The sequence below is a fragment of the Dermacentor andersoni genome, chromosome 11 (assembly GCF_023375885.2).
Source record: "Dermacentor andersoni chromosome 11, qqDerAnde1_hic_scaffold, whole genome shotgun sequence".
NCBI lineage: Eukaryota > Metazoa > Arthropoda > Arachnida > Ixodida > Ixodidae > Dermacentor > Dermacentor andersoni.
The window spans coordinates 47362564-47434652 of NC_092824.1; the positions used below are offsets into that span (position 1 = coordinate 47362564).

Below are 72089 nucleotides of genomic sequence, written 5' to 3' on the forward strand. Positions count from 1 at the left end.
GTAAGCCTCCAGGTTTCTGCCCCGTACGCGAGTACTGGTAAGACACAGCTGTTATAAACTTTTCTCTTGAGGGATAATGGCAACCTGCTGTTCAGGATCTGAGAATGCCTGCCAAACGCACCCCAGCCCATTCTTATTCTTCTGATTATTTCAATCTCATGGTCCGGATCTGCAGTCACTACCTGTCCTAAGTAGATGTATTCCCTTACAACTTACAGAGCCTCACTACCTATTGTAAACTGCTCTTCCCTTCCGAGACTGTAAAACATTACTTTAGTTTTCTGCAGATTAATTTTTAGACCCAGGCCTTTGCCTCTCCAGGTCAGTGAGCATGCATTGTAGTTGGTCCCCTGAGTTACTAAGCAAGGCAATATCACCAGCGAATCGCAAGTTACTAAGGTATTCTCCATTAACTCTTATCCCCAATTCTTCCCAATCCAGGTCTCTGAATACCTCCTTTAAACATGCATTGAATAGCATCGGAGAGATCGTATCTCCCTGCCTGACGCCTTTCTTTATTGGGATTTTGTTGCTTTCTTTATGGAGGACTACGGTGGCTGTGGAGCTGCTATATATATCTTTCAGTATTTTTACATACGGCTCGTCTACACCCTGATTACGCAACGCCTCCATGACTGCTGAGGTTTCGACTGAATCAAACGCTTTCTCGTAATCAATGAAAGCTATATATTAGGGTTGGTTATATTCCCCACATTTCTCTATCCCCTGATTGATAGTATGAATATGGTCTATTGTTGAGTAGCCTTTACGGAATCCTGCCTGGTCATTTGGTTGACGGAAGTCTAAGGTGTTCCTGATTCTATTTGCAATTACCTTAGTAAATACTTTGTAGGCAACGGACACTAAACTGATCAGTCTATAATTTTTCAAGTCTTTGGCGTCCCCTTTCTTATGGATTATGATTATGTTAGCGTTTTTCCAAGACTCCGGTACGCTCGAAGTCATGAGGCGTTGCGTATACAGGGTGGCCAGTTTCTCTAGAACAATCTGTCCACCATCCTTCAACAAATCTGCTGTTACGTGATCCTCCACAGCTGCCTTCCCCCTTTGCATAGCTCCCAATGCTTTGTTTACTTCTTCTGGTGTTACCTGTGGGATTTCGAATTCCTCTAGACTATTCTCTCTTCCATTATCGTCGTGGGTGCCACTGGTACTGTATAAATCTCTATAGAACTCCTCAGCCACTTGAACTATCTCATCCATATTAGTAATGATATTGCGGGTTTGTCTCTTAACGCATACATCTGATTCTTGCCAATTCCTAGTTTCTTCTTCACTGCTTTTAGGCTTCCTCCGTTCCTGAGAGCATGTTCGATTCTATCCATATTATACTTCCTTATGTCAGCTGTCTTACGCTTGTTCATTAACTTCGAAAGTTCTGCCAGTTCTATTCTAGCTGTAGGGATAGAGGCTTTCATACGTTGGCGTTTCTTGATCAGATCTTTCGTCTCCTGCGATAGCTTACTGGTATGCTGTCTAGCGGATTTACCACCGACTTCTATTGCACACTCCTTAATGATGCCCACAAGATTGCCGTTCATTGCTTCAACACTAAGGTCCTCTTCCTGAGTTAAAGCCGAATACCTGTTCTGTAGCTTCATCTGGAATTCCTCTATTTTCCTTCTTACCGCTAACTTATTGATCGACTTCTTATGTACCAGTTTCTTCCGTTCCCTCCTCAGGTCCAGGCTAATTCGAGTTCTTACCATCCTATGGTCACTGCAGCGCACCTTGCTGAGCACGTCCACATCTTGTATGATGCCAGGGTTCGCGCAGAGTATGAAGTCTATTTCATTTCTAGTCTCGCCGTTCGGGCTCCTCCACGTCCACTTTCTACTATCTCGCTTGTGGAAGAAGGTATTCATTATCCGCATATTATTCTGTTCCGCAAACTTTACTAATAGCTCTCCCCTGCTATTCCTAGTGCCTATGCCATATCCCCCACTGCCTTGTCTCCAGCCTGCTTCTTGCCTACCTTGGCGTTGAAGTTGCCCATCAGTATACTGTATTTTGTTTTGACTTTACCCAACGCCCATTCCACGTCTTCATAGAAGCTTTCGACTTCCTGGTCATCATGACTGGATGTAGTGGCGTAGAATTGGGGCGTAGGGTTGTTTACAAGGGTTCTTCAAAAGCTGTATTTCCGTATTTCTAATTTCTTTAGATTCATGCGTAACCTATCAATTTTGTCCGCTTTAGATATACGCATTTCACATAATTGTGATATTACAGAGTTGTGAACCCAGTAGTTTCATTTTCTTAAATTTTTGATTTTTCGACACTTTTTAAATAAAGAATGGACGCCCTCTGGACGCCGTAACAAGCCGCGGCCCACTCACAAATGCTGTGCAGGAGCTGGCGCGCTTGTCTCCGGGCTAACCGCCACAGCAACGACAGTAGAGGAAGGAGATGGGGAGAATATTGCCCCGAGGGAATATATATATATATATATATATATATATATATATATATATATATATATATATATATATATATATATATAAGTGTGTGTGTGTGTTGCGTGTGTATGTAGAGAGAGAACGAGAGAGAGAGTAGACAGATTTGTGAGCTGGAATGCTTCAACGGAAAATGGCGCCGAAGCGTGCATTTAGTGCCGAGGAGACGAAGGCTCGCATAAGCGTCGAATGGAGCAGGCAAAGAAACATTTCACATCCCCTCATGACTCGTATACCGTCATGACTCGTATACCGCCAAATTACATCAATGAACGCAAACAGCTGACAAAGCTTCGCCTACATCGATTCCCACAGTGCGTAGGATCTGCATATTTTTTTCTTCCTTGTGGTCACCCGTGAACTGCTGTGGATGGACGTTTTCTTATTTATTTTTTTATTGCGACGCTCAACGCGCTCGTGCCTTAACCACGCAGCACGTCGTCGTCTTCATCTTGATTGTCCGCAAAGCTAGCGCGGCGCCATGAACTCGCAAGTGTCCTTGATGACCGGTACAAGCATATTTTGCACGCATCTTGACAATACCTGAGCAGCTCGATTAGGTCCTGAAATGGGTTTTGGTTTAAAGACACAGGCTAATGAAGTTTCCGTTTCACATATTTGATCACCGATCACGACAGCACTGAAAGAGTGTGAAAAATTGTAGAAAAGTAGCAGAGGACACCAGAATTTCTGCGTTGGCCTTGTAGCATACCTGTCGCGGACCTTTGAGCACCAGTAACCTACGCAGCATAGAACAAAACGTGGAATCCATTGGTCCTTTCCGAATAATGATTTCTTCTTCGTAATAACCAAGAGTGTGCTGGGCTTTTAAAAACGGAAAAAGAAAGATTGTTTTTCATTAGAGTACTTACTACGCTCATTCGCAGGGGAAAGTTTGTTAGCACTTGCCATGGAAAAGTTACCACAGTGCACTAGCTGCGTTCGCACACATAATTCAATGCCACACGGCGAACGGTAAAATAGCGGGAGCCCTCACGTGAAAAGCTCCACTAATAAAACAAAAACGCAACCACGCTAGCTCGGCCCATGTATCTTTCTTTGGATGTGCTGCCGCTTCAAACTTGTTACCTCGTATACCTTCTGTCGAGACCTTACGTGGTCCAAATGTAAAAGGTGAATAATGTATTGGTAACACAAGTGTTCTTTTTTTCTGTATGTGGCGAAACGACAGAGTCCAAGTTCTTGTAGTCTTTTCTACTCACGCTTTCTGATGTGGAAATATATTTCTCTTCGCAAGTGGTATATTTTCATTCCCAGACTAAACAATACACTTCTCTATTGCACCGAACAATGTTCATAGCTATCATGAAGTGAAGTACTTATATAGAGACTCATGCAAACAAAAACTGCGAACAACCTTGCGTTCTTGCAAAGAGGTATTTGGAGGAGAGATACTGTACCGCGAATGAGGTGGACAGCTGTCTTTTAACGGATTTTTTTAGCGGAAATGAAAATTGTGGCCATTCCGACCATTTATTCAGAAGTAGGAGCGTTAAAATGAAGCATTTCTTAGAAACAAATTGCTTATTTACTAAATATAATTGTGAATACATTTCATGCAACCAATCGTTTACTCTCTGATCCCCTATACCCCTTATTTCATTTACTCGTTTTCGGATACAGGGAACCGGGTTAAAAGAGAATGCTATATATAAGCAAGACTTTCAAGAAACTCGTTGAATAACGCGTCCTAGGTGACATTATCGTTTCTCTTGGAAACTCGGTATTTCCTTTCAAGAGAGAATCTGGCCATGCTGCGACCAGCGTTACATCGGGTGTACTTCCTCGAGCTCTCATTGAAAAGCGCGCGTTCTGAGCGAATAGTTCCAACTGGCTAAGGAAACATGAAGCAAGTGAAAAGCCATAAGCGCCTATCTCACGGTGATTTACGCCAGGTCAGTAATGCAGCATGCCACATCGTCATAGTAGGCTATTGGATGTCCATTTGCTGCTTCATGTACCTGGCGGTCCTGGTGGTGAAGTTGAAATAAATAGCCTTTCTGTTTTCAATGTCCTACAGAGCATTTCGATTTTTACCACAGGGGTTTTGTGGGTTGGTTCAGCTCAGTGCGGTTTTATTGATCAGCGTCCAATCGCAGGCGAATCTCACTGTAGTAGCGAATCATAACTCTTACGGCAGATGTCCTATCGTGTGTAGGATCGCGGTCGGCGCATTGCGCGCAGTAGTTCTTGCTCTGTTTCTTGCTCTACCAGTTCGAGTAAAAATTTTCGCAAGTGCGTTCAGTGCCACACAGCACTCATTGTGGATGTGGCCCTCCTCGTCCTTAAAGCGGAAACACTACTTTTTCTTCGTTTATCCCAACTGCCTGCCACATGTCGCTGCCAGCTAGGGTTTATTTATTTATTTATTTATTGTACCCTCAAGGCATACAAGAATTATAGAGGGGAGGGGTCAATAATTCAACATAAATACAGTTATTTGCACATACACAATTAAAAAATTCTCAAGAATGCGAACGAATGTAATTTCTAATAACAACGAAAATTCACACTCTCATGCAAGGCTCGTACAATGATTACGGCAAGAAAATACCATTGCAACCGATTGAGACACTAAAGGATGAAGTTTCCAACCAACATAGAGAAGAGAAAAAAAAATGTTGGAATGCGTTAAATTCCGCTGGAAAGAGCTTCACGAAAATGGTCACAGTTGGTAATGTTAACTAATGAGGCGGGAAGATTGTTCCAGTCGAGGCTGGTTTTGGGCAGGAAAGAGTGCGGGTATGTTGCAGTGTTTTGGTGAGGGACATGGACTTTATGGTGGTGATCTAGTCGAGATGAAACATAATTAGGCGGCTTAATCAGACGGGTTCTAAGAACATGATTATGATGATAGATCTTATGAAACAATGCAAGTCGAGATAGTTTCCGTCTATTTGCAAGCGGGGGCAGATTAAGTATCGATTTCATGTTAGTAACGCTGGAAGTTCGATGATAGTTATTTAGGATGAAACGTGCTGAGCGATTCTGCATTGCCTCTAAGTTATTGGTAAGAGTCGCAAGGCCAGGGTCCCAGATTGACGATGCATATTCGAGATTAGATCGGACATAAGTGATATATAACTGTCGCTTGAGTGATGAAGGTGCGAGAGAGAAGTTTCTTTTCAGGTAACCAAGCATGCGATTGGCCTTTGATGTTACGTGCTTAATGTGGTACTTCCATGAAAGGTCATTATTAATATGAACACCGAGGTATTTATAGGTAGTTACGGATTCTAGCGCCGTGCTGTGAAGAAGGTAGTTTGGGCAAGGCATGTTATTACGCGATACTCTCATTGATTTCATTTAAGAATGTTAAGCTTCATTTTCCACATTTCACACCAAGCAGAAATATTATTTAGGTCACTTTGAAGGATTATTGTGTCAGTGTAATTAGAACGTTGCGGTAGATAACACAATCAGCAAAAAGACAGACAGAATAAGTGATGCTAGTAGGTAAATCATTAATATAAATAAAAAACAGTAATGGGCCTAAAGCTGAACCCTGTGGCACTCCGGAGGAAACAGGTGCCTCCAGGGAATCGGTTCCATTCACCGTGACGAATTGAGTGCGGTTAGAAAGAAAGTCGCGTATCCAGTGCAGTACTAAAGGGTCAATGTTTAGGCTGGTTAGTTTTAGTAAAAGGAGCTCATGGTTTACACTATCAAAGGCTTTTGCAAAATCCAAGTATATGCAATCAGTGATGAGGCCGGCGTCAAGGAACGCGTGAAGGTCATTAGTAAATGTTAGCAGCTGTGTTTCACAAGAAAAATGTTTACGAAAACCATGCTGGGATGGATGAAAAAAGTTATTTGACTCCAAGAAGTTAACTAAGTGAGTAAATATGACATGTTCTAATATTTTGCAGGGAACAGATGTTAGTGATATCGCACGATAATTGCTTGGGTTGTGTGCGTCACCAGACTTGTAGAAAGGCACGACCTTGGCTACTTTACAATCCTTGGGCAAGCATCCAATTTTGAGCGATTTGGTGAAAATGTAATTCAGAATGATAGAGCTGTACTCATTAGTGTTTTGCAAGAATTTAGCGTTGATGCCATCTCGACCACATGAAGATGATCGTTTTAGTCTGTTAATAATAGCACGAATGCCGGCTGGGTGAAGCATGATGGGGTCCATTGCTGTACGATGTGCTCTCGGATACGAAGGAAGAGTGAATATTGGGTCCCAGAACAAGTTTGTAAAGGTGTCATTAAACAGCGAGGCGCAAAGATGCTTCGGAACTGGTTCACCATTGTTATTGAGAGATACGTCATTGTTATTGCTGCTTTTCGTTGTATTCCAAAAGCGTTTCGGGTTAGTTTTGAGTAAGGATGGAAGTGTTGAATGGAAAAAGGTAAATTTCGCCGTTTTCAGTGCCTCTGAATATGCCGTAGAAGCGGCTTTGTATACAGCCCATCTCTCTGGGTTAGGCGATTTTGTCGCACTACGAAACAGCCTGCTTTTTTGTTCGATAACCGCTTAAGATATCTGTTATACCAGGGAGCGTTAGTGTTGTCGTAAACAGCTCGTAAAGGAATAAATTTGTTAGTTAGATCAACTACTTTTGTTCTAAAAGAATTCCAAAGTTCTTCGACGGACTGCTCATTGTAGGTTGAAATAAAGTTGTCAAGGAAGGAGGAAAGTTCAATGTTAATAGCATCGTAATTGCCACAATTGTAGTCCCGTATTTGTTTGAGCCGTTTTTGTGCACGTGTAGATGGGATAGACAATGTAAAATGAAGAACATCATGGTCACTTAATCCAGGCACATGAGTAACGAGTGACGTCATATCAGGAGCGGATGTAAGGACGAGATCGAGTAAGGACGAAGTAGTGGGTGTTACACGCGTCGGTAGGTGAACAATCTGTGATAGGTGAAAATCAGTACATGTGTTAAGAAATGTGACCGCGTCCACGCATGTTGGTTCTGAAAAGGGACACAACTGGGACCATCTGATCGTGGGAAAGTTAAAGTCACCAAGAATAAAAAGTGCCACACCGGGGAAGCGCACAACAATCTGGTTTAAACAATCATGAAAATCTGCACAAAAAGTGTGACCCGAGGTAGGGGGACGGTAGCAAGCACCGAAGATCAGTTTTTTTAAATTAAGAGTAATGCAACACCACGCTATTTCTAGATTACTACTAATATGGATAGGATAAGATTCAACAATTTCATTAATGGCGATGAGAACGCCTCCACCCATTCTATCACTGCGGTCACGACGATAAACATCAAATTTTTTGTTACACTGAAATAACTCCGAATCAGATATACGGCTAGAAAGCCAGGTTTCTGTTAGTACGACAAGATCAGCATTACAGTCAATAATTAACGCATTTAAGTTATCTTTTTTTGGGTAGAAACTACGTATATTAGTAAATAGTACAGACGCGCCAACTGTCGAGTCACCTCCCCTCATCCTGTCCTAGCCATTGCCAGAGTACACCTTACCCGACAGAGTTGATTTTAAGGACGGCTTTTCAGCCCTGGGTGCATTAGGACTAGAAATCTGTTCATGCACCTTGTCTTCGACAGAGTTATAGATGTAACATTTATTATCAATGAGAAGTTTATTGTGGCGTAGTTTGAACTTCGTGTTAAGTGCCTTGCCGAATTCCAGTAGTTTTTTACGAGCCAATCGCGTCGCAGGTGAAAGGTCTTCGCTTATGCTAACCTCGTCATCTTTGAGCAAGGTTCGTTTAGAAAGAACAACCTCCTTGGTTTTGGACGCACAGAACTTGACTATTATTGGTCTATTTTTTTCCCGTGTAAAACGACCGATTCGGTGGACACGCGCCATTTGGTCTGCTGATAAGCACATCTCTAGTTTGTCAGAAGCAAACGCAACAATTTTTTCTTCGGACTGACTCCATGTCTCTTATGCGTCATCGGCTATTCCAAAGAATAATAAATTATCACGTCGCGACCGATCTTCTGCGTCATCTAATCGCGAATGGGCCGCGAAGGAGTCATCTTGCACACGCCGAAGTTCACGGCGCGTGGCTGTCATTTCTTGCTCCCAGTTTTCAAACACAGCAGTTTGCTCTTCGACTGCATCTAGGCGCTCTTTTATTTCCACAATTGCGCCAGAAAACTACTCCTGCGCTGTCTTAAGCTCGGCGATTGCCTGCGCCATGCTAGTTTGATTCGCTTCTATGCGTATACATCGTTCATTAGTTTCTTTCACCATACGAAGTATCTCATCCATAGGCGGCCCTGGATTTTGTTCAACGTCACCACACATAGCTAAGAATAATGCACAAAAAGGTTGAAGCAAGGCTTCTGGGCATGGAAGCACAATTACAAAAGGGTCATCTGATTTGTAGCATTTTCTGGGCAGTAGGGAAATGTGACCAACCTGCACAAGGAACAAGAAGAAGCGTGAGTCCCACATCTTCATTGTGCTTCCATGCCCACTGAAGGGGAAGGCCACTGAGCTGCCTTTTAAGTGCTCCGCTGACGATGTCACTGCAGCTGCCCTGTCAAGCCCAAGGAAGCAGTACGGAGCGCCACTGCCGGCAATAGTGGATCCGTTGATAGCCGTAGCTGTCAGCTGCGCTCCACCGCTGCAATCTTGTGCCGCATGCGCAGATGTGATGCTGGCGCTGAAGAAGGGCGTAGTGTCCATCCCACCGCAGTCCAAGAACACGCCGATGTACTGCACAAGGAACAAGAAGAAGCGTGAGTCCCACATCTTCATTGTGCTTCCATGCTAGTATCGTCTTAAGGCGGAAATGTATAAATTGAAGCACTGAATGCCGAGCGTAGGCTTATCAAAGCAGGTAGATGCGCTAAAGAACTTTTAAGGTACTGTTTTATTCCCTGATACTTGGTCAGCAGAGTGGTGGAGGGGGCATGCCTCCTGTCTTATCTGTCGGCAAAAAGTGAGTTCCGTAAGCAGTGACCGGCAATTCTTTCTTTAACGTTCACATGGCATTATTCATGTGCATGCACAGACTGTGGAAAGCAAGAATGGATGTTCTAAACGCACGTACTGGTGCCCGACCTGCCTTAGAGTATTTCATAGAAAATAGCACGAGTGTATGTGAAAATCTCCAGGAACCAAAAAGACCCTCCAGTATTGATTATTATGCTGGATAACCTGGTGCCATTGAAGTGCTTTTCACTTGGACAGGACAGCTAAGAATATTTGGCGTGCCTTTTTACCAAAAGCAATGTTGCGATTTCTTAGTATGTCCATGCATGGTGTGTTTACTGTCAACGAAAAACCGGCCATATACAAGGAAAAAGAACAGAGTGGTATGGAGACAGCACTTCCTCCTGGACGTCTGGGGGCCCGCAGTTCGAATCCAGTCTGAGCTAACTTTTTTCTTCGTTTGAGTTTTCTGTAAATGTATAGCAAAATTTTCTCATCCTGCGTTAGCGCAACTGAGTTTGAGTATGAAGGAAAAACAGCGGACAGGTGACAGGATGAGCCCTAACTTCTGGCTGATATTATTCCACGATCGTATTGGGTATTGAATAGCCCGCTCAGACCACACGTGACAGAAAAATCTAACAATATTACAAGCAGCACACGACTACATTTTACTGAACACGTGCCGGCCATCTTAGAAAGTCAAGTCACTTGCCTGATAAAGAGATTGACCACGCGCACCTGAGCGCATTTTGAAATGGCATCAACTACAAAGATCTCGCGTGTCAGTGGATCGTAACGCGTCCTATGATGACGCAACTATCTAACAGTAGTTAGCATCCACAAGTCTTGCAAGGAGCACCAAGGAAAACGCTGGATAAAATTTAGTTCTTAACATCGTAACCTATGCTCCCGCAAGCGCTCATTGACCTACCTTCCGGTCTGTCCAATGTCAACACCTTTGCACGACAACGCTAACTTGTATACCACTGCTCGAGCCCAGTCAAGATGCCTGCTCACATGTCTGTAATTACGAAATTTATTTGTTTTAGTTCTTTAGGAAACGCGTATTGTAAACAAGACTTCAGAGCAGTTTCGTTGCTTTGGAAGGAATCGTTGCTCTGGAAGGAGTCGAAGGAATCGAAAGAAGCAATATTGTTTCATGTTTTTTATAAATGACATAATACTCAACCTTTCAGAGGAATATTCATTTGGTGGAGGCGGAAACATTTGTATAACTGAGTGAATTTTCAATTGTTTGTTGTCGGATGCAGATTAAGATATTCTCCAAAAGCGTTAAGGTCGTCCGTCCGGGTGCCACTGCCCCGTAAGGAAACATTTCGGGTCCCCAATGAGCACTCCTCATTTGCTCGTCGATTCGCTTTTCCAGAAGTGCGGCTGCACATCAAATGCAGCAAATGCTGTGTTCTGCAAGAAAGCAAACACCACAGAACGCGTCAACTAGCGGACGCGTTTTTTCATTAGGAAAACACAAATACGCATGCGTCAGCCAGGAATTACTAAACTTACACGGCACGGTGTATTACTAGATGGATAAGTCGTTGGAGATTGCTCAGGCCGACCGTGAGTGCGTGACGCCTGCCGTTTTCGTATCTTCATAGCATGGTGCATGGTGGTTAGTTCTGCTTTGTTTTTTGTTTTTTCAGCGGCCATAGCTCGTTTTTTTTTACATCCGTTTGTAGGCGTATATGGCAAGGGTAGATTCGAAAGAAAATTCAACTGTCGTGCATTTCCTTCGTTGTCCCTTGCATTTGCTCTGAATTTTGGTAACCATTGATAATTCAAATGTTTGTTTGGCTGTAGCTCGAAGGGTTCGCAACAATAATTTGGCCCACACTGCAGCAGGCAAGCTACACGATTTTAATCATTAAAGCGCTATAACATAAGGTTTATCAGCAGATTCTGGTAACCAAGCAGCTGCAAAGATTATCGTAGAGTAAATCGAAAATGAGAAACGACGAGAGCCGTACCACGACAACGGTAGATTCTACCACTTCTGCTACTGGACAAAGGTCACGGAAAGCGCCAGTAATAAAATTTGTAAACACTCAGTGACGAAAATACTTAACAAATCCACGAAAAATCCGACCGTAGAAGGTACACATAAAGGCAAATGAGGAAATTACAATCTACAGCTGCTTCACCTGAGTGGCAGAAAAGAAACGTTATTCTAAGCAAATTCAAACCAATGTTTAAGTATATTAAAAATAGGAATACAAAATAAAACTATAGTAAAATATTACCGCTCTTCCTTAGCAAACGCGAATATCCTCAGTTGTACCCCCGTGAAGTTTCCGCCCTAGCTTGACGTGATGTCGTTGATTTTATCAATGCCAGCCCTTGTCTAGTTGATTGTTTGACAATACAAGCTGTTCGACCGTTTTTTTTTACAGAGAACCACTGTCTTAGTCATGCAAGTTCTCTCTCTCTCTCTATATATATATATATATATATATATATATATATATATATAGATATATTATATATAAATGCGTGCATGTGTGTGGGAGTGTGTGTGTGTGTGTGTGTGTGTGGCCCTGAGGCATTTCCACAAAAATCCCTTTTTGTGTTCCCAATAGAGGAGTTGTAAAAACAGCCAAAAAACAATCGCATACGAGACGATGTCTTCCACGTGTGTTCCCACGGCGATAGCTTGGCATTCGTAGCGTACACTAACCTACCGGTATTTAGGTGGGCGAGTGGAATTCAAGAAAGCTTGGTGTGTCCTTTCATCGTTAAGGAAATCGAAATGTTTCATCCATAAGAGCGAACCTAAATGGTCGGCAAGAACACTTTACCGGCTTCCTTTAATGTGCACTTAACGTACCAAACTCCATCTTCACCGAAGCCATATATACGGATAATGTAGGGGCTCCAATACACGTCACTTAATAAGCGATTCATTTCAACACACGCATACGTCGCGCAAGAAACGTACGATGTAGGTCGAGAAATTTCGTTAGTAAGCTCCAAATGTCCTTACGGGCGAAGTAATGCAACACGGAATGGCAGAGACAAAAACACGCAGTTGACGCAGTGGCGCCATATATCCTCTAAAAGTCCACATCTGGAAGTCGAGAGTGTTACTGGCCGCTTTGCGTCTGTGCTCTGTGAGGCGTACGATTCACTGTTGCACGCGTGCAGAGTGCCTATACTCCGTTTCAGAAATCATACGCAACGCAGAGCGAACTGCGCAGCAATTTGGGCCACGACAACTCATCACTTCGTGTGTTCCGTCGGTGCTTTATCTGCGCATTACGACAACGCTTCCGCGAGAGATAGTCGCGCTTGGTCCAAGGGAGCATGCACGCAAGGCTGCTGCGATGGACTACATGTAAACTATTCGAAAAGAAAGAAACTACGAAAGCGAAATGATGTAAAACCGGCACATTGGCAGCCGTATGTAAGAGTTCGTCTCTTTCAAAGGTTTAAAGCCTTTCGTATTCCATACTAAGCCTATATAGGGAACACCTGCGCACAATTTAATTCAAAAGGCCTCGAACTATTTCCAAGAGGTGAAGCAACAATATCAGCATCCACAGTTTCTCACCCGGTGTCCTAAATTAAGTACAGCAAGCCCGCATAGCAATGGACGCACGATGCGACGTCACTTGTCCTACAAATCAAAATTAAAAGGAGAAAATGAATCATACCTTGCACCATTTCCCAGAAAGCACGGACTCCTAAACGGCCTTATGCTGACTCCTGTCAAAAGGTGGCTAGCAGTGCGGCAACGGAACCTGCGCCCAATTCGCACCTTTCCTTGTAATCCTGCCCCAAGGCCTATTAAGGGACGTTGCTACTATGATTGGAAATACCAATCGCGTCTCTGCTAAAACGAGCACTGGTAGCGATAACTGTCGCTGTGAACACACAGAATAATGTTTTGTATTTGTTCGTCATTGTGTCAGCCAACGCCATTGCTCCGGCAGATGACGAGATTTTTATCCTTTTGCGTGCACTCTACGATGTTAATGTATGAAGAGAGGCGCCAGCAGTGCTGTTTCAAACGCAAACGTTTCGAGTGCACCGGCACTAGAAGCCTCTATTATGTTTTCCGAGAGGCAACACACTCTGATGTAATACTCCTAAGGTGCAATTAGTAACTCAAGGCTAGCCCAAAACAGTGAAGCAGCGTGGGCTTTTCGATAACAGGACATTCGGTTTTATGCGAACCTTACGCGATGCAACTTTTCCGACGGTGGTTTGTGCAAAACGTTGCACTATGTCAGTAGGGCTGTCTAACATGGGTTTGCTTTAAACGCTTTCATTTTATCTTACACGCAGGTCAAACATCTATGTAACTCTAAAACGTGCCATAAGCGTTCTTGTTTTAAAGTTACTTGGAAACACGCGTAAAGCAAAATTAACAGGTACAGCAATGTCACAGGTATAAATGTCACGGGTATAAACTACTTACACGATGTATTTACACAATGCGTATATATACAGCAGCACAGAACCCCCGAGATGCTGTTGCCACTTTGTCGTCATCACCGTGGACGACTTTGTCCTCTTTTCCACCGTAACACGACCCCCGGCAGAAAAAGCGCCGTCCCGGTGCTTCAGATGGGGCCATCGGTAAGGGCATACTACAGCTTAAGCCGAGAGACGTGTACGACGTCAGGTGATGTGGAACCGGGTGGCATGACGGAGGTCTCGCGGATGATCTCGGAAGTGACATTGGTCACTTGAACACGGTAAGGGCTTTTGCAGCACGGGAGGAGTTTCTCAGAGAGCCGCACTCGGCGGCAAGGGGACCAAAGTAGCGCGAGAGAGCCTGGTGAAAAATATGTGTCACGATGGCGGCGATTGTAAGCGTGTCGTTGAGATTCCTGCGATGCCAACAGAAGAGTACGGGCAAGCTGGCGCGCATGGTAGGCGTGGGCGATGGCGTCGCGGGCATTCTCGGTCCTCGGATCCTGTATCAAGGAGAGGAAAGCGTCCAATGGTAATACTGGGTCACGACCGAAGAGTAAGTAAAAGGGGGAATACCCAGCAGTGTTGTCGCGTGATGACAGGGCGTGAAATAGGCGAACGTGACGTAGAGCAGCGCCACATCCCAGTCCTTGTGGTTGAGTGAAACGTATTTCGATAGCACGTCAGTAATATTGCGATTATTGTCGCTCAGTAAGGCCGTTGGTCTGGGGATGATAGGAGGTGGTCAGTCTGTGCTTGGTAGAATATGATCGTAGGATATCGGCGATGACTTGGGAGAGGAAAGTGCCGCCGCGGTCAGTAAGGAGCTGTCGCGGGACGCCATGTACTAAAATGATATCCCGGAGCAGGAAATCTGCGACGTTGGTTGCGCAGTTCGTGGGAAGTATATCGCAATAAAAAGTTACACTTGATCACAGAGAAACCCGTTCTCGTCAGGCAAGATTCAAAGTTTACTTTCCCGCAGTATGAGCGTGTGGGTAGAGAATACTGTTGCAGGACTGCTGAGTATAAATATAACAATAGGTTATTGGTTCATGTGATAATGGATTCTTAATAATAGTAAACGATTGGTGCTGCTAATGAAAGTGGCACGTCACCGCCGCCCCGTTAAGGTTGTAACAAAAAAAGGAACAGAAAAAAAACATATGTGGATCCCACGCACTGTGGAAATCGTTAAAGTGAAGCTTTTTGTGTTGTTTGCTTTGATTGGCAATAATTAGTGACGATGTTGACGGTGCATGTTCAATTTATTTAACGCTTGGTTCAACACGACAGGGGTGACTTGATGTCAGCCTTGCGTGGACCACTGCTGTTTGTCTGCGTAGTACACCGAACACACAGGAAGAGGTGTTTGCTTGAGGCGTTGTTGCGCGCCATTCCTAATAACCTGTGGGAGCGTTGAGCGTTGTCATTTCCTGACATGGCACATCGGATCAGAGGAGAAATATAAAACTCTATTGTAATATGGGACAGCAAGTTCCAAAACCACAATCGGGTTATTAGGCCCGCTGTACTCATGGACTCCAGATTAATTAGGACACTGTGCTGTTATTCAACCTGTTCCTAAATCTAAATGCACGAGCGTTTTTTGTTTCACCCCCCTTGATATCCGGCTGCCGCGGCGAAATCAAATGAGTGACGTCGAGCATTGGCATAGCCGCACAGCTACCGCAGTGGGCACAGAAGTGCTGGTTTGACGATCGAGTGCTTCCGTGGTGTCGCCTAGACCCTACGGTGCGCTTCAATACGGCTATGCTTTTGCACGGCCTACGTGAGTTGCCCGCCTGAGAAATCTGCAAGCTGTTAATTTTACAGAAACAGTAAAAACGCACTGTACCATCCCTTGAGCTTGAAATTATAACGCTTTACGGCACCCACAGTCGTGTCTGTAGTATTAGCGTTTCTGTGCTCTTTCGCGCGACTTGTCCCTGTCTCTCCCACCCCGCTCGAGTTTTGGAACAGCGACGGATGAGATGCAAGGCTGTTCTTCCCTTGTTTTGCAACTGCGTTGGTTCTATCATCTACCCCCTCTCCCCTTCTTGTCTCCTATTCAATCTTGATTCTCTCTGGTATTGCACGTTACCCAAAAGGTAAGCTCTGCAGTTTCCGCAATGCTTTTGCGAGTGTTCGCGGATAATTACAGCTGTCAAGAGGATAATGTAGCGATGACGAGGGAGTTCCAGAGGGTATTGTGCACATGCGACCGGAGGGAAAGATCCAAGCAAGTCTCTCTCGCGTCGCCTTTCCTCTCTGTCGTGCTTCGGTGATGCCTACACATGCTCTGAACCACCCCCTGAACCATGTGCCAGCCTTCATCATCATCATAATCATCAGCAGCAGCAGAAGCAGCAGCAGCAGCAGCAGCAGCAGTGGAAAAGACGAAGGAAACGGCAAACAAAGCTTCGCTGCAAAGGAAGCTTTAGCTCGGGTGCTCCTATCTAAATACACGTAAAAGGAGAATTCCTTTTTCTTGGCAACCGCGAAACCGAATTTGACGAGGTTAATTGCTTCTAAAAGAAAAACTTAAAAACCAGTGGCCGTTTGTTTGGAATTTTCTATTCAAGTCGTCAATTTGTCATTAAAATTTTGAAAAAGTAGCACATTTTTGAAAAACGATACCATCAAGTTTACAACTCCGTAACTCAGCAGTTAAAAATGATATCACAATTATGGTAATTGCATCTCATAGTACATCTACAGGCTGTTTCACATGGCGCAATTTTCAGTCAGTGACACAGCTAATTCCGTCGTTCAGCGACCGCCGCGACGTCCTGGCCTCTCCGCGACTGGATTCCGACAAGTTTGTCGCGCCGTGGCTGAGTCGCAGTGATCGACACGATGTGGGAGTGGCAATGTGTGACGAAACAAAGCGCCGTCAAATTAGGCGCTTTCCTGTTTTACTGCGCATTGGTAGCTCTGTGGAGTAATGTCGCGCCCCAGTTTAGTTATGTTTGAATAGGGCGTACCCACCAGCGCCTGCGGCGTAGGAGCTTCGCAAGCACTTTTTTTTTCTTCCGCTTACACAATTCTTCTAAAAGGAGAAGCTGCACGCTATGCATGTCGGGAGAAGGACGCCGCTTCAACATAAGGCAAGCACCCACTTGATCGCCACCGTAGCCAACCTCGTCATCGCTACAAATTGTGCCTGCTGCTTATACGTGCACACTCAAAGTAGCTTGTTGTTCTGCGAAAGCAAATACTCACGCAGGAAAAACGTTATGGCTTCCACAGTAACAACGAAACTAGAGTGTATTAACGGAACCACCCCACCGACGCCGCACAAGCCGCACGCTCATGCTTGCGGTGTTGTGCAGCGTCTCACTCACCGCATCTGCAATCAACTTCTTTACTCGTTAAAAAATGGCGAACTTATTCTGTGGTCGGATATTAACAGAAAAATTCAAATATTTCACCAGTGCGCATGTTGTTTTTATTTGACGATGCAGGCATGGACAGAGGGCAACCTTGCGAATCGCTGCGACAGAAATCGCGCTGCCGCAGACGCATGTGAAAGCTGTCGCCGAAAATCGCTCTGCGACGTGCGCGGCAGAACGATTGTTTCGCTCCAAACGTGCATGTGAAACAGTCTTTATTCGGACAAAATCGATGTGTTAAACACGAATCTGAAAACTAATTGAGTAATATGGAAATACAGATTTTACAGCACCCCTATTCAAACCGTAACAAATAATGAAAGATATAAATTGACATTCAGAATTCGTCCGATTTCAATGATCCGGTGCATGCCGTTTAAACAACCGCGATACCTGTTTTCGATGTAGACTTATTAATTTATGAACTTCTTTCTTCGATTTTTTTACAAACATTCGAATTTTTGACAATGATTTTTAACAACACCCAAGCCCTAAATCGAAATTCTGCTTCCGACAGTCAACAGAATTTAACTTTCTCTCCTAAGTGCAACAAAACAAAATGATTCGAGGGGTTATCTGAGAAAAGCGTTCTTGCGTTTTATATGTAATAAAATGAGCTGTGTCAGAGTTGGTCGCGAACTAAAGCTTCCTCTTATATATATATAAAACATAAATCAAATAAAAAAGAGGGGAGGGGGACCTGTTCTTAGGGCATTTGATGCAATCGCGTTGAAGGCGCCATTCAATTGCCTGGCAACTCATATCCACACCGTTCAGTTCACGGATTTCATCTTTTTGGGCACCGGCAAAGCGATGGGTAGACACACTTAATCTAGGAAACGTAAGGAAGCAAAAGCGAAGTAACAGCCGAGCCATAAGCCGCGTTTACATGAATGGGACAGAATGCGCCAGTAGCGCATCACTTTTCCTAGCGCATCACGAGCAATGCGATGCGCCAGCGTTCACATATAGCGCATTACCCTTGGTACGACAGTGGCGCGCGCGGTGTCGCACATTGCGGCGCCGCGCCGCAGCTCGGCGAGCGCAGCAGATCAGCAACACATTAAATTTGCCTGAATTCCTAATGCGATGCGATCGCGTTTACATGCATTGCGAAAGGCGACTTACTCGTCCCAATCCACCTCGCTCTGGCGCACTAATGTGACTCGATTTCCTAGCGCATTAGGCCCGTTTACATAGATGCGAAACGCCAGTTCTCGCATTCATATAAACGCGGCTATAGAATCTTTGCGCGTAAGTACCGATTGCCGTCACGAGGACTGTTGTTGGAGCCGACAACTAAGCATTAAATTAAATTAAACATAACATTAAATTTCCCTTAATTCCTAATGCGATGCGATCGCGTTTACATGCATTGCGAAAGTCGACTTACTCGTCTCAATCCACCTCGCTCTGGCGCACTAACGTGACGCGATTTCCTAGCTCATTAGGCCCGTTTTACATTCATATAAACGCGGCTATAGAATGTTTGCGCTTAAGTACCCATTGCCGTGACAAGAAGTGTTGCTGGAGTCGACGGCTAAGCCCTTCAACGTAGACCTCTTTCGTTCCAGGCGAACTAGTTAGACAAAGTTCTTTTTCAATTTTTCTGAAGCACTCTTCTAAACTACGCAGGTTGCTCTTTTGGTAAGAGCACAATGAAGCATTTTTTCAAAGCCAGCCAAAAACTTTATTTCAAACTCTTGCATGCTGGACAAAAAGGAAGTAGATACAAATATGGCTATCACCAAAGTCTATTCAGTTCGTTCTCATTGTGTTCATATTATTCTCTCGTTTCGAGCGCACTTTTCAAACCTTCTGGGCCATTCCATGTCATGTGACCCACCTGGGGGCTTTGTCGTATGGGATTTCCTTTATTGCCACGGTAATAAAGGCGCACCTAACTCACTTTTCAGGTAGCCCAGAAGTAAAATATGGGCCGATCCTGAAGGGACGGCAGTCACAACCAAATTAATTAAGCGCTAGCTGTCACGAAGGCAGCGTTCGGGAAATTGGCAGGCTGCGCCCATGTCAGGCGTTATAGAGAGCGATTTTCGCATCAATGGAAGATGTGTGCGACGGTGGACTAATGGTTAGAGTAATAGGCTACTGCGCGGTAAGAGAGTGGTTCGATCTCACAGGGGATCACGCAATATTTCATTTCATTATAAGCGGAATTCACCCGCTTTGGAGCTATCTCCCAGAAAACTCCAAGGCCGCGGGAAGGCAGGTACTGGCACTGTCACCCATATGAAATTATTTTACCGCATTGACATTCTGCCAAACAGTTCTTGAGGTTATGGAAATTGGCGCGGAAGGCCAACTCCGTGTCGTCCAGTGCTAAGGCGTTGCTGATGCATTTGGCTGTGGAGTGCTAGCGCATCTTCATGCAATGGCGAACTTTTATGAGGGTGAAACGCGTTTTATGCCAGGTTCTTGGTCACTGTCGTTCAGTAGAGCGTGCCGTTTCTCTCCGGCAAGCAGATCAATCTCCCGAGTGCATTTGGTGGGATGTAAATGTAATGTAGTCTGTTTTTGTGGAGTCAGGAACGAACAAGTGCGACTTCAAGAAGGTAATGCTTGTTTTTTTTGGTACTACACTGCCAGAGCGGTATGGTGTTTCCCTGCATACTGTCCCGTTTTGGGGATGAGGAGGCAGAAGACTGGGGAACAATGGTAAGCCATGAAATTACCTTTCTTTGGGCGAACGTGTGCCAAGCTGTGTCCACATCGCCTCTAAGCTTTGAACGAAATGCTCTCCAGAAGCCATTGTGAACGACATCAGCAAGGGCAAAACCACACAAAGCGAACAGACAATTACAACTAGGAAAGTGTAGAGGAAATTAGGTGTTTATTTATTTGTAATGCAGAAATTATATTATATACGAAAACAAAGTGGACAAAGAATTAATTTGGCACTGGTGGCATAAGAATACACATATTTGCACCAAGCATGCGTTGCCCACCCCAATTGAGCTAACACGGTGCCTGTTTCCCATAGGCTTTCTGTTGCACTTATGTATGCGTGTTAGAATTAACCTTGGGGGTATCAGCCAGAACTACCACTCACGGCCTTGACGCCGGATCGAGAACATCATTCGTGCCGCAACGTGTCACGCGGAACGTGAACTATAGAGAGGGCAACTGGGTCATAAAACCACGTATGCAACTTAAATGCATCGAATCTCCTTGAGACAAGATGTTAGCTGCGTAATCAAAAAGAAGAAGGGGGAATTCAGAGGCTCGGTTCTTATAGGTCAGAACAACGGCTACCCCATATTTTTCTTGTCTAGGTGTTTTCGTACATTTTTTAACATTATGTCTCACGTGCAATGATATTCCGTGCTGGGTATCTTGAATGTGTGAGCACAAGATCGCACGACGCCGATGAAAGAAGCACTTTTCCCTCCTTTTTCCAACTCCATTTATAAGGTACGTCCGTGCTTCATAGCCACATCGTCATTTGCTCACTTCTTATATGAAAATGCGCTTTGCATTCAGGTTGTTCAATGCTCTAATGGGGAATTTCGGTGAGAAACGGCTGTGGATGTTGGGTTCTTTCGGCCTATATTCTCCAGACGCTCTGATTCGGCGGGTAATGGTTCGGGGGCGCTGTTTTGGCGGGAAAGTGGTAATCTATTGCGGCCGCAAGTGTTTTAAGGACCGACATCCGTCTTTGGGCCACATCACAGGAAGCAGATGGGGGGGGGGGGGGGGTTCAATCCCCCGCCTGACCCCCCGCCGTACCTGTATCCGCCACTGGTATTCGGGGATTGTAGCACCGGCTGTCGTTCATTGGCTCGTTTTTGATACTCAGGCGGGCGAGCTGTCATGCTCATACTGCGCGCTGAAGATAGGCAGCACCGTCGAAATTCTCGTCATCGCTTTCATTCCTGAGCATGTCGTCAAACGTCGCTGTCGTACTCCTTCCATAAACAATCTTCAATTGCGTCATCTACCTTGTTTCCTGTACTGCCTACTTCTGGGCAAAGGTTGTGTGTAGAAGGGTGACATCCCTTGCTCTGTGCGCAACCTCCATACTCATGGAAACCCTGTCGGCCAGACCCTTCTTTGGGAGCTCCATCTCCAACTCGTCAGCAACCTATTACTCTGGAGGAAGCTAGAAGAAACATTCACTACATAACCGCTACGTGTCCACGCGCGAAGACCGCTTTCTAAAGCGATCCTCGTGTTAGTGCACGTTTCATCTCGTGTTAGTAGGTTTTCAAAAATAGAGTTCTGGTGTTTTGCGTGCCAAAACCACGATCTCATTATGTGGCACGCCATAGTGGGGTAATCCGGAATAGTTTCGACCACCTGGGGTTTTTTAGCGTGCACCTAATGCACGGTACACAGGCGTCTTTTTTTTTCTTTTCCAAGCAACCAAAATGCAGTCAGCGCGACCGGTATTATATCCTGCGAACTCGTGCTTAGCAGCGTAGCACCAAAGCTACTAAACAACCACCGTGGTTTTGTTAGTTGAAACATAAGTTAAAGAAATGGCATAGCCCTGATCGTCCCATTAACGTGTGGCAGCCACTCGATAAACGAAGCGTCCAGAAGGCTTATTAGCGGAGAACCGTCACTTATTATTATTACGCACCCAGAATCCCGAAAATTGGAGCGACTATAAACGTTTTCGAGCCGTCCTTACACGTACAGTTTCAAAACCCAAATACGAGTACGACTGCAAGCATTTTGACTTCCTATCTAACGATAATAATTAACGTGCCTTGCTCTTTTTTTTTTTCCGCAGTAGGAAAGTTCTTCCGCGTCCAATTAACATTCGCTGTATAGTCTGAAGTAGTACTGAAATGGACCATTCACTAGAAGAAATTACGAAGAGATTAGGAATTAAATTTTCTGCAGTTTTGCCAAATTGTTCTAGCTGACGAAGGGTAGAAGTTACAAATTACCATGTTAGAATTGGCTTAGCACGTGGAGCGACTGCCATATGTAGCTCCCAGCGCAGTTGGGGTAACCTCTGCCATAATAACAACTTTATTTAACGAAGCTCCTGAGGACCTTTTAGCTATTAAAAATCACTGAATTAGATTTTGATGGAGTCCGTCTGCATGGAAATCTGATAAACTAATTCCACTTCTGGAAGATCATGGGAAAAGGTGTAAACTAGATAACGTTAAACCAATCGCGCTACCTTAAATTTAGTGAAATTATTTGAAAGAATCTTATATACTCGTATACTTTAATTGGCAGGGAACAAGTATTTCCTTAATCCCTGTCAAATTGGATTCCGACCGTCATGTTTAATCTTACCTGCTCACTTCGACTTAGAAAGCAGAATAAAATTAGCACGGCGCCAAAGGCAGATAGGTGCCACTGTGAGAGTATATATCTCCAAAGCCTACTTTAGTGTAGAATACACAATTTTATTGAATATATTGCGAAAGTTACAGATGCCAAATCATCTTGTAAACTTGATATGTGAATTTTTACATGGTAGGCAATTCAACAGCTCTGTAAGAGGCACTTCCTTGTGCATACATAATCAATCACGGGATGTTCCTTAAAGAGCTGTCACTTCTCCATTATTACTTAACGTTCTCAGGAGTTCCGTTCTTTGGAATCCAGATGTAGAACCACATGTATACGTAGACTATATTACTTTATTTTGCACCACACAATGTATTCACTCGCTATATTATCGACAAAAGAACTGTCTCTACGCCATAGGAAATTGATTAAACAAAGATCACCTATCACTTAACGTGAAAAAGCGCTCGATAATGGTTTTCCCCATTAATAATCCCGTTAGCATATCGCTATGCTACCGACTGGAGACTATACCTCCAGTGGAGTCGGTTAAGTACTTCCGTGTAGTCTATGACGGTTCTCTCAGTTGGCTTGGTCATATTGACCATATAGTTAAAAATTAGTGATAGCAGTGGGCAGCCTACGTAAGCTATGTAACAGTCGGTCGGAGATGCGGAAAGACCCACCACTATTGATATACCAACTGAATGTGCGGCCCACTATAGAATTTGGATGTCTGCTAGTTTCTTGTGCAACAGCTTATAAATTGCGCCGCCTTGTTATGATTGAGTGGGAAGCCCTGCGATTGTGCTGGGGATTACCGAAATTTATAGCTAACAATGTATTACGTCCAAAACTAAGGTTGCCCTCAGTATTGTCCATATTTCGTTTGCTGATGGTGCAAACATTCCATAATATGTACGAATGCCCTATTAGACGACTCGAAAACATATTCATTTTCCAGCCTGCATTATTCTTTGCAGTATATTGGCCCTAGTTTATATGATTAACCCCTTAAATGCACGTATTTGGTAAGAGCCACCTGTTTATGATGTGTGAGAGAGTCTACAAATCACCTATGATGACATCTGCCCAAACAATGTAAAACTTATCTCATAATATGTTAAATGGACTGTTACAAGACGACTGATTGAGTCTACATATAGCTACCATCGCAGTGTAGAGAAAAATCTGGAATTGCCATTTTCGCTCTTGCTCTAGACTGGACATTCTCAATCAGGATTCCGAATTGCTTATCCGTATTTCTGGTTGAATTGTTAGGTGTTGTGTTAGCGTTGGGTAAACTAAATTCATGAATATCAACGGTAGTCATAATAACGGATCATTTATCTTTATGTACATCGCTCACAAAAAATAGTGGTGCTAAGCTTTTACGCGGATTTCATTTTCTAGTACCTGCCCAGAAAATGTTAATAATTTACTTTGGCTACCAGGTCACACGGGATTATAAATTAATTAACTCACTGACAGTCTCGCGAGAGCGAACCTAAAAGGCCATATACTATCATTAGAACCCTCATCAGCTTACCTAACTATTACTAGATTCAGAAGATATACAAAAGCTCAAGTCATTTTGAATCCAGTGACACCAAGCTTTTAAGAATATCGAGACCCTCTATTGCTTGGCACTAAAATAAGGCCAATGGCCGTATAACGTAAAACTATTCCAAACTGTTTTTCTTCCAATCTCCTCATGTCAAATTTGCGTAACCGCCAACGCAAGCATCGGGCGCTCACCCGCAGGGTTGTCTGAACAAACCAATCAAACGCTCTCCTCGCTCATAGGAGGTCACTTTTATTTGGTTCAAAAACGAATAACATTGCCTGCGTTGAGCGGCTTGTCGCATCTAATTGGGTGACAAGAGGCGAGGAGCACGCTCAAATGGAGAGGGATTTGTTAGGGCTGAGCCACTGCACTGAAAATCGATAACCGGATGAAGAGGGTGGTGCCGTCGTCTGCGATTGGTCCGCTTTCCCTTATTTAACTCGCGCTGGCTGGTCGAAAATTGCGGTGGCATGCAACGGAAGCTTAAGAATGACGCTAAAATAGATCCTCAGCAAAGAATAGTAGGCAGAATGAGGTCTTAAACGTGCCGAAGGTGCTCGAAAACGTTGCGTGGCCACGCAAAAAATGTTATCATACACTAATAAATTCATACTTTCCAGTAGGTGCGAGTAGCCAGTGCCTGAGAGATTGGCGGCAGCCATCTTTTATTCCATTCCGAACGGGGCAGCCTACGGCTATTTAGAAGAAAACTCACATTTGTGCGGCATATTATTTCATCTTTAATGCGTACACGTCACTTTGACGCAGTGAGTTTTTATGGTTTTGTGACGTCGCGTGACAGGCAGGTGAAGTGGGTGCAGCCCGAAAGCCTTTGACCAATAGCCGATGGCTAAGGGCGAAAAAGCGTCGAATCAGAAATAACTATGTTGCTCTTGTTCCGTCAAATCATGCGTAATCAATGTGCAGACGCCATATCAGATGGGGAGTTATCGCGGTTTTCGTGACGTCCCGTGACGGCCAGGCGAATTGGGGGTGGTCCAAAGAGTTTTTAACCAATCACGTAGGGCTGATTGCAGAATTGGAATAGAAATGTTTGGAATAGTTTTACGTTATAGCACCCCAAAATTTTAAAAGTGCGACAAAATAGCGCGTGTCATAGTTGACTATGACGAAATTTTGTGGCCGCGATTGGGAACTACCTGCATTATCGGCCCAGGAAAAGGTTGTGAAACATATCCTGTACGAAAAACTGAAGGAAATGTCTGTACACTCTAAGAACAGTTTACACCCTTTGGCGTGCCCCTTCTGCCACACAGCAATAATCGTCATCTGCCTTGATGCGTTTCCTTTCTTTAACGCTGCGAGCCCGGAACTTTCCAGTAACGAACGACACGCGCGTTATCTGCATAGAACAGTTTACACCCTTTGGAGTGCCCCTGCTGATAACGCGCTTGCCGTTCGTTACTTGAAAGTTCCGGGATCGCAGCGTTAAACAAAGGAAACACATCAAGGCAGATGATTATCGTTGTGTGGCAGAAGGGGCACGCCAAAGGGTGTAAACTGTTCTTAGAGTGTAGGGTATACGTTTACGTTATTTAATGAACAAAAATGCAATTATTTAGTGGTAGGACTCAAACAGAGGACTCCTAGTGCAACAGCTCGTTTTTACTTTTGCCACGTTCTATACATAGCAGTCAACGGGGCTGCGTGAATTTACATCATGCAAATTTCATGAAGAACTAGCTAAAACATCTCCAAATCATTTCGCAGCACCCTGCCTTCTCGCACAAGCCAGAGACGACGAAAGGCCCGCGCGTGCCCTTTCCTCCTCACCCGATTTCGCGGAGTAGTTCGCTCTAGACGAAAGAGATGGAGCTTTCGGCGGCGCGCAGCACGTTGTCTCAGTCGAAAGCGCACGAGTTCGAAATCAATACAGTCTCTGCCTTAAAACTTTGCCGTCGTGTGTCGTAAATGTGACAGGGTGCTCGCTAATGCTACGTTCATTCTGCAAGACGCGTTATGGTAGAGCGAAGACGTGTGTAGTAGTTTGCTGCAAGAATAGTGTCTGGCATATCAGGGAATGGAATATTTCAGTGTGGCCGTGTTCACGGACCGCTGATGCACTATTGGACTGCTTGCGTTTCCGTCCCTTCGTGATGTACGGCTTTCGTCGAGGATAAAAGAATTCGCGCATGCGCAAGCGTTGTATCGCTAACCTACAAAGAAAGGACTTCAACCCCGGAACGTTGGCAAGGGTGAGTACTGCACGTTAAACATGTAGTGGCCGAGGGAGTAACGCCGCTTCCTGGCATAGCAAGTTACTCGCATGTTACCTACACACACCTACCGCAACTTGCACTGAAATAACTTACGCCCACTTTATCGCCCAGGTATCTATAATAAGTCAATGGGCGTACTCTTGAATCAATGCACCGAGGTTTGGCCAACTTACTACGCCGACAGCACACGAATGTTCGAAGCTGAGTGTTTCGTGATGTTCCACGGGGAGCAAGCCAGTTACTATAGCTATGATGCGTCTTTGCTACGCGCAAGATATGACAAAGCACAAACACTTATGTTCCAAGCATTACATGTACACGACAAACAATGGGCGCGTTAAGTTAGCGCGCTCCGAACTCCAAAGGAGCACGCTCGTGTGCGCTCGAGTGCGACGCCTTCGGAGCTTAACTTAACGGCCATTCTCGCCGACTGTTTTCGGGTGCACCGTCATGCGCCGTCTGGCGAATGTTATGTTGCTTCCGCATCCACTATCGCATTTCGCGCTATTTTAGAAAATGGCACGCCGACCTCACTCCTGTAGTTCTTTTTAGACAATGAAGAGGTAGAAGAACTCGGCGCGCGGCGACGGCGGCAGCAGCAGCGACTCACGTATTGGATGCAAGCTCAACGTTCGCGCCGAGCTCAAAGCGCGCCAACATGTTCCCGATCTCGCCTGAGCGCAGCTTCAGGCGCCCGGCTGCGCGGCGGCGGGAGGAACGAGTGGGCAAGGAGAACGGACTTGCATCAGTCGAAAGAGTGGGAAACACGTCATCTTTCCGGAAGCCGTAGCAGGCGCGCGCGCTCTCGCGCACCGTTTCTAGGACTGGGTGCGTAGAGCGCCCTCCGCAATCACGCACCGGAAGTCACTTTTTAGCCGTTAAGATCAAAAGAGCACACTCTGCTGGCTAGAGCGCGCTCGAGCGCCTTAACCACGGAGAAAGGAAACTGAGAGGCCCTGACGTCACTCTTTGTGAAGCTAAAGTGAAGCCGGAAGTTGGCGTTGCTCATGGCGTTGCTCCGCCTATCGGGCCAGCTCTCCGCTCTCGTTTACATTCCTCGCGAAACCACGCCGCGCTGCGCGCAACAGTGCTGCTCGGACCAGCGCGCTCCGCAGCAATACTAGACAAACGTTAGCACGTTAGCATGATTCTTCCAAAGAGGGCGAAATTTCCCGCGGATATTTCTTCGTCCGTAGCAATTGCCGTGGCGCGGTACATTGCGTACAGCGTTGCATGCGCGTTGATTTCACAAACTTTAGTTCCTCCTGTCCCACCTGGGCAGAGCAACATCCCGTAGAGCACGGTCCAGATAACGCAGCGGTACAAAACACGGAGACCAACGCAAACCTGCCCGCACGGCGCTTTTGCCACGGTACGAAACCTACAGAGCAACACGTGTGAGCGCACATAACAATAACAAAACCGCCATTGTGGCCCGAAAGGCGGCGCCACTACAGCAAAGAAATAAAAAAAGCAAAACAAAGAACCTACAACATCATTTCCCCCACACTTTTCTCCTAGCGTGCGGAGGGGGTAGGGCCTCTCCTCAGTTTCCTTCCTCCATGGCCTTAACTTAAGGCGCCCAATTATTCTACCGCAGCTGAGCCCACCTGCCAGCGATTGGACAGAAAGCGAACAATCAGATAGTGACCGTACCGAGGAACGTCATTGAGTCAGAGGCGCGACAAGCTATTCCAAGTGATTAGCAAATAATGAAGAACAAGATGCTGTGATCCTGATTAAATAGAGAAGTGGGAAGTATGACCAAAAAGAATTCTGTTGTTTTATGTGCCCAAACCACGATGTGATTATTATCCACGCCATCGTGGGGGGCTCTGCTTCTGATTTCGGCCACCTGGTGTTTCTACGTGCATCCAATGCACGGTACACGGCTGCACGGGCGTTTTTGCATTTGTTCCCCATGGAAATGCGGGCAGGGAGTTGATTCCGTTCGCGCTGGCTTCTCGGCACAACGCCACCACGGCGGGTAAAGCTTGGACCGTGCGGAGTACATTTCTAACCCCGCTTCCATAGAACGAGCACCGTATACGTTGCTCGCACCGTTTGCACAAGGCGTAACGAGCTCCGAAGGCGCTTACATGTACTCCGAAGCAGCGGCCAAAGCTTCGTGTTGTAAGCCCAGTAAACGCGCCGGCGATAACCACAGAAGCAAACCGTTTACTGAGCCGCACCGGCGTCATGCACATTCATTGGTAACACGCAGGCACCCGAGGTAAGCGATGGACGCGTGACCACGCGACCAAAGCTGACGGCACCGCAGGCGATTGCCGTGAAAGAGGTCCAGTATATTTTGATGCAGGGGGCGGCAGAAAGTTAGGTGGGCGGATGAGATTAAGAAGTTTGCAGGGACGGCATGGCCACAATTAGTACATGACCGGGGTTGTTGGAGAAATATGGGAGAGGCCTTTGATCTGCAGTGGGCGTAACCAGGCTGATGATGATGATGATGATGATGATGATGATGATGTTTTGATGCGAGAGCATGAAATGTCGCACCGAGCGACGTACGTATTTTAAATGCCAGGGTAAATGCCTCGGCGCACACAGGGGTATGGGATGGGGATGAATTGGGATGATTAAACGAACAAAAAATTATTTGCGGATCTAATGAAGTCCAACAGGGGTCGGTGATGTGGTCCCTGCGTCCACACAGGGCAATCGCTTGGATTATGCGGCGAAAGTGCCGCTGCTGCGTGGTGCCGGAGCCTCGTCGGTTTCAATGTAGGGCAAACCCACAGCAGGTGGTCACTGTCGGCTTCAGCATTTCGCGGCTTGCAGACTGGACACCCAGGGCGAGGATTCAACTGGCGAAAGTGCGGCAAAATCCGAGTCACGGCAGGAGTGAGGGCAACGCTGACCCGGATCCTCCGAAGCTCAACCACCTCTGAACGGCTAAGACGGCGGGGGAACATAGAGAAAGGGATTGAACAAGAGCGGACACTCGTCGAAAATTGGAAACAGGAAACACGTCACGCTATAGTATTAACATCGACGAATTGGGGCCGCGAGCATCGAAAAAGAGAACGTGAAGTGAGATTAACAGAAATTGTTTTATATATTTTATTCTTTCCCAGAAAAATTAAAAATATCTGCGTATAAGTTAAATTAAACTTTGAGGCTTACTTCCGTCGCCTAGCGACAGGCGAACCGGCGAATGAGGAGCCAGATGTTTGCGTCATTTAGCCTGGTTTGGTGGCCTCCCGGCGAATTATTGCGTTCTTTCGGAACTTCGACATGGCAGCACTGCACTATTGGACTACGGCAAGGTGAGAAACTGTTCGACAGTCTGCGACGCACATCAAGCAATTAGGCTTACTGCCTGGCACCTAGGCTAGACTTGTGACGCAGTAAACGAAAAACAGCGTGGCCATCGTGGAGCAGTTAATTTGAATTAAAGAATCGTACTGGGAGATGTTTGCGACGCTTCCTGTAAGCCCCAATATTATTTTAACTAATTTCGGTAGTTTTTGGGCACGCTGGTCACACAGGGTGCTGTGACGCAGTTTCGCGTGTACTGAATTTTACTGCGACAAGTTTTGGCGCTTTCTCTGACTGCCAACATTATTGAAACTAATTTCATTACTTTTTGGGCTACCTTTCGAGCGCAGTGGGCGCGCCTGGCGCTGTGACTCGGTTAGCGAAAATCAGCTCGGCTGTGGTGCGCGGTTTCGCGCTTTAATGCACGGACAAGTTCATGGCGCTTTTCTTTCTCTGACGCCCAACATTGTTGAAAATTATTTTCGATACTTTTATGTTGAGGCCCGCTCGCCGCGCCTGTTGTGACGCAGCGAAAAGCAGCTCGGCCGTGGTGACAGTTAGTTTGGAGCGCACTGAATCTTACTGCGACAAGTTTGTGGCAATTTTTATCTCCCCGCAATAATTTAAGCCTTCTTTCGGTACCCACGCTTGTCGAAAACGCGACGAGCAATCGTCAAGAGTGATAACACGGGAGTGCGTTGCTTGCCCCTGCAGAATGCACAAGAGATAAGCCAAGGAGCCCAAACGCCAGGAACTAGTAACTCGAAAATTCTGTCTTCTGAACGGCACCCGCGCATTTTGTCTTGAGTGCGAGTAGAAGGAATTCTGCGAGCATCCAGCATGCTCTGGTTGAAAGCCTGTGTTGTGGCCACCTCTCTATATTCGTAGCCTACTATGGCGTCGGTTGTAGCCAAGTTCGCGAAACGCGCCGTTGCGCGCGCATTCGTGCTATTAAAGTGCGGGAAATAAGTATTGGGAAGAGGGGAATGCTTGGAATTAGAATGTGTTTGTGGTATGTACGGTATTGCTTGGGATGAGTCGGGTATTTTCTACGCCGCGTGTGTAAATACAAACTGCTTTTGTTTGTAATGCCGCCCACTCACCACTTTCGCACGCTTCGCCTCTACAGGCATTATTCTTACATGTTAATACCAAAATAACGCTTGTCAGCTCACGTCGTCTGGTGGAGCTTCCTGCGGAAACTACTGCTGCTTACCTGGTGCCACAACGCTGGATGAATGCACAAAAAGCCCGCGACGAGCATTTACAAAGAACAAAATAAACGTTAATTTTTCCTCATTTCACAAGGTGGCTTGCGTCTTTATGAAATTGCACGTGGCACATATTCAATGGAGGCTTGTGAAGATCGTTCGGAATAAATTTTACTTAACACAATGATTTGCAAATAAATATGTAATAAATAAAAAATAAATATATAAATATTCGCCGCAAAAGCAAAAAAATGGCTGTGGCTTAGGTTAAGCTAAGGTTAAGCCCAGGATGCGAAGCATACTAGCCTTTATTTTAGTTGTTGAACCACTGTTTAGCCTGGTGAACTGCTGTTGCTTGGCTATATTTGGTGCGGCTAGTAGAAGAAACAACTCAAGCGTTACTCTGCTTCGCCTTCAAGAGTGAAACGCGACAGCGTTCCCGTCGACCCGCCAAGGGGTGTAAGACAATGGGCTACGGCGCAGCGACTACGCGCCCCGCATTGGACGCGGTGAGCGTCGAGCAACGCAGCGTTCGGCGCGGCAACGAAATGTGCGCCTGAGCAAGCGTTTCTGAGCCTTAGAAACAGCTCGTTTCTAAGGCAACACCGCATTCACGAGAGGCGCTTTTGTGCCGCTTTGAAGCATCGTACTCGTGGGTCAGTGGTAGCGTCTCCGTCTCACACTCCGGAGACCCTGGTTCGATTCCCACCCAGCCCATCTTGCAAGAGTTGAGCCAAAGCCACCTAGAAACAAGCGCAGCTGCTTATATACCGCCGCGACGCCGCGAGTTGGAGCCCCGTTTCTCCTCTGTCGTGACGTCGCGGTGTCACGTGGTCAGCCTTGAAGGCGACGCCGCGAGTTGGAGCCCCGTTTCTCCTCTGTCGTGACGTCACGGTGTCACGTGGTATGGCATGGGGTCACTAAAGGTCATTGAAGGCGACACCGCCGCGCCTGAGGAGCTGGGTTGAGCTCTATCAATATGCTTCGCATAAAAGAAAAGCAAGGACCAGACAACGCGTCAACTAACCAGCAGACGTGTTTTTCATTAATAAACACGCATGCATCAGCCAGGAATAACTAACCTTACATGACACGGAATAGTACTACACTCAGAAGTTGTTACAGAATGCTCGTGCCGATGTTGAGTGCGTGCCACCTTCTGTTTTACCTATCTTCCCAGGATGCTGCGCAGTGATTTGCCGTGATTTTTTTTCTGCGACCTGTGTTCTGTTTTCTTTACTTCCTTGTGCACGTGCGTTAATATTCGGGGTTTGTATTTGCATTTAGCCCTCATGGAAGCGTGACCGCTGCCTTTGGGATCAAACCCACGGGCTCAACGAGAGCCATAAGCCCTAACTCGTGCGGTGGGAGGAGAAGTGTTGATTTCCTGTGCGGCTGCTTGTTAAAGGGCCCCTGATACGGTTCGGACAAATTTGGTAGACGCGTAGGGTACAGCTTAAGTAGGACATTCGCACCAGAATTTAAGTGAAGCGTTACGTATTACTGGAGCTACAAGCGATTAGAAGTTACCCTCCTCCCTAGCCATGCTTTTCCTCCTCAACTCGTTCGCCGAGCGAGCGGGACTAAGCTCCGCCTTCACTGGTTCGGCGTCACGATGCGACGTCACATCGTCCACTTCCGGTTGTTTTGGAGCCCGCCCCCGCCCGCGCGAAACCTCTCCGCTTGCCGCTTGGCCGTCGACCCCAAGCGGAGCTATCGAAGCAGCGTGCGTTGCGAGCAATCTGTCGTAGCGCCGAACGTGTCCGGTATTCCGGTAACCACAGGCAAGCTGATCATTTCGGCAAATGACTGGAGGCATAAACTCAAGCTGATGAAGGAACTTTTGCGTAGACGTACGTGAGCGGCCTGATCGGTCTGCACGTTCCAGACACTTGTTGGCGCAGCGCTTAAACAGCCAAACAAAGCGCTAATATTGCTCTAACCAAGTGTAAAACATTTTAAATATTTCTAAAAACAACGTGTTGATGATTACACTCCTGCGAAAAATACACACCAGCAGCAAAGAAGAATACACTTCGTTGCTGCTATTGTGTATGGTTGAGCTCTATGCCACCAGGTGGCTGCACCGTGCAGACCATTCACATTTGCCCTTCTGCTCATCTCATGGCTCATCCCGTTACGGCACAGTCAAGCGGTCAGACCCTGTCCCCTTGCGCTTGCGTTTGCCCTAATACCGGACTCGCGAAACGCTATTGCGTTAGTAATCTTCCGGTGTAAAGTGACGGCCACAAACGCGCAAATCCTGGCGCCGATCGGATAGCAGCAGTCCGATGCGCAGCAGCCAGTTCGCTTGTACGCTGCCTTGCAGATGGACGTGATGTCACAGCTTGACATATTGCCAGTCGCTACTTTTGCAGTCCACAAGGCAACAAAGTCGAATCATAGTGCTCGCGAAAAGACTGAGACCGACTCTGACCGCGGAGCTCTCTTCAAAACGGGGTACGTTGTATACAAGCAGACGACCATTGCTGTTTGCCGGAAGTGCTTGGGTGTACTGAAAAAGTGTCCTTGTGCATTCTCTTTATGTTACTTTCCTTTTATAAAAACAAATTAACTGACATTCCAACTATTACGAAGATCATTTGTTTACCATAAAGTTGGAAAAATTATCGATCACGCGGCCTGATCAGCCAATCGGAAAGCTCGCCCCACTGACGTCATATGGGTGATTTCGGTCATATGGGTAGGGACGGCTTAAAATTCCGCCGAGCAGTGCGCTGCGATCGGCAGCGATGTGCATTTTTGAAACCTTATAATAAATTACACGCTTTACGCGGAGCACTTAGATGTGTCAATTAATGATCAGAAGGACCTACTCTAACGACTCAGTACGTTTGTAGGAAATCGTCAAAAGCGTTTCAGGGTCCCTTTAAGCGTACGCTTAGACCGCAATTATTCAACCGACGGTCTGCATTGACGGACATGTCCATCCTTCATGATAGTAACGAAAGCCAACGTGGTTTGCACGCAATGTTGAAATTATTCGAAACGGTTAAAGCACACTGCTGAAGCATTATAACACGAATCTAAAGCAAACGGAACCACCACTTGGGGATCAATGAGCCAAACACTGCTGGACAATGACTTGGTAGTTCTGCAGTTCCAAAATGCCCCCCAAACTAATTTCGTTTAACCTACATCACGTGCCAAGCACGATTGAAAAAGAACTGCCTAATAACGCCTAAACGCAAATAAAATTGACACACTTTATTTTCTTTTCTCATTAGAGGCACACACGTGAGACCTACGAAGGGTGTCCTCGTACACAGACTCGTGGTAATCGTAAAAGAGATGATTCGTTCGTCGAGTACGAGTCAAGTGAACTGTCACAATACGCATGTTTTGTCCTATTGATTGCTCGAGGTTATGAGTAATACAGGACTACGCATAGAACACTACACGGGCCGTTTTTTTTTTCAGGCCATGGCCCGGCGCGGACGAGAAAATGTCATGCGTTGGCCCGCCCGCTGATTTAAAAGTTTGCCTTTACCCGCCCCTGCCTCGAAAGATTCAGGCCCGGCCAAAACTGGTTTAGTTTGGCGCATTAACCCTTAAGTGTGCACAAACTAGCTCTACTTCTTGGTGACTTTGGTTATTGTGAAGATACTGCCATGTGATCGACGGGTGCCGGGAGGTCAAGCTGCGCGAAGCAGCTTTTTTTCGTCCCTCCCCTCTAGCTAGTTAGCCTCTAACATCGAAGGAAATAATCATTTTATGACTAAGCTAACCCGCGCAAATTGTTCTTCGATATGCACACGCACGTACACTACAGACAGGGAAGAAATAGGGAGTGGTGAGACTGGCAACTGCTACCGAGATCGGCACGACGCCTGCTTACTCTTTGGGAACGGCGATATATTAAAACAAGTTGAAGAATATTTGCAAGAGGCAGATTTCAGTGCACCAAGTTTTCCGCTAAAGTTGCTGCTAAATAAAGAAAATGAAAAGTGACTGCTTTGATCATCACGTCCGTGCTTCGAACTGTGATATGAACGACCGCACAAGATGTTTCAACTAGCTGTGCGGCAATAGTGTCGACAAGCGCAGCCAGAAGACAGCGGTGCTCGCTGATATCGCACGGACTGTCGTCAAAATTTCATGCCAGTTAACGCGCTGTAAATACCTGGAAGTATATTTAAACTTCTCTTCTACGCGTAACAATACAAACCAAAAGCACGGGTAACCATGCAATAGTAAAATGGAATGGCCAGCAGCGGGTACCACTGCTAGCCATTCCATGCTACCAGTGAATGTCCTAAAATCAAAGCGATGTAGAGCGATGGAACTAAACCCAATAATCTTTGCTGAAATGTAAATATCAATACACCGGTATGTTGGCTTCCAGAAAAACCACAATGCACGGTTATTAGAAGCTTTTTTATTGCGAAAGCACTACTGCTCGCACTTTCGGCCCATCGGTGGTCGTGGCGCCTCCTTACACAGCTGCGCGTCACGTGACCGTGTGACGTCACGCCAGACCGAGAGATGGGGCCCCAGATCGCGGCATCTATGGTGGAAGGGAAGCCTTGCGCGCCGCTGCTGCGGCGCTACCGAGTGAGGGCGCTCGCTGTTGTGACGTCACGCCAGACCGAGAGACGGGGCCCCAGCTCGCGGCATCGATGGTGGACGCCAAGCCTTGCGCGCCGCTGCTGCTGCGCTACCGAGAGAGGGCGCTCGCTGGTATGACGTCACGCTAGGAGAATAAATGGAGCTACAGCTCGGCTCCTCGTAGTGGTCGGCGCGCTGCCTTGCTCTATGTCGGATGATGTATAGCCATAAGTTTAACAAAGGGCAACCATGTCCACACTATCAGCCGAACCAAGGCGCAGCCAAGAATATTGCTTTCGCAATCTTCCAGGCTTAACCAAGCTAAGCCTTCAGGCAATTTTTTCATTATGAAGAAATTGCTGGCCTGCAAGGCTAACGCTCATGTGCAATCATGCAGTCAAATGGAACATGTCATTTTATTGCTTTATTCGGCTACATTAAAATGGCGGAAATTTGGGCATTCTTCCCCGCTATAGAAACTAAATTGTTCTCTATCTGTTGTATCTGATTTGTCGTCTGTCTGGTGAACTAATTGTTGCCTTATTATGTGCGGTTTTACTCATAGCGCATGTACAGCACAGACAAACTAACTTTTTTTCTCACGTCAAATTGCGTTAGGCTGTGATTGCTTTTCATGTAAATACACAGGAAATCCATATAGTGCCAGAAAATAACATATACAAGGCGGTAAATATGAGGCTTCAGCGACCTAATGTGCGAAAATAACAATTAAAAATGCACCGTGAAAGTAAAATTTTTTGCGTTCTCGTTTCTTTTTGACATCGCTCTCACCACTCTTCCAAAATTCTGCAGCAACCACATAGGTGCAGAGTATTTTTTTAAGAACAATGAACAGTTCAAAATTGTGTTCGAAACAACAATTAGTTGCTGTTGAATACTGCAGAACTCATTAGATACCGCTCTCTTTAAGTAGTCCAAGAAGATGTTGAAAATTTATTTCATTTATATTTTCCTATTATTATGATCACGCATAAGGCCGTGCCAAGCGGCATAATATTGACTACGGCCGAAAATCCACATGGTTCTGAGCAGAAACATATTATTGTAAACAACTACCCCTTTAGGCTGGTTATCTCCTCTGGAATAACGCAATAAAGTGGTACTGGGATTACCTTATCGTTGCTAACATAGTCGACGATTTTTTTTCTTTGCAGCGAGTCTCCCATCATATAAATCGTTTCCAATCTTTTCAACGCAATCGCAAGTGTTTTCCGATACAAGCATTGTTGAGTGGTGGACTTGGCATATCATTTTCTTGTCTTGCTTTAGCGCAACTCAGTTTGAGTATGAATAAAAAAGGACAGACAGGTGACAGAGTGAGCCTTGACCTCCAACTGGTTTTATTCCATGATCCTATTGGGCATTATACAGCCCGCTCATAGCACACGTGAATAAGTAATCTAAACAAAAATATTACAAGAAGCACGACTAAATTTCTCTAAACACGTAGACAGCGCCTTAAAAAGCCATGTTCCTTGCCTGGCAATGACATGGATCACGCACGCCTTGTCGCATTTTTATATGGCATCACCCGCAACGATCTCGCTTGTCGGTACATTGTAACTCCATCCTGTGATGTTGCAGATATCAAAGACTGGTTTACATCCGCAAGTCTTGCAGTATATGGCGGGGGACCCGCTTGATGAAACTTGGTTCCTAATGACGTAACCGTGCTGGCGCATGAGCTCATTGATGCACTATTTTATGACAAGGGAAACTTATATACTGCTGCAGGAGTGCTGTCATGTGACCTACCCTCTTAGGCAAAGTTACACCCTTTGGCGTGCCCCTTCTGCCACACAACAATAATCGTTATCTGCCTTGGTGCGTTTCCTTTCTTTAACGCTGCGAGCCCGGCTCTTTCCAGTAACGAACGGCGCGCGCGTTATCAGAAGGGGCACTCCAAAGGGTGTAAACTGTTCTATGCTGATAACGCGCGTGCCGTTCGTTACTGGAAAGTACCGGGATTGCAGCGTTAAAGAAAGGAAACGCATCAAGGCAGATAACGATTATTGTTGTGTGGCAGAAGGGGCAAGCCAAAGGGTGTAACCATAGAGAAAGGGATTGAACAAGAGCGCACACTCGGCGAAAATCGGAAACAGGAAACACATCACGCTATAGTATTAACATCGTCGAATTGGGGCCGCGAGCATCGAAAAAAAGGAAGAATGTGAAATGAGATTAACAGAAATTGTTTTATTTTTTTTTATTCTTTCCCGGAAAAATTAAAAATATCTGCGTATAAATTAAATTAAACTTTGCGGCTTACTTCCGTTGCCTAGCGACAGGCGAACCGGCGAATTACGAGCCAGATGTCTGCGTCATTCGTCAGACACACCGCCGAAGCGAGAGAGACCGGCCGCGCATCTGAGCGTTGGACTGTTCGGGCACCCGTCTACCTGTTTTTATATTTTGGGATTTAGCCTGGTTTGGTGGCCTCCCGGCGAATTATTGCGTTCTTTGGGAACTTCGACATGGCAGCACTGCACTACTGCGCTATTGGACTACGGCAAGGTGAGAAACTTTGTTCGACAGTCTGCGACGCACTTCAAGCAATTAGGCTTACTGCCCGGCACCTAGGCTAGACTTGTGACGCAGCTAACGAAAAACAGCGTGGCCGTCGTGGAGCAGTTAATTTGAATTAAAGAATCGTACTGGGAGATGTTTGCGACGCTTCCTATAAGCCCCAATATTATTTTAACTAATTTCGGTAGTTTTTGGGCACGCTAGTGGCACAGGGTGCTGTGACGCAGTTTCGCGTGTACTGAATTTTACTGCGACAAGTTTTGGCGCTTTCTCTGACTGCCAACATTATTGAAACTAATTTCATTACTTTTTGGGCTACCTTTCGAGCGCAGTGGGCGCGGCTGGCGCTGTGACTCGGTTAGCGAAAATAAGCTCGGCCGTGGTGCGCGGTTTCGCGCTTTAATGCACTGACAACTTCATGGCGCTTTTCTTTCTCTGACGCCCAACATTGTTTAAAATTATTTTCGGTACTCTTCACTGTAAAACAATTTTTGTGAGAAAAACAGAAAATGCATGGCAAATTTAGTGACATAACAGTTCTGTTCTTGTATGTTTTCTGTTTTCCATTTCCCAGGAATTTCGCATCTATTGTCTGTTATTGCTTTTCTGTACTTCTACAGAGATATTTTGTTTCTGATATCTTCTTAAAGTAAGAGGCTTTCTGTTCTTGCACACAATTTTTCTGTTAATGCTTTTTCTGTTATCCTACAGAAATTTTCTCGCCTTAGAACGGTTTCAAATAACAGGCTATTTTGTAATCGCACACAATTTTTCTGTTAATGCTTTTCTATCATTCTACACAAATTTTCTCTGCCTTGCATTTACAGTGTTAAACGTTATTTTGCAATGACAATTTTTCTGTTCATATACTGCTTGTCATTTTGCGGAAACATGGTTTAACCCTGTATAATGAAACTGTATTACCATATTTAAGAAAAATGGGCTCTGTTCTCTCCTAAACTCAGTAGATATTTTTACACTTAGATACTTGCTGTTTATGTGCCATCATCTGCATAGAAGCCGCGGGCAGCACTAACTTCGCATGCATGGTGCTAGCAGCATAACAAGAGTGATTTATATTCACAGGCGAAGTTAAAGGCAACAGCTTGACATTCCAAATTTTACTCTTTATTTAGAACTCAAACTCAAGCTTAGAACTTGCATTGATCCAGGGCATTCGCCAAGGCAGCCACTTTTGGCGACAAACAATACTGCTTCTTCGACGTTCGTCGTGCCTTTGTGCTTCTTTCTGGGTTGATTCCTGCGATTGCCCTTAAAGAAACAAAAAAAAGAAAAAGGTGGGATTAATGTACCAAGAATACCACCGGGCAAATAACGGGTACTACCACAGCTTAGATGCTATTCGAAGTACTGACTGGACAAATCAAGAAAATTTGTCAAACTGACTGGCTACAATGTTAACAAAAATAAAATCCCCCAAGAAATCCTCACTAGTGGAAAGCGAGGTGCAACAACTGGCTTGCTTTTTTCACGAGTGCACAAAGTTGGAAATAATCGACTTGTTTCAGAACATGTATGAAAGAAGCCACAAGTCACTGGACAGCATAACAAATTTTCCCTCCCCCTGTGACCTCGTTTGTAAGTTAAAATCAGTGCTGGATTCTTCTATCTGCTTTCAGAATAAAAGCGGGCATTTCAACGAAATAAGCGGGGGACACTTAAGTCCGCATTTAAGGGTATGATGCGACAGGTCAATGGCCCCAGTTTGCCGCATCCTCTTGTAGAACGTCATTTGCGTACATGTACTTTGCGACTCACTTATTCATTAATTTTTAATTTGTGCCTCTATTACCTCAGATACTCATTAGCATACAGTCGTAGGCTACCTCAATATGCAAAAGGTCACCCAACACAGAAAAGTATGGGGTACACTTAAGCTCCGCGTTAAAGGGTATGACGTGACAGCGTTAAAGGTTCCCGTCTGCCGGCTGCCCTGGTGGATCCTCAATAATGGATCCCCTCCTGATCCTCCCTTTGCACCTCTTATCTCGCACATACCCACTACCATGAAGTCGCAAGCTACCAGATTATGCAAGACTGCCTGATGTGGACATAAAAGTCCCACCTTAACCAAACCATGCAATCGTGAATGTGTTGCCTAAGGATAACCTGTCCAACTCGGGATGCAAAGGCCCTGGAGGGCTCGATCCTCTTTATCTTCCCACCTCAAATTGGAAGCCCGAATTAGCAGCTCCTACCAATATGAACAGATCATTTGGTCTCGTGATGTCGCACAACCCTACAGCCAATCAGGGCCCGGCCATGTCGGCTGCCGGCTTCCACCAGTCAGTTACACCAACTGTTATTTTTTGCTGCCCAGCAAGCTCGCACTCCTCCACCATCGTCTACAGAACACCCACTCTATGAGCCACAAAAAAATTTACAAACAAAAACTACAAGCTGTGCTAGGAACGGTAGAAAATCTAGGCGCATACTTTTTCTTGCAGTAAATGCAAAGCAAATGTGTGTTTCAACATTTTCATGAATGTTCCCTTAAGTGGAACGAGCACTGGGCACAGAACCTAGTGGCGAATAAAGGTGCGAGAAAGCACTAAAGTTGTGGAAAGCCTGCCAACTGCTTCTGTCTCAAAATTATTCAAGAGAAAATATACCACATCTTGTATATTCGTTTTTACTTTCATATTCAAGCACTTCCAACTTTGGTTTTTGGGAAATTTTAGTTTCAAGACTTTTATTCGATGTATGAAATTCGAGTTTTCATCTATGAAATTGTACTTATATAGCTCTTTTCTGATATATGTTATAGCAAGGTACTGCAGTAACAGTAATAAAGATATTTCCAGCACCTCTCTGAACTGTCTGCTTTACAATTGCTAGCAATCACAACTTTTTCTAAAAAGTTCTTCCCCACCTTCTGTAATGGCATAAAAGCAGTAATTTTAAAACAGCCCACCAGCAATGTTTCCAGAAAATATGTGGGAAAGTAAGAAATGCAAGAGGTGAATACCAACACATATCAGGAAAGATAAAGAAAACAAGACCTCACCTCTGCACAAACTCCAATGTTAAAGCTACTTCAGGTGGACACTCGATGTTAAGAACAAAGTATAAGAGAAACATGGCTTTGAAAGCTGCAGCCCGCTGAGTAGTCAAGATAGCGACACCATCCACACAGACAGTGAACATTTCTGCCTCAAAGAGACCTGGTCCTAGAAAAAATAGAACAAAGGAATATTAGTACATCGTGAGATGGTCAATGATCCCAAAATCTAACCTTTCATACATATTATGGGCGTCAATGGCATGTCTCCCAAGTCATCGTCATGGGCGGTCTCCTGCAAAAGCAAGATAGAGGGAAGGCATTCAAAAACTGATATATTGCTGCATGAAATAGAGATGAAATTGTGTCAACGCCTGCGGAATGTACACGATCATACTCTGTGCAAAGCAATTGCCTTTTCACACTCATTTCAAAATTTTGTTCAACCATGGACAAGAAAAGCAGATATTTGGACGTAGCAGCTGATCCCTCGGCTGCACCTGACAAGTACCCAAAGAACAAAGCTACAGGTCATGAGAGAGACTGATGTTTAGGCAAATCCATCAAGGTTCTGGGTTCAAATATGCGACCGGGAAGAATTTTTATTCAAATGCAAAGTTTGTGTGAAAGCTGCACAGCTTTCCTGCGTAGCTGGGTTGTCGTTCTTGCGTGCATGCTAAAGAGAAATTACTCCTTTATTGCAGGCCATCCGTCATATTACAAAAATGACAGGATAAACCACATCCAAAAGCCAAAACAGTTCTAAAGACAGATTGTGTTATTAGCTGCACAATTACATTGACACGAAATCAGCTGGACGTCTTTAAACCATACAGAAACGTTTACTGGTTGCAGCCACAAACATATTTGTTACTAAGGCAGACTAAAGAGATATTTTTCATATAACCTTCATCGCCACTAAAATTTGGGGCACACCTAGGCTATGCCCTAAAGGATATAACGAGACTGTGTTAACGGCTCCCGTCTGCGGACCCTTTTCGCATAGGTGACATGCACTTTTCTACTCACTATATAATCTAATTTGTGCCGCTATATATCCCACATACTCATTAGCATACAGTCATAAGCTACCACATTTTGTGAGACTAACAAAGCTATGAAGCTCCACTTTAACCAAGCCGTACGGATGTGCCTTAGGAGTAGTGTGTCTCAACAGGGAACCGAAGGTACCATAGAGTACCATTTCCATTTCGACCTCCCATCTCAATGAAGTTAGATGAGCTGACTGCTCCTGCCAACTGCCATTTCACACCGTCTCACAACACAATCCACCAACCAATCATTAGTGCCCTGCCACAGGCATGCTCGTGATTTTTGCTTACAATGCCCAAGGCTAATATTCTGTAGGACGAGGCGTTGAACGATACTGCGTGAATAGTTCTTAACACTATTTATACATTAGTGCCATTCCGCTGTATTTTTCCTGATACCTCCTCCCAGAGTATCTTTCAGAGCACTCTAGCATGAATAAACAAAATCTGCAAAGCTCAAGACTGAAAAAAATTATGACAGCAGATTTTAAATACCATGTTGTAATCTCAGCGCTGACGCCCGTTGTTGCAAATGGGTCGCAAGCCCCAAGGGTGGCGTTGGCCTGGCGGCGTGGGGCACAACTAGAAGCATCCGAAGGTCCCGGCAAAGCATGAGTCGACTGGTAACAGAACAACTTGTTTATTCTAACATCGCAAAAGAGCGGGCGGTCAGGTCGACCGAAGTGGAGAGACGGGAGAGCACATAACTCAACGGAAGAAATCGGAGCCTCTCTCTTGGCGTCCGGGGGGCAGCTGCTCTTATACTCTCGGAGTTGAGGGCAGGAGGAAGGCCTCGTGACGAGACCACGTGACGGCGGGCACGGACAGGCTCAGAGACACGTTGAGACGAGTGTAGTGACGCATCCGCCAAGCCGGCGCCGGTCAGACCTCCTCGCTTCACACTTGGGGAGCTCCTCTCCCCGGCTGCCGCGCTTTGACAAGCGTAGGCACACACACACACACGCACACACGAAGACACGTGGCACTGAAACACGCCTGGACACGCTTGGCGGGGAGGCTTTACGGCAGCTCCGAACGGGCCAAAATGTCCGCCGCTTTGAACGAAGCCCGGGCGTCCGTTGTATCCGCGCCGGCTATACCGCGCGTCGTAGGCGAAACGTAACAGACCGCCCCGCCGGGGGAAGGAGATCCCGATGGTCAGGGCACTGCATCCGCTGTCCGGAGGGATGTAGCTTGATGATGCTCATAACCGAAGTCGGTCGTCCTTCGGCGTTTCTTGAGCGCAGTGCACAGAGAAGGCCTCGTTCTCTCGTTCAGGTTCACACAGGACACTGCTAAGTGACTTCGGGAGAGCTGACATTTTTGTTCTCGTTCCCGGCAAGCGTTAGAACTACGCCGAAACTCAACCACTCAGTCAGCAAGCACGGCACAACCCTCACTAAGCCCTGCCAGGCTCTTTCCCCTTTTATACTACTGCCTAGTTCCTTACAGTAGTTTAGCAGCACTCAGAACGCGTCCACAAATCGGAAAATTGCACTAGAAAGCACATCATCACTTTGAAACACTACACAAAAGCAATATGTTAAAAATCCTGCCTCAGGAAGAAAAACATCAGTAACAAACAATTTTGAGGCTGATTCCCACGTTAGGGGCTTCGACTTAAGCCATCGGCGTTACCGTTGAGACTCCCCTTTTTGTGACGCACCTCAAAGGAATATTGTTGCAAAGCGAGGCTCCAGCGCAGGAGGCGGCCATTTTTGGAAGAGATGGTCAGCAGCCATTGGAGAGGGCAGTGATCCGTCTCAATGATAAACCTCGAGCCGGCTAGGTAGCATGACAATTTCTGAACGGCCCACACGAGACACGCACACTCTTTCTCGGTGGCGCTGTACGCCTCCTCACGACTGGTCAGCTTACGACTAGCATACAGGACGGGGTGTTCTACTTCTCCATTTTCCCGTTGGCACAGTACAACGCCCATGCCTCGCTCACTAGCATCGCACTGAACAAAGAACCCTTTTGTGTAGTCGTGCGATCGTAGCACAGGCTGGCTTGTTAGGGCGCTAAAAGCTCTTTCCTTTGTCTCGTCCCAGACGACTGTTTGCGGCTCTGTCTTTCTTAGAGCATCCGTCAGGGGATGCCGCGATATCAGAGTACCTGGGGATGTACCTCTGATAGTAGCCGGCGACACCTAAGAACGACCGAATATCGGTCTTCGTGCGCGGTTGCGGGAAGTCTCGCACAGCGGCCACCTTTATTTCAGAGGGGCGGCGACGACCCCGACCAATCACGTGACCGAGGTAGACAACCTCGGCCTGTGCTAACTGGCACTTGGGAGCCTTGACTGTCAAGCCCGCTTCGCGCAGGCGGGTTAGCACTGCCCGCAAGTGTGCCATATGCTCAGACCAGGATGCGGAGAATATCGCTACGTCGTCTAAATACGGTAAAGCGAATTCTTGCTGTCCCCGCAACACTTTATCCATGAGGCTTGAAAAGCAGTATGGCGCGTTCTTCAAACCAAAACTCAAAACTTTAGGACGGAATGTCCACATGGGTGAAATGAACGCCGCATACCTACTAGCCTCTTCTGTAAGTGGAACCTGCCAATAACGCCTGACAAGATCTAGGGTGGAAATAAACTGAGCGCTACTAACTTTCTCAAGGCGCTCCTCGATGTTAGGGATCGGATAAATTTGATCCTTAGTGATGGAATTAAGCCTGCGGTAGTCGACGCAAGGACGAGGTTCCTTGCCCGGTACCTCAACTGAAATCAAAGGGGAGGTATAATCACTCTCACCCGCCTCAATAACACCGAGCTGTAGCATTTTCTTTACCTCAGCCGCCATAATATCGCTCTGGCGGGCTGACACCCGGTACGCCTTGGATCGTACTGGCTCTGGGGAGGTAAGTTCTATGTCAAGAGTAAGGACAGAAGTCCTACCAGGCCTCTCAGAGAACAGACCTTGAAACTCTTGTAAGAGCTGGTGTAGTTCGGTTTTCTGCTCAGGCGACAGCGATGCTTTACTGATTAAGTCACTAATGACTTGATCGGTGTCTTTCCTGTTCGTCACTGAGCCTAGTCCCGGAAGCTCGACCGGAAGCTCTTCGGGAACGTTTACCATCATGCACACCACTGCTTCCCGTTGTTTATAGGGTTTGAGCAGATTACAATGGTAAACTTGCTGTGCTTTCCGCTTTCCTGGCAGACTCACCACGCAGTTAATGTCCGACAGTTTTTGAACAATCCGTGCTGGGCCCTCCCACTGCACGTCGAGTTTGTTCTTTAGCGACGTGCGCAATATCATGACCTCATCGCCCACCTCAAAACGACGGGCCCTGGCTGTCCGATCATAATAAACCTTGGCCCTCTGCTGGGCCTTTGCCATTGCTTCACCTGACAACTCCTGTGCCCTTCTTAAGCGTTCGAGGAGCCTAAGCACGTACTCCACCACGACTGGGTCGTCGCCCCTGCCTTCCCACGATTCTCGAAGCATGCGAAGCGGAGATCGCAGCGAGCGACCGTACACCAGCTCAGCTGGCGAAAACCCCGTAGCCGCATGCGGCGCGGTCCGTAATGCAAACATTACCCCAGGCAGACACAGCTCCCAGTCAGTTTGATGTTCAAAACACAATGCTCTCAACACGCGCTTCATGACGGAGTGGAGCTTCTCAACGGAATTCGACTGGGGGTGGTGCACTGAGCTGTGTAACAGCTTTACCCCGCACCTTTCGAGAAAGGCTGTCGTCAAAGCGCTAGTAAACACTGTGCCCTGATCTGATTGGATTTCCGCAGGAAAACCAACTCGCGCAAATATGGACAATAGTGCATTGACTATCTCAACTGAGCTGAGTTCTTTAAGCGGCACTGCTTCAGGGAACTTTGTCGCTGGGCAGATCACAGTCAAAATGTGTCTGTACCCCGTGGCTGTTACCGGCAGAGGTCCCACTGTATCAATAACGAGCCGTCTAAAAGGCTCCGTAATGATAGGTACCAACTTCAACGGCACCCTCGATTTGTCCCCTGGTTTGCCCACCCGCTGACAGGTGTCACATGTCTTCACAAAGTGGTCTGCGTCCCGAAAACACCCTGGCCAATAGTACTCTTGCAAGAGACGGTCCTTAGTTTTCTTAACTCCTAGGTGTCCGGACCACGAACCCCCATGCGACAAGCGCAACAGATCCTGACGATAGCATTGAGGCACGATCAGCTGATCGAACTCCACTCCCCTGCGGTCAATATACTTCCGGTACAGGATCCCACCTCTTTCCACAAAGCGAGCATTTTTCTTGGCGATACCTTCCTTGACAATGCAGCGTATGTTTTCTAGGCTGCCATCCTTTTGCTCGGCTATCAAAGCCGACCGGCTGACTTTTAGCAACCTATTAAGTCCGTCTGACGTAGGCGCGATGAGCAAATCTGCAGATAGCTCTTCTAACTTTCCCGCATCGGGAATTTCCTCTCCAGTATCTGGTGCCTTTAACGCTACAGGCTCAATTTTATTCAGTTCGGGCGTGCTCTGAATATCAGCTTGCTGCGCCTCTGACCCTTTCTCATCGTTCGACAACGTCGGCCCCGCAACTACCACCTTTGCAGCGAGCTCCCGAACCTTTGATATGGGTAAGGCCTGAACGCTAGCCTCACCAAACAAAAGCCCCTTCTCGCGCAGGAGGTGATCGGACCTGTGCGAAAATAGGTACGGGTACTGGGGGGGCAGCATAGATGACACTGCGGCCTCCGTCTCAAGCGCTCCGAAAGGTCCTTCAATAAGCACTTTTACTACGGGCAGACACACGCTATGAGCTTCCACGGCTTGCTTGATCCATGCGCACTCGCCCGTGAACATATCGGGTTCTACGTAAGAGGGGTGAACTACATCCATCGTAGCTGCGGAATCGCGAAGCACTCGGCACTCTTTCCCGTTCACGAGGAGGTCTCGCATGTAAGGCTCGAGAAGCTTCATGTTCTCGTCAGTGCTGCATAATGACAAAAACACGACTTTTGTTTTTGTTTCTGGACACTGCGCCGAAAAGTGACCCGGCTTCTGGCACGTATAACAAACGCGCGCTTGCCTCGTCTCGAACCGCTTTCTGCGTTCGGCTTCGGCTGCCGCCGTCTCCTTACGTTCGGTCGGACTGCTTTCACTCGCATCCGCGCTACGTGTGTCCCCCTTTGCTCTCATGGGCGTGAACTTCGGCCTCTCAAACTTGGAGCCAAATTCACCCTTTTGACCGTCCTTAGCTCCGCGAGCCCGACGCGTCACAAACTCCTCGGCTAGCTCAGCGGCTCTAGCCACCGTACTAACGTCTGGCCTATCCAAGACCCAGTACCGCACGTTCTCAGGTAACCGACTATAAAACTGTTCCAGCCCGAAACACTGCAGAACTTTCTCGTGGTCACCAAACGCTTTCTCTTCTTTGAGCCACTCTTGCACGTTTGACATAAGCCTGTACGCAAACTCTGTATATGACTCACTTCTGCCTTTCTCGTTTTCCCGAAACTTCCGTTGGAAAGCCTCCGCTGACAGCCTGTACTTTTTTAGCAGACTCGATTTCACTTTGTCGAAATCCTCTGCCTCCTCTCTCTTCAAGCGAGCGACTACGTCGGCCGCCTCGCCAGGTAACAAAGTGAGCAAGCGCTGTGGCCACGTTTCCCGAGAGAACCCCTGCTTCTCGCACGTTCGCTCAAAGTTAACCAGGAACAAACCAATGTCCTCTCCAAGCTTAAACGGCCGCATCAGGTCAGTCATTTTGAACAATACTCGTTCTCCTGCACCGTGTGCCTGACTTCCATTGCGAGCGCGTTCCATCTCTACCTCGAGACGCTTCATTTCCAAAGCGTGTTCGCGCTCTTCTTTTTCTTTCTGCTCTTTTCGTTCGCGCTCCTGTTTCTCTTTTTGCTCTCTAAGTTCGCGCTCCTGTCTCTCTTTTTGCTCTTTAAGTTCGAGCTCATGTCTTTCTTTTTGCTCTTTAAGTTCGCGCTCCTGTCTTTTCGCCCGCTCCTCAATGGTCTCAAGGCATTCCGACAGCTCGTCATCCTCAGCCTCTAACTCAAGAATAGCCCTTAGCAGTTCTGGTTTTCTGAGTTTGTCTGAGACATCCAGACCCAACTCTCTTGCAAGCTCCAGCAATATCGGTTTGCGCAACGACTTCAAATCCATGGCTGCTCTGAATGCTGCTTTCTCTACTGCCTTCTATTGTCTTGCCGCAAACTAACCCGGCAGCAACGACAACCACAATTACCAGCTCTGTTTCTGACACTAACAAAAGCCTGGCAAAACTCAGTAGAAGAAAGTCCCGCACTCACGAAACCTCGCAGCCAAGAATTCAGCGCAGTCGTTCCGCTGCAGGCAACCAGTCATCACACAGGGCTCGTTGCACTGCTCCCGGATGGTCGTTGTGCTGCTCAGCATACAGTCAACCGCATATCTTCGCTGCTGGCCTCCGTTGTCGCGATCCCACCGCTGCCACCAGTTGTAATCTCAGCGCTGACGCCCGTTGTTGCAAATGGGTCGCAAGCCCCAAGGTTAGCGTTGGCCTGGCGGCCTGGGGCACAACTGGAAGCATCCGAAGGTCCCGGCAAAGCATGAGTCGACTGGTAACAGAACAACTTGTTTATTCTAACATCGCAAAAGAGCGGGCGGTCAGGTCGACCGAAGTGGAGAGACGGGAGAGCACGTAACTCAACGGAAGAAATCGGAGCCTCTCTCTTGGCGTCCGGGGGGCAGCTGCTCTTATACTCTCGGAGTTGAGGGCAAGAGGAAGGCCTCGTGACGAGACCACGTGACAGCGGGCACGGACAGGCTGAGAGACACGTTGAGACGAGTGTAGTGACGCATCCGCCAAGCCGGCGCCGGTCAGACCTCCTCGCTTCACACTTGGGGAGCTCCTCTCCCCGGCTGCCGCGCTTTGACAAGCGTGGGCACACACACACACACACGCACACACGAAGACACGCGGCACTGAAACACGCCTGGACGGGCTTGGCGGGGAGGCTTTGCGGCAGCTCCGAACGGGCCAAAATGTCCGCCGCTTTGAACGAAGCCCCGGCGTCCGTTGTATCCGCGCCGGCTATACCGCGCGTCGTAGGCGAAACGTAACAACCACCACCCTAACTACATGTAACATTTTGCTAGTAAAAGAATGCAGATATGGAGTGGAACTTTTTATACACATACAATGCACATCTGAATTCTGCATGCACAAGCACTTTTCTGCCAGATGGCAGCAGAAAAGAAAATTTTGAGCTTGCCTCAACGGTCTTGTAGATGAGCTCTTCATCCTCGTCAAAGAGGGCAAAGAGGAGAACAAGTGCACCTGCATGTTCTGGTGTCACTCTTGAGACGGCTCTTTGCTTGTTCAATTTCTTCGAGACATTTCTTCACCTTCGGCCGCTTCATCTGACTATAAGCATAACGATATACACGCAGCCCAACGCTTTCCATGTTAGCACCAATTCTTTGGTAAACCTCACTACCAAGTAGCTCCTTGGAATGCTCAAGAAGGCAGTCCTCAGTAAGCAAAAATGGCCAGTTCTTTTTTACTTCTGTCACACTCCCCGAGTGGTTAATGGTCAGCCTTTGTGATGCATACGTCTCAATCATTAAAGGAGTGACAGGCTGCTTGTTGGGATGCATTTTAGCATAATCAGAAAGAAGCTGTTGCTGCTTTTCTCGTTGTGTCAACAAACTTTCTCCACTTGGTAACTCTGGCTGCCATGCTACGCAACCATAGGAGTCACGGGTAGATCGTGGACGTGGCTGGAAGGAGTCTAGGTCATGAACAATTTCTGCAGGCAGCGCATGTGCAATTGGTCTCTTGTTATTGACGCAGTTCTCGAGCTTCCACATCAATGTCTCAACTCCTGTGCCAACAACTGTACCCTGTAGAAAATCCTGAAATGATGACGGGTACATTGACACAACTTTTGTTGCAATTATTCTCAGGTTACGTCTGCCAGGCGCTGAATGCTTATGCAGGATTAGAGAACTCAGCATTCTCACCATCTGGTTCAGATCGGTTTTTGTAGGCCTTTCTTGTGCTTTGCATGCTTGAAGTAAACTTGGCGGGAACATTTCCCAAGGGATGCAAAATTTCTCAGCCCATTCATCTAGCTGCGAGTTGGCATCTGAAGTCACCTTAGCACAACTGCCACCCTGCCTTGATGGGACAGGAGCAGCACTGATGGTTTGAAACTTCTCAAGCAGGATGCGTCTTTGCACAGGGGCTAAGAAGTCTGTCTGATTATTGTAGATATCTGAAGTGTTCTGCACATTTTACTCCCAACTCCTGAAGTTTCCGACTGATGGTGATGAAGTCCTCCTCGCTGAGTGCTGGAAGCCACCCCTGAACAAGTGACATGAAGTCCTCTGGGCTGAAAAAAAATTGACAATAATCTAAAACTGCATGCTTAAGTGCAATGACTGTGACTTTTGGATGGCCGACATCATATGACTCAAGTGGATAGTAATCTAGAAGGTCGTGAATGGAAATGCACTTCAGTGTCCCAAATTCTGGGCCCGGCAAGAAATACACCATCATCATAGGTTCCAAAACAGAACAAGTGACACGAACAAGAAAAAAGACTTTGTTCTCTAGCAATAAAATGAAAATGATCCGACCAAACACCAGCCTACTTTCTTCACGACTCAAGATCACGACCATGTCTTTGCTGTACTTGATGCCCCTGTATTCAATTTGGTATGTGCAATACAATTCTTTTCCTAGTACTCCATAAGTTTTGATGGCTTCCTGAACTTCCATATTGAACAAACTAGGGCAAAATATAAATGTGGAGTCAATCACCAAGTCTTTCAAAACGGCAGCTACTCCCCCTGAATGCCTGAAGAAGCTGGTGTTTTTCAGCAAGTGTCAGCGTGATGTTCTTAAAGTTCTGGGCACTTCTTATGCACTTGCGAAAATAGCCATGCTTGCTTTCACAACGCATAGTCCATAACCGAATAAGTGGTCCAAACTGAGTAATGAGATGGGGGTAGTGAACCATGTAATGGTGCTTCGGTTTCAGAGGAGTACCAGGAAAGAGCTCAGTTCTTTGGTCAATGTGATCTTATATCAAATCTTTCAGTCTCATTATCATGGGCATATTTATTGCTTGAGCGCATGCCAATTGAACAAGTTCAGTGAGCATCAACACTAACTCCCATACAGGGTCATTTCTGCACACCTTGTCATACAGAAAGCAGGGCAAAAACCGAAGCATATTCCAGTTCTGGATTGCATGTCCACTCAGCTTTTTAAATGTCTTGAAAACCTCAGCTGGCTGGTCGTTCACGTCCACACTATTGAACTTGAATGAAACAATCCTTTTATTCAGTTCTTCAACAGACAACCATCGCTGCTTCGTTATGAAGTATTGTAGCATCAATGGAAGATCGTATGATACCACACCTTCAAACAGGTCATGTGCTAAACATGGAGGGAGCCCAGGAGCACAAACGTGAAAGTATTTTAGGCCATTAAACAAAGCATCAAATTTAATGCCTTTGCACGAAACAAGGGTAGAGTCATTCTGGAGTTTTTTCACTGCCTCTTTGTAGTTCCCTTCATTTCTTAGTTCACTGTTGTCAAAACTGGTTTTCGCAAACATGTTTTCACGCTTTACTAAACAAAATCTGCAGATGTATTCGGCAGTGCTGAAATTTTCCATGAATCCACCAATACTATGGCTGCCTAGATTGTCGCCCAGAATTGCCACCACAGTGCCGTATGTGGGAATGCTGTCCACCAACATGCAGCCAGCTTCTAGCTTTTTGATGTCATTAATCAACGAAGCAAACACCTTGTCCTGTCCGAAGAACAAAACGTCACTTTCTTTACAACGCAACACTAATTGAACTGCACAGGTACGACTTCTGTTCCAAGAACGTAGGTTTCCAAGCAGCAGATACACAGCTAGAATTTTGTGCTTCTTCGCTGAACCTAAAGGATTTACCACTTCGAAAGCATCTTGAAAAAGAATCAAACGCAAAGCAGTGGAGTGATCCTGAAACAGTGGTATCGACTGAAGGACATTCCCATCAGCGAAATCCTTAGACACCTGCTTCGTGAACTTCCAGATTCATACACTGATCTTGAACAGAGTTATCTCTTAGCAACGATCTTATCGTTTCAATTATTGGGACATAATGAAAATGAGCATCTTGATTCTTTTTGTTCTTTCCAAGACGCACAGCTACTGGCTGCACATAATTGAATTTGCCCTGAAAATACTCCCTACGAGAATAAGTACTCCGAAATGCTGCACTGTTGCTGTGCAAGCCAACAATAACATCACTCTCAAGCATAGTTTTGACAGCCAGCTCAATGACATCTTCATTCAAGCCCGCATCTCTCATCTTTCTCCTTAATGCATCAGCCATGTGGTCAAGATTGTTGCTATGGAGGTCACAAATTGCCTCAGAAATGACTTGAACTGTTCTTGAGGGCACGATACTCTCGGAAAGGAGACGCAGGTAGAAACGTCCAAAAGCCTCTGTAATATCAGTACATACAGAATCTTGGTGCATGACACCTTCAGCCACCTCTTGTTTGCTCCTATCAACGTCTGAGTGGCACTCCTCACTCCATTGTTCCTCAGTTGCACATGTCTCCAAGCCAGCACTATGACTCTCCATTTCAAGATTAGCTTGTGCTTCGGTGCACCTTACTGCAGAGGTGCCCTCTAAATGAGACTCGCATACACCTGATTGAAAAGCATGCCTGTGACATCGTGAAATATGGGAGGAAAATGTCGACTTGTTTGTAAACATTCGTAAACAACCAACAAACGGGCATGACACATTCTTCCCTTCAGTGACGTGCCTTTTCAGGTGACTCAATAAGGACTTGACATCTCGGCATGTCTGTATACACGTATCAATGGTGCAGGTCAGTGATGCGCTCTTGCAAGTTACTACAGCCGCCGGAATACCATCACGCTTGTGAGATCTAAATATATGGCTCTTCAAGGAACTCACTTTACGAAACGCTCTGCAGCAGTCAGAGAAACGACAGCGAATGTGAAGGCTGCTTTCATTTTTGTGCAGTGATGCATGCTTCAAGAACTGAGGCAAAGCTTTGGCAACTGCTTGGCATATGCTGCACTTGTATGCCATTCTGCACGTTACTGGGCACTTGAGTGGACTCGACCTCTGTAACAGCAACGAATTTAAAATTCCACAGAAATTAGCATCACATTGTGCGTCATGGGAAATGTTCCAAAGCACAGCTCATGCAGAGCGCTGCACTGTACGTTTTATTACACATCTTTAGCTGCTGCTGACATATGGTCAGCTTGATCAGAAAAATCTACATACACAACTCTTGCTTTTCTACAGCAGAATAGGCTTACTGCAATGTTGTTACACCTTGTATAATCTACAACTCATATGTACACAAGTGCAGGAAGTGAACCACTGAAGGTAAAACTGTCACATTTACTATCTGCAGTAGTCGCAACAGGAATTACACACTTGCACTGTGTGCTACTAAAAGTCATTGGGAAAAAATATTTCAGAGCTAGCACTTCAGCTTCATTAACTTCATAGTCAAAGGTGGCCATTGAGAGCAAAATAGATTCGAACCCTGACTCCTTATATGTATTATCTGAAGATGCAAACAAGCTTAGCAGGCATCTAAGAAACGCCAGGGATAAAATGTTTAAAACAGCTCACCTAGTTTGTGAAGTCATCGCAATGAGCTTCTGTTAGCCTGGAGCACCACACGGTGATGTTCGACTGGTTCCGAACCAAAAAGAACGAGTCTTTGTTGAGGCCACTAAGTGAGCATGTGTAGTAGCCCTGGATAAAGCTCCCACTGCAGGAAAAAAGCGAGGATCAATATAGAACCGACACATCTAAAAATTACAATTAAGTTTGCCAAGTTTTATTCCATGTGATGGTAGCAACACACAGTCCTTATAAGGCCAAGGGCCTACTGGAGAGAGTAAACTTTACTATTGTAGAATAAATTTAAAAGCTATTCGTATGCTCAGTGGCCCTGTATTAACCGCTTCTCGAACTCAATGCTCTCGATTACTTGATTGGGATGTGATGCGCGCACCTAAATGGTCAGATGATCCACAATTACTGTGATGCACAACAGTAAAAGCGAACCCACCACACAACGTCTTTTGAGGACCGAACGCTGAGGAGATGCCCACTGATAGCCAACTTAAAATAGTGTTCCACGCGCGAAATAAACGGCATGATCTGGCAATGCAAATGAGCATACACCACTAGCCAAGCACTTAGGAATTGTCTGCGTATAGGCTAGGGTGCAATCACACTAACACTGCGGATGGAGCTGCCCGTTTGTACAGCCATGCAGTTGCACTTCAGCTGCCCTTGCAGCTGGATATCGTACTTCTTGCTGAGGCTGCATTGTGGAGTTCCGCCAGTGGTACATAAAATACCAGCGATATCTACGTGCAGAAAGCCGCGTGATGATCGGTCCACATTACTGCAATGAATGCGTCATTCGCTCACTCACGCATTTTTCGCGGCTACACAAGGAGTTAGTAAACACGAATTTCGGTACCTGAAGCAAGCTAGCGTGCATGTGGTGCGAGCAGCTGCCATGCGATAATCGAGTGCTAGTCTTAAAATTAACCAGTAATTTACTCATGTAGTTTTGTTGGCCTGAGCGCGAACGCGATCCTGCATAATTCGGCACCTGAAGAAAAACGTTTCTACGCACCGACTGCGCGATCTACAATGGAACACGCGCCGCAGTGCTCACACGCAAGCAAAATATACTGCCCTCGGAGACGGAACTTACCTCCGCGCATTTATAAAGCACACAGTAATAAAATGACCTATTCATGATGAAAGCTGGTACCTTACAGCGCATTAAAAGAACTGTAACTGTTGCAGGCCGCCTCAATAAGCATTCACTATGCATGCTTTGCTACCTAAAACTCGAAGTATACCGAAGTTGGGTTTGGTTTATAGCGTTTTGATGTCCCAAAGCGACATCGGCAATGGGGCACGCAGTAAAGAGGGCTCCAGAAATTGCGACCACCTAAAGGTTCTTAATGAGCACTTGGCGACGCGCTAGCCGAGGCGAAGACAGAACTCATGGGCGGAGCTAAGTGGCAAACCGGAAAAGGCCATCGAGAATCTGGCTAATCTCCAGGGGACTTGCGGGCGACGAACAACATTCTCTGTGGCTGGAGATCCGAGCGAATGGGAAAACGATAGCTACAAAGTGCTTCATCCGACGGCGCAGCTCGCCGCCTTCGCTTTAGTGTTCGCGTTCATGGATCTAAGCCTCCATTATGAAGCTACCAACGTACTCGTTCAGTCCTTCGCAGTCTACGAACTACCCCTCATAGCCCTTCGGCGAATATAGGCGACGTTAGGCCCAGACCACACGCATGCTCGCGGATGCGCGCGAGCTCGCTTCCGGGCGCTTAGGTATACGCAGACAATGCGGCACGGCTTGTACGCGTCGAAACGCGGCGCGATCTCGGTGAACAGCTGTTTTCGCGCGCTTGGACCACCTCGCGTCGAGGCGCCTGCCTGCGCAGCCACAGCACGGTACATTCAACTCAGTGAAGCAGATTTATATCATGCAAGAAAGTGCTTAATCTGTCCTTTTCGTGCTGATCAAACAGCTCTAAAAATATAACAATTACGTTTACAGATATCGAAGCATTTTGAAACACGGTCAATGGCAAAGTACGAAATGGCGTTTTCCAAGGCGTCTGTGAGTGAAGGCAGTGAGCGCGCGCTGTCGCGCGTCTTTGTGGATGCAAACCACCGTTCCTCGCTAGGCGCTGCAGGCGCATAATCGCGAACTTGCGCGCGTACGCAAGTGTACGTGGGTGGCTTTACAGTTACCCAAAAGGCGCAGATATACTTCAACATAGCGCGCGCGCGCGGCTCCGCGACGTCACGTTGGCCACAGCGCCAAACTACAATCCGGCGGCACTCAACTGGTAGCGCGTTCGGAGGTTTTCCGCGCGCTTCCACAGCTGCCGGCGCGGGATTTGTAAGGAGCTCGCGGCTTCACAAAGCCACGACTGACGTTCTGCGCATGCGCTCCGCCGCTGCCGCCGCTGTCCGCCGCTACCTCGGCCGCCATGCCGCGCCGAAACTGACTGTAGGGGGCTCAATACGCGCCTGGCGCGGCAAACTTGACGTGACCGACCACCACCGGCGCGCGTGCGCCGCGAACGTCGGAGAAACCTTAACTCCAACCACAGCACAATTTCAGACAGCGCTTGCGATCCAATCCCCGAAGGCTACGCATTACCGCTGCAAAAAGGAAGGCCTAACTCATGACCGCGAGCAACAAGGCTCCGTTCACTGTAGCCCTACAAAGAGTAGCGAGCGGCATTTACTGGAGTTGCGGTGGCTAAACCCATTACCCGCTATACAAGATAAGGAACTACCGCTTGCGAGCTAGCCCAGCTTAATCGGGGCCGTAAGCAAAATGAAGCCAGAATTATATAACTCCTGCTTACCTTGTTTCAGCGGGGACGAGCGCGGTGCCGTCCTGTTCGTTGGACGCTCCAAATTTCTCCCAGATGCAGCTCTAGCAAGTCAGAAGGCATCAAATACACGATGCTGCTACAACCAACCAAGCAAACATACACGCACTCGATGACTACCGTAAACGAGAAGCTCGCGATAAACCGAACATCGACTTGCACAGCTACAGCACGGGAACAAAGACGTTAAGGCGCAATTTGTAAAGTGCGCTAAGCGGCCGCCAAAGCATAGAATAAAGAACAACTTTAGAGAAGGGAAACTGTACCTTCCGCAGTGGTTCGAAAATAAGCAGCGGTAGCGCATGGAACTTACCTAGGTGGACGCCAGATGACGCTGCTAAAACAGGAAGCGGAAATGCGCATTTTTTTTTAGAGCATTATTCAATATGGCCGCTTTTTGCCGGTCGTGTACGCTTGTATCCGCTCGTACGCGCCGTACTCGTCTCGGCTGCCGCGTAGCCGGTGCGTTCTAATTGCCAGGAGACCAAAGAGCCTCTACTGACGCCCATACAAACAAGCCACAAGTGAGTGAACAGAACGTGCGACTTTATTGGCAGAAGACAAGCAGTGTATGTACATTCTCGTGCAATAGCAGAAATAAAATTTGTATGTCGAGATACACCGGAATCTTTGACGCGAGCTCGTAAACGGCTCACCGTCGTCGTCACACATGGCGGTCTAGTAACGAGCGACAACTAGCGGCTCATGCAGATTGGTCAGTGTCCCGCCTGTTTGCAGCGGCAGTCGCCGTTAAAGATGAGCAACTTGCACTGCGAAACAATCGGGTGAACCAGGCATCTGCTGCCGCAGCCAACACAGCGACATGGACTACCCGGCATTTTAGCCTTAACTCCTTTCCAACCTGCACGTTACTTTTCTTTCGGGGGCCGCTAATGTGTGGCTCGCACTTGGTGTCCCACATTGTCTCAATATGGACAAGTCGCTTTCGTGGGGATCACCTTCATCAGCCACTTTTGCGGGCCCTTGCGCCCAACTTCACACACGTCGGACCATGCAAGCATGTATGCCGGTCTCCGTTCGTGCTTAGTCGCGGCCGAGAAAGGCAACAGGCACAATTTGCCCATGGCTGCAGCAGGAAAGGCTGAACGTGAACGGGGAGCACGAATCACAGTGTGTAAATTGGGAGTCTATGTCGCTGTGCAGATTGCAGGAGCAAATGCTTACTTCGAGAAACTGCTTTCCAGTGCAACTGACCAGGCCGCCACATCCGATGAGCATAACACGGCGACCGTAACCAAGTGAGATAACAGCAAAAATAAACGGCAATCATTCACCACATAGTGTTCAGAGAATACATTATACATTGGCTACAAACCATATGGCAACAGTGAGCATTCACATACACGGGTCTCTTAGGATACATTCAGCCGCCTACTTACAGGCATAATGCTTGCCTTCGTCGCATGTGGTGGTCTGGTAACGAGCGACAAACAGCAGTACAAACAGATTGGACAGAGCGTCGCACCTGTTTGAAACGACAGTAGCCGCTGAAGATGAGCAACTTCCATTGCGAAGCAATCAGGTGACGCAGACATCTGCTGCCGCAAGCAACACAGCGAAATAGACTATCCGGCATTTTAGCATTAATTAACTCCTTTCCAACCTGCATGTTTCTTTTTTGTCGAGGGCCACTAATGTGTGGCTCACATTTGGTGTCCCACTTTGTCTCAATATAGACAAGTCGTTTCATGGGCATCACCTTTGGCAGCCATTTTTGCAGGCATTTACCCCCGTACGGCTATCAACTTGATACACTTCGAACCATGTAAGCACATATGCTGGTCTCAGTTTTGAGCAAATCATGGCCGAGGTAGGCCACAAGCACAATTTGCCCATGGCTGCAGCAGGAAAAAATGAACGGGGAGCACCAGTTATGGTGTGTGTACACTGGGAGTCTATGTCGCTGTGCGGACTGCAGGAGCAAATGCTTACCTCGAGAGACTGCTTACCAATGTAACTGAGCAGGCCCCCACATCCGAGAAATGTAACACGGCGACCACAACCAAGTGGGGCAGCAAAACCAGATTCTGCAATCTATCATTCAGTGTAGCTTGCGCAAGGACCAAGGCTATCGAGGAAGAAGAGCAACCATCAACGAGACTAGGAATGTGGAAAATGAGAAAGCTTGCATTCAAGAGAGAAGCCACCCTGCTCTGCAAGCATTGAAAGCCAAAAACATCAAGAAAAGTAAAATGGTGCATAGCAAACAGTGCGTAGGTTAATGCAAGAAACATGTCGATGTTGCATTAGCTATTTCAGGAGAGGAATTGTGCATGACAACATGCACTAAAAGGTACTGCTACAGATATGTTATGCTACTAGACAGTGACTGGTATTAAGTATCAGTGAAGAATCGGTTGACCTTTATGTTTGGATGAGGATGAATGATCTCTAACGAGAATTGGCAATGAAAAAGCTTGCATTTATAGAAGAAAAATTACACTTAGCACAAATGGAATTGACATGGCCAGGAAGCTGATTAAGGGCAAACTGATGGAACTCTTTTGGCCAGCGTCGTCCGTGCTTGATCAGAAGTTGCAGGCGCATCTGAAGACGAAGAATTTCCATAAAGTCCTTTTTGAGTTACCTGGATGACTCAGCCAATTTGTCCGCGCTGGTGGAATGGTGGCTGAAGCTCTTTTCAGTCTTGACACAGTGCTCTGCAGACTTGATATCTCATGTAAATTCTTCAACATGCGCTTCTTTGTTCGTGGTGTAAAAGCCTTGCAAATTCAGCTCCAGCCCCTTTCTGTTGGTGTGGATAGGAGCTCCTGTGATGACCAAGGTATGCTTGGGATGGACTCTGTTGGGGCAGAACGGTGACACATGAGATACAGCACAGATTAGCCAAACTCATGTGTGTTTTCTTTTATGTTCGAACCAATTATACTGAACCATAAACATGAGCAAACATTCATTTCTACTGCAAACAAATGATGTGTATCTCAAGACTAGCAAGACAATACAGCATATATCAGGCATATTTTTTTCTGAACCACATGTTGTTTACCTTGTAGTAGCAGTCAATGTCCACACAATGGCTTTGTTGTAGCAGGCAGCAGCTTCTGTTCAGTGTGTGGAGTGTGTTGCTTTATACTGGTGCCATCCTCATTACTGCATGTCTGGAACAGAAATTTTGACTGAATCAGAAATTGAAAAAAGCACAATTTTGCAATATGAAATGCAAAAAAGTGTGACATATATATTGTAATGGTTTGCGACTACAGAACACATGCAAATATACCCTGTCTGTTCTACGGCGTTTAAGCAGCACGTTAAATAAATATTGCTGTTGTACATAAATTTATGCCTGCCTAACTATACAATGCATGTAAACAGTTTAAGTATTATTAAGATCACAAATGAGAACATTTGTGCGTTCATTTATACAGTGGAAGAGATCACACTGCTGGTTCCACAAGCAAATACATGAAAGTCATGAAGCTATTAGAACTGATCGATGCATTATTTTTCTGCACGAACGTGATGCACTGCTGCACTACTGCAAAAATAAATGCCCTACGGTAAACCAAACTGAACAGCAAGAACATTTGGAACCAACAAGTACGAAATATGAGCGAATTATCACGCTTGCAACTGTTTAATACATTAAATTCTGTACTTTCACATCATTTTACCAAAGGATTATTCGATTTTGTGGACGAAAAAAGTTGCCGGCGGACTCGAAAATAAGTTTTATATGAATATTGTTAAGGCTACCCAGTTACCTATGGCCACGGCTACAATAAGATGAAAAATGAGGCGCGCGTTCCGATATCGCTCTTTCTTTCCCGATTGTGTGTGTATAACGACAGCCTCGCAAGTAACGGTTTATTTAGGAAACAGCAACGGAGGATCCTGACTGCCATATGCTGTGCAGGATCTAGTTCGTTAACTTGTCTCCGCCTGTAAGTTAATGAGACAAATATTATATAACGATTCAAGCAGCGGTGTTAAACGACTCACCGTTATTGCCGTTGTCAGCCGCACCAGAATCCAGCTCCCGTTTCGACGCAGACGTGTTCCGAATGGCTCACGACCGATACCCAACTTTCGGGCTTACATGTCCGCTTGCAAACACGTCACTTCACCCCGGGTTAAATAACGCGTGACATCGAAGCGCAATAAACTAGTTTTAGCGAAAAACAAGCAACCAGTCTGAGCGCACGAACGAATGAATCCGTGCCACCATGCACTCGAAAATACCGGTAAAAACTTTAAATCCAGGCCAGAGGTCACGTGAAAGATCGATGATGCTGAACGCTATTTGCGTTTATAATGACAAAGAAACAATAAACTTACTTACAAAGAATACAATATCAAATTAGCAATGATAATTTTGCCTTCTTTTTTATGTAATAAACGTGCTTCGGTAATTGTAGGAGAAAGTTTGCAAAAAAAAATTGCGCTTATTACGGCGCCTCCAGCGGAAAATGTTCAAACTAACGTAAGCATCCCGAAGTGATATTACTATGCTGGTTTTGTTAGCAGCAGTGCGCGGTCGATTTTTTCGCCCTCTGTGGCCATTTGTTGAACTTGAGAGTGTGCGGGGCCTGGCCAAAGTTGAGCTTCCGCGTATGGATGTTGTGTTACTCCGCTGCCTCCGCAAGATAGTTCGGTTTCGTTTTCGGCGTGTTTCGGTTTCCTTTTTATTATATTGAATGTGCGTCACGAACTGGTCGTATTTAGTGCGCACGACGACTGTATGAAAAAGGTTATTCTCGGTACGCTGCGCCGTTGCTATATCGCGACTTTCATAGTCGCTCGCGGTGCATCTTAGGCCCTGCTTACTTGATGCAGTGCGTCGCCGGGCTCAAAGACGAGAGCAAACGTCCGGTCGCGGCGGCGTGAAAAGAATACCCCCTATATTGAATAGATGTTTGGAATACCCTTCATTCTGAAAAGGCCACAGCACACATGGAGACACAATACCAGCGCTTGTGTTGTGTATTTCTTTGTCTCTCGACCCCGTGTACGCTGTGACCCCTTCAGAATGTTCCTTTATTCTGCTTCATCCGGTATCACGAGGAGGAGGGGGACGCACAGACCAACGAGGTAATCTAGTAACGTTGGAACAGACTATGATCCCGTGACGCCTGCGGCCGTTGCCGTCTTAGCGGCACGCTGCGAGTATGACGAGGTTCCCAGCACAGTAATGGGAAACACAGTGTAGCTCCGAAGACATCCATTTGACTCTCTAAGAATCATTCGACCATAAGAAGATGCTAAAGGTCTCTCTCTGATATTGGATAATGCTCTGTATCCGTCCCGAATATATGGCATATGTTACTGAGAACTCCCGGTGACAGATATAATGACTTGGCGGCTCACGTACGTACGTGTACGTGTGCTTCGTCGCCAATCATGCTTGCGATCACCCTCCTTGCGTGCGCATTGGAAGATGAAACCCCGACATATTTCGCATGAGCACTGCAGCATACGTCGGATATGTCGGTTACGTATGGTAACGGGTACGTTTCGGACATGTCGGATAATGGGACAGTCGCATCCGGCAACATATCTGCTTTCAAGGCCAATGCAGTTCAGTTCTTCAAATCAAATCAATGTTTATTCTTCGAAAATTGTTACCTCCTGTGAATTACACAGGCGACGGTCCCCTATTGAAACGATTGTTAAGGAGCCCTCGATACAGGCCCTCACACCTAGGGGGCCATAGGCGAAGGCTTGTCTATTTGAGCCCACTTTCTACAGCGTGCCCCATGTGGTTTGAGGGTTGCGGGAGCTCCATTGGACATGAGTTGCGTCGAACGCGAGACGACAACCAGCGACAACTTCCACATTTGTACTGTGCCTACGCGCACAGGAGCCGACATTGCATGGTCGGAAGTGGATGGTTTGCTTTAGTGCTATAGTATATGTATAGTATAGTATATGTATAGTAGTATAGTATAGGTAGAGGATGGTTTGCTTTAGTGCTATATATATATATATATATATATATATATATATATATATATATGGTTTAACACCGAGACGCGACGTTGGCTGTGAGGGAGACCGCACAATGGAGGTCTCCGGAGATTTCGGCCACCTGGTGTTACTTAAAGGGCACCCGGGCGCCGTGCATTTCGCCTCCATGGAAACACGGCCGACTCGACCGCGATCGAACCCGCTTCCTCGGGCTCAGCAGTCGAGCCCCCTAACCACTCAGCCACAGCAGCGGTGGATATGCGGACGGCTTGCTCACGTATGTTCTATGCAGTACGGTTCTTGAAGCTTGGGAAATGGCGCGTATGTACAGTTTACGCGAGCGAGAATAGAAGTGGGTGGTAACTCCGTTAGACAGGATACCAGTAAGCTATCGCAGGAGACGAAAGATCTGATCAAGAAAAGCCAATGTATAAAAGCCTCTTACCCTACTGCTAGAATAGAACTGGCAGAACTTTCGAAGTTAATCAACAAGCGTAAGACAGCTGACATAAGGAAGTATAATATGGATAGAATTGAACATGCTCTCAGCAACGGAGGAAGCCTAAAAGCAGTGAAGAAGAAACTAGGAATTGGCAAGAATCAGATGTATGCGTTAAGAGACACAGCCGGCAATATCATTACTAATATGAATGAGATAGTTCAAGTGGCTGAGGAGTTCTATAGAGATTTATACAGTACCAGTGGCACCAACGACAATAATGGAAGAGAATAGTCTAGAGGAATTCGAAATCCCACAGGTAACACCGGAAGAAGTAAAGAAAGCCTTGGGAGCTATGCAAAGGGGGAAGGCAGCTGGGGAGGATCAGGTAACAGCAGATTTGTTGAAAGATGGTGGGCAGATTGTTCTAGAGAAACTGGCCACCCTGTATACGCAATGCCTCAGGACTTCGAGCGTACCGGAATCTTGGAAAAACGCTAACATAATCCTAATCCATAAGGAAGAGGATGCCAATGACTTGAAAAATTATAGACAGATTAGTTTACTGTCCGTTGCCTACAAAGTATTTACTAAGGTAATCGCAAATAGAATCAGGAACACCTTAGACTTCCGTCAACCAAAGGACCAGGCAGGATTCCGTAAAGGCTACTCAACAATAGACCATATTCACACTATCAATCAGGTGATAGAAAAATGTGCGGAATATAACCAACCTTTATATATAGCTTTCATTGATTACGAGAAAGCGTTTGATTTAGTCGAAACCTCAGCAGTCATGGAGGCATTGCGGAATCAGGGTGTAGACGAGCCGTATGTAAAAATACTGAAAGATATCTATAGCGGCTCCACAGCCACCGTAGTCCTCCATAAAGAAAGCAACAAAATTTCAATGAAGAAAGGCGTCAGGCAGGGAGATACGATCTCTCCGATGCTATTCACAGCGTGTTTACAGGAGGTATTCAGAGACCTGGATTGGGAAGAATTGGGGATAAGAGTTAATGGAGAATACCTTAGTAACTTGCGATTCGCTGACGATATTGCCTTGCTTAGTAATTCAGGGGACCAACTGCAATGCATGCTCACTGACCTGGAGAAGCAAAGCCGAAGGGTAGGTCTAAAAATTAATCTGCAGAAAACTAAAGTAATGTTTAACTGTCTCGGAAGGGAACAGCAGTTTACAATAGGTAGTGAGGCACTGGAAGTGGTAAGGGAATACATCTACTTAGGACAGGTAGTGACTGCTGATCCGGATCATGAGACTGAAATAATCAGAAGAATAAGAATGGGCTGGGGTGCGTTTGGCAAGCATTCTCAGATCATGAACAGCAGGTTGCCATTATCCCTCAAGAGAAAAGTTTGTACAGCTGTGTCTTACCAGTACTCACGTACGGGGCAGAAACCTGGAGGCTTACGAAAAGGGTTCTACTTAAATTGAGGACGACGCAACGTGCTATGGAAAGAAGAATGATAGGTGTAACGTTAAGGGATAAGAAAAGAGCAGATTGGGTGAGGGAACAAACGCGAGTTAATGATATCTTAGTTGAAATCAAGAAAAAGAAATGGCCATGGGCAGGACACGTAATGAGGCGGAAGATAACCGATGGTAATTGAGTTACGGAATGGATTCCAAGGGAAGGAAAGCGTAGCAGAGGGCGGCAGAAAGTTAGGTGGGGGGAAGAGATTAAGAAGTTTGCAGGGACAACATGGCCACAATTAGTACATGACCGGGGTTGTTGGAGAAGTATGGGAGAGGCCTTTGCCCTGCAGTGGGGGTAACCAGGCTGATGATGATGATGATGACACTTTACGCGTCAACTCACGGTGGCTTAGTAGCTCGGTGGCTTAGTAGCTGCAGCATTCGGATTCTGAACTCAAGGACTCGAGATCGAATCCTGGCTGCATAGGCCGCACGCATTCTAATGGAGGCGTGCAGGGTAAAGAGCCCCAGGTGGCCAAGATTCATCTGAACTTCGCTGCGGACCGTATACCATAACGCATCGTTCCAAAGCATCTCTATACCGACTGTCCTAATGTCTGCGAACACGTGTCCTGTTTCAATAGTCCTGTATCAAATCACATCTTGTACAGATGTGTTCGTGAAATAATTCATTAAGATAAAGAGACCCTAAAAAGGAATGATATGTTTAAGGTATCCTCAGCATCCGGCATTTCTGTTAAATTCAACAACAACCATGTTTCTCGCGTAAACTTTTTCTGTTAAATTCAAGGAAAAGTGCATATATAGCGCTAACTGAAAAAGCTAGTCTTCTAAAGAAATGAATTCCTGTTATTTTTACTTCAAGAACATTTCTGTACCCAAAACAGAAAATCTTCCTCTTTGTTGTATTATTTAACAGATATTTTTTAGTGTTGTGTTATGACGCCCGCTCGCCGCGCCTGTTGTGACGCAGCGAAAAGCACCTCTGCCGTGGTGACAGTTAAGGCACATTCACACCGAAAGCGGAGCGTCCAAGCGGCCAAGCGGATTTTCAACGCGGCGAAGCGGTGAGCGCGCGCGCCTGTTCAGACCGGACGGCTTGCCTGGCGGCCCGCGTCTCAGGAAAGGCGGAGCATCGAGCATGTTCGTGGCACACGTGTCGCCATCTCTTGGCACCGGTCGTCCGTCCTCAACGCGCGCGCGCGAGCATCGTCACCGCGCCACCGTCTTCTGGCCAGCCGCTCTCGCTTGCTAACCACTTGTGAAGAATGATCAGCTCGGACGAAGAAGACGAAATAGTTGGTATTCTACTCGCCGCTTCTTTAGCAACTTTTCAAGACGAGAAGCAGAAAGCTCGAAGGAAAACAGCCCGCCAACGCCACTGGTGGGTTCGCCCCGCCTTGCAAGAACGAGAGAGAATGGGTCATGCCAGTGCTTTGATTCTTGTGTTCAGTGTCCTTGTATACGTCGTGTCTCTTGTCATGTAGCATCGGGCAACATTTGATTGTGTCGAGCTGTCGAGATTGTGTCGATCCAGCTGTCTCGGTGGATGCCATTTTGAGTCGGCTTGTCTCCTCAAACCCTAGTTGGCTGCGGGAAAGCGGGAAGCTCCGGCGGGGCGGAAAAAATCGGTCCGAGAGCGATCGGGCTGCCCGCCGCGTTTTCCGCCTCTTTTGCCCGCTCGGCGAGGAGGTTTTCGCCGCTTTCCGCTTTCCGCCTGCCCGCTTTGCCCGCCCCGCCTTCGGTGTGAATGCGCCTTTAGTTTGGCGCGTACTGAATCTTACTGCGACAAGTTTGTGGCAATCGTTTTGTCCCCGCAGCGATTTAAGCCTTCTTTCGGTACCCACGCTTGTCGAAAACACGACGAGCAATCGTCAAGAGTGATAACACGGGAGTGCGTTGTTTGCGCCTGCAGAATGCACAAGAGATAAGCCAAGGAGCCCAAACGCCAGGGACTAGTAACTCGAAAATTCTGTTTTCTGAACGGCACCCACGCATTTTGTCTTGAGTGCGAGTAGAAGGAATTCTGCGAGCGTCCAGCATGCTCTGGTTGAGAGCCTGTGTTGTGGCCACCTCTGTGTATTCGTGGCGTACTATCGCGTCGGTTGTAGCCAAGTTCGCGAAACGCCCCGTTGCCCGCGCATTGGTGCTATTAAAGTGCTGGAAATAAGTATTTGGAAGAGGGGAATGCTTGGAATTTAAATGTGTTTGTGGTATGTACGGTATTACTTGGGATGAGTCGGCTATGTAAATACGAACTGCTTTTGTTTGTATTGTAGCGCACTCACCACTTTCGTACGCTTCGCCTCTACAGGCATTATTCTTACATGTTAATACCAAAATAACGCTTGTCAACTCACGTCGTCTGGTGGAGCTTCCTGCGGAAACTACTGCTGCTTACCTGGTGCCACAACGCTGGATGAATGCACAAAAAGCCCGCGACGAGCATTTACAAAGAACAAAATAAACGTTAATTTTTCCTCATTTCACAAGGCGTCTTGCGTGTTTATGAAATTGCACGTGGCAAATATTCAATGGAGGCTTGTGAAGATCGTTCGGAATAAATTTTACTTAACAAAATGATTTGCAAATAAATATTTAATAAATAAAAAATAAATATATAAATATTCGCCGCGAAAGCAAAAAAAAATGGCTGAGGCTTAGCTAAGGTTAAGCCCAGGATGCGAAGCATACTAGCCTTTATTTTAGTTGTTGAACCACTGTTTAGCCTGGTGAACTGCTGTTGTTTGGCTATATTTGGTTCGGCTAGTAGAAGAAACAACTCATGCGTTACTCTGCTTCGCCTTCAAGAGTGGAACGCGACAGCGTTCCCGTCGACCCGCCAAGGGGTGTAAGACAATGGGCTACGGCGCAGCGACTACGCGCCCCGCATTGGACGCGGTGAGCGTCGAGCAACGCAGCGTTCGGCGCGGCAACGAAATGTGCGCCTGAGCAAGCGTTTCTGAGCCTTAAAAACAGCTAGTTTCTAAGGCAACACCGCATTCACTAGAGGCGCTTTTGTGCCGCTTTGAAGCATCGTACTCGTGGCTCTGTGGTAGCGTCTCCGTCTCACACTCCGGAGACCCTGGTTCGATTCCCACCCAGCCCATCTTGCAAGAGTTGAGCCAAAGCCACCTAGAAACAAGCGCAGCTGCTTATATACCGCCGCGACGCCGCGAGCGACGGCGCGAGTTGGAGCCCCGTTTCTCCTCTGTCGTGACGTCACGGTGTCACGTGGTATGGCATGGGGTCACTAAAGGTCATTGAAGGCGACACCGCCGCGCCTGAGGAGCTGGGTTGAGCTCTAGTAATTAATATGCTGCGCATAAAAAAAAAAAAGAAATAGCGGTGCCGGCGTGACGCGCACCAGCTAGTATTCAAAACACGCGCGCACAAGACCGAAACTGGAAGTGTGCTTCAGGTTTTAACATCCACGGCTTGGTGCGCTGCAGTCGATTCGGACGCTGAGCTCTATGGGAGTGTCCGCTCTTGTTCTATTTTGTTTCTCTATGGTGTAACTCTGCCTAAGAGTGTGGTATGTCGACTGCATACTCGCACACTACATGCTTTTAGATAAAGTTCGGCAGCTCAACTGCACCTTCATCGCCAATGGAGCCAGCCTATTGTTCAACTGGTGTGTGATTGTTATCCTGCATGGCCACCCCAGATGTTCTGATGTATTCTGCAAGTTTTCTTCAATTTTTTCCATTGTTTCAGCGCCGTCGAGAGTGGCCATCAAGTATGTTAATCAAATGCGCCAACAGCTAATGTCTTTAAACAACAACGTTTCCAGTGCCTATTCCAATTAGTCGAGCGTTGTTAAGATGTGTGCGAAATTGCGATGCACTGATCATCAAGGACACATGCGAGTTCCTGCGATGCGGGAGCTTTGCACGCGAAGAGGACGCTTAAGCTTCGCCTTTAAGAGTGGAATGGGATGGCGTTGAAAGACCCTTTACTGATTTTCATGCTTCTCGGCAACTGCAGCATGCGTAACGGTAACGTTTACCAGGAAACCTTGGCTGCGAACGCTATGCAGGAAGGCGAGCTTTCTGGTAGAAATGCGGCCTCTTGCGTGGGTCGATCTCCTGTTATTGTTCCGCATCTTTATTATTTCAGGCTGAGAAAAGCTCACATGAAAGATAGGAGCTGTCGGTGTATTCTTTTTCGTTACATTTTTTGTGGGCTGCCATTCTCAAAATTCGGAGGAACAACTTTGTAGAGAATAAAAGACAAAGTATGAGCAACTTCGGTGGTTGAGCAGTGGTTTGGCATGCGTGGTTCGGAAACTGTTTTGCTTTCTTTTTACGGAAGCGACGTCCAACACAGATACGGGACGCGAACGCTGGATTTTTAATGACAGAAATTATTTCTGTATTATCTCTATTAAAAAAAATAACAGAGGTCCACGGGGGACTCGAAAGAGGAAAAAGTTATCCCGCGCACTGTTGGAATCGATGCAGGGGTTGCTTTCTGTGCTGTTTGCTTTGATTGAAGATTAGCGGTGACGTTGACCTCGAATGGCTAATTTGATAAATGTTTAGTCCAGCACGAGAGTGGTGAGTTGATCTTAAATGTCACTGTGTGTGCCCGACTGCTGTTTGCCTGCGTAGTACTCAGTGCACAAAGGGGGAGGTGTTCGCTTAAGGCATCACTGTGAACCATACATCATAAGTTCTGAGCTGAACATATTTGTTGCCTCAGATTGCACATCCCATCGTAGCGGACGTAGTACTCTTTTATGGAATTATGGGGCTGCACGTGTCAAAAGCACAATCCCACATTGAAGCACACCATAGTTGCAGGCTCGCGATAAATTTTGACACTGGGTAGTCACTTAACGTGTCCTTAAAGGCTAAATCTAAGTGCACGACCGTTCTTCATTTTGTCGCAGCGAATCACGGCTGCAGCGGTGGGCATCAGAGCCGCGACCTCCAGTACTGCCATAGCCGCAAAGCTATTGCGGAGGGCGCAGAAGTGTTGATTTGATGTGTGACCACTTCTGTTGTGTCGCCTAGACCCTGCGTCTGTTTTGTACTGCTTTATGACGCTTGATTGCGGCTATATTTCTGCACGCCCTGCGTAATTTGTCCGCTTGGCAAATTTACATGGCGTTTATTTTTCAGAAGTACCACAAGCCATATGTACCTTACTTGGAATTTCAGCTCATACCGTTTGCCAGTAGCATATCTTTGCCTTCTCACGTCACCTTTCCCCTCTTGCATAGAAACAGCGAGCGAAAAGTGGCGAGGCAGTAATTCACTCGTTTCGCGACTGCGTCTGCTCTACAAATTCCTTGCATCCTCCCTCCCTCCTCTCTACCAATGTATCTATGTTCGCTCTGCACTTGCACTTTGGCAAGTTAAGCGGCTGTAATTTCTGGAATGCTTTTGCGAGGAGCCACAGGTGATTGCAGCTATAAAAAGGCTTATTTGGCGACGTCTAGAAAGTTGCAGAGGACATTGCGCACATTCGACGAGGCGAAAAGGTTCAAATGAGTTTTGAGCGTTGCTTGCCGCCGCTTCCCTGCTCCAGTCACGTACACACACGCTCTGAACCATTCCCCGACGCGGTGTGCCAGACGACGACGACGACTTCGACAGTGACGGCGGTGGCGGCGGCAGCAGCAGTTACAGTGGGAAAGCCGAAGGAAGAGGCAAAGAAAGCTTCCGTTTAAAGGAAGAAATGTAGGGGAGTGCTTGAGAAACGTCGGTGGTTCGGAGCCGGAAAGGCGGCTAGTACATCGAGGTTGGAGCTTGTCGGGTGCTTGGACCCGGACTCATGAGACCGCTACCCAGCCGGCTCTGCTCTTTCCAATTGCCTGACGCATCTTGACAACTACGTGACATGAACCATGTGAGAAAGGAGGCCGGGGATGGGGTGGAGGTCCGGACTTTACGGGCGCCTGAACCCCGGCCCAAGAACGCTTCCACGCAGAACAACGTGCCTCCACGACGAACTGTCGCTTCTCTCACATTGTGAGACGAAGCCGGCGGCGTTTCGACCAACAGACCGCTGCAGGACTCGAGCGTCCTCGAACGTCTGCGATCATCGCTGCTCTACCTTCGTCGTCCAGACCATTTGCAGCAGAAGTTTAAAACCGGGGGACATTTTTCCAAATTTTTTTCGAGCACAAGAGGGAATTTTCATTTAGCATTCTTTTCCAGTGCGCTCAGCTCAAAAGCTTCGTATTGAACGTCGCGCTGTTGGATGCGTGCGTTGTGTTGCAAAATAAGTTATAACATTATTGAACCGTCGTTAGGATGCGGTAAATCATTGTCATGCTTCTGCTCGTTATCTTTTATTTTTGTTCAATATTGCTACGGAACAGCCGCCACAGTGTGGCTGCACTTAGGAGAAAGAAGACGACGTGGCCCCGCTTGATATAGCGCCACCATCTTTGCCACCACTGGTCTACGTGTAAATATATTGTAAATAGACTTGTACATCAGCTACACGTAACAATTATTTGGTGGAGGTGGACGTTCCCCGTACCCGTCATGGAGCTTCGCAGCGGTCGCAACGGCGACAATGCAACTGCCTTCAGTGCAACTTCGGCTCCTGCTGGCGGCACTTCATATACGCAACCGTCTCCGCCTGCAGCACCGACCTACGTCGCCGTTTCCCCCCTCGGGATCCTGGTGTTTTCAACCGAGTCGGCAGTCCTGATGTTGACGGCTATCTCCGCTTATACGAACGTGTCAGCACCAGTCACAGGTGGGATTCGACTATTATGCTTGCGAACGTTCTTTTCTACCTCGACGGAGCTCCACTTGCATGGTTCCAGACTAACGAAGAGGAGATCTCGAGCTGCGATCTCTACAAAGAGAAGCTCCGCGACCTCTTTGGCAATCCCTTCGGTCGTCAAGTAAATGCAAAGAAAGCCCTTGCCACACCTGTACAGACGTCGACCGAGTCCTACGTGTCCTACATTCTCGACGTCTTGGCCCTTTGTGCCAAGGCTGACCCGACCATGTCTGAGGACGATAATGTTAATCACATCCTCAAAGGCATTGCTGACGAAGACTTCAATTTACTGGTGTTTACCAACGTCACCACCATCGATACGATCCTCAAGGAGTGCCGCCATCTTGAGCATGCTAAAAGCCGTCGGGTATCCCAGCACATCACGCGACTTCCCAACACGGCTGCTACGTCATCCTCTGACGACCTCTCCCACCAGCCGTCGCGATGTGACAACTTGACCAGCATCATTCGTCGTGAGGTCGAAGCGGCACAACTGGCGGACCCTTCATTCCCGTCACCTGATCATTCTCCTGTGACAATCTCCTTGATCCAGGCCGTCGTCCGTCAAGAGTTGTCCAATGTCGGCCAAAATCTATTCGTTCCATAGGCTCGGAACCTCCTTCTACACACACGTCCCCATCGCGCCCTTACTCCTCGTATGGACAGCGCAACCCCTCCGAATGGCCAACCATGGACGACAAGCCGATCTGTTTTAACTGCCAACGCATAGGACATGTCGCTCGCCACTGCCGCAGCAGCTGGCTTCTCCGGTACCCTATTCTCCTGATTACCACCCTCGCCCCTCTAGCGCGTCCTTTCTCTTCGCCACTTCTATGCCCGCTCCATCATCTGACCCTGCGACACTTTTGACACGACCCCGCTACTCCGCTCGCCTTCTCCCTCGCGTCGTCAAACTCGTTTGCCCCCGTCACGCCGTGCTCTTTCTCCAACCTACTCGTCGCACCGCCGACCGGAAAACTAGACAGTGCAGCTTCTGGAGGTGAACCTGCAATGACGAAATTGGCATGAAATCCTCGCTTCACTTTACCCACGAACAAGAA

General features: G+C 46.8%; 2 long non-coding RNA genes and 1 pseudogene across 2 annotated transcripts; 1 reads left to right on the top strand and 2 right to left on the bottom strand.

Moving 5' to 3' along the window:
- Positions 1 to 29497: 29497 nt before the first annotated feature.
- Positions 29498 to 30885, top strand: LOC126517394 (uncharacterized). The gene is made up of 2 exons (XR_007596181.3): positions 29498 to 29586; positions 30749 to 30885. It is a non-coding gene; the product is annotated as an uncharacterized lncRNA (long non-coding RNA).
- An 8126-nt stretch (positions 30886 to 39011) lies between these two features.
- Positions 39012 to 50169, bottom strand: LOC126517399 (uncharacterized; annotated as a pseudogene).
- A 1831-nt stretch (positions 50170 to 52000) lies between these two features.
- LOC140214213 (uncharacterized) lies at positions 52001 to 56617 on the bottom strand. The gene is made up of 3 exons (XR_011891134.1): positions 56405 to 56617; positions 53610 to 53751; positions 52001 to 53087 (listed from the first exon to the last, which is right to left on the bottom strand). It is a non-coding gene; the product is annotated as an uncharacterized lncRNA (long non-coding RNA).
- Positions 56618 to 72089: the final 15472 nt, after the last annotated feature.